Below are 71,185 nucleotides of genomic sequence, written 5' to 3'. Positions count from 1 at the left end.
TGAAATTTTGCAAATTTCAACAATTGTTCATCCACTACAAGCAACCACCTCATTAGTCATCCAAAACCCATAAATCAAGTGTATAAGCTACTAGAACAAGAATATAAACATAATGTCATTAAAGACCAAAGACACACACAAAGGTGTGTATAAAACACCTCTTGTCTACATATAATAATACTTGAAATAAGTGTATCAGCGACAAGAACAAGAGAATAAATGCCAACATGGACTAAAAACATCTATTGTCTACATAAAATGACACTCAAAATCAAGCATGTTTAGCTACTAGAACAAGAGTACCAAGTCATCCATGGGCTAAAACACACACGAAGGTGTGACAATACATCTTTTGTCTACATAAAAAGACACTTGAAATAAGTGAAAGAAGCCAACCATGGGCATACATCTCAGCGACTAGAACAAGGACACAAATGCCAACATGGACTAAAATCACACACAATGATATGAATCAACGTGCCTTGTCTACATATGATGACACTCAAGACAAGTGTGTTCAACTACTAGACCAAGAGAACAAAGTCAACAAAGGGCTACCAACACACACAAAGGTGTGAACAATATGTCTTGTCTATATATGATGACACTTAGATAAGAGGCATAAAAGAATAAGACACTTGAGGCAATAAGACTTGTAATGACAAACATTTAACAGATTATTGATTTCAATATATCTTAAAACACTTATAGTTTCAAACTTTAGACACCCATCACATGTATACATAATTAAGAGCATCCATAATAAAATCAATGGCCAAAATAAATGATTGACACACTCGTAATTAGAGATCAAGTGTGTTCAGCTACTAGACCAAGAGAACAAAGCCAACAAAGGGCTACCAACACACACAAAGGTGTGAACAATATGTCTTATCTATATATGATGACACTTAGATAAGAGGCATAAAAGAAGAAGACACTTGAGGCAATAAGACTTGTAATGACAAACATTTAACAGATTATCGATTTCAATATATCTTAAAACACTTATGGTTTTATAACTTTAGACATCCATCACATGCATACATAATTAAGAGCATCCATAATAAAATCAATGGCCAAAATAAATGATTGACACACTCGTAATTAGAGATCACATAACAAGTCATTTTAGAGTCAAACTACAAGTTGACAATCTAAAATGACATAACACAAGGTGCACTTAACTCACCTCAACAAACATCTCTAATTTAACAATAATAAGGCCAAACAAATAATGCATTAAATAACAATATGTGATGGACAAATATAAATGCCATAAAAAGGCATTAAACACTTAATGGAATCATTTTCCAAATAGAAGATTTTACAAAGAGGGCCGATTTGAAAAATTAAATCAAAGGTCCAATATAATCAATCACAACAATATGCCTCATAACAACAACTTTGCATAAACATGAATTATGCTTAATCATGATCAATTATTCAATTTATACCAAAAAAGACTTATCATGAAACATTAAGCAAATAATGCATATGAAATTTCTATATCATGTAAGAAGAGGAAGCTCACGAAAGCTCGCTTTTAATGAACACAATACAACATGCTAAAAAAGACACATATAAAATAGAGAAAATATCTCATTAAAGTGGGATGAAGCCCACACAAGAAGATGATTTTGAATACAATAGGTTCAAGAATGAACCAATAAACATGCACATAAAGTGCGAGTACACACACCCACTAAGGGGTGAAGCCAAAAGAAGGTTATGAAATCATCTATCATAATGCAATCACATTTTAGAGAACATTGAGTTATCATGTAATGAAGCAAAAAGTGGTCTTCCACAAATGCTCTTCTAACACTCAAAAGGAGGTGTCTAAAAGACACTTTAAGCAAAACCCATAAAAAGGGTAAAAGAGAAACAACACACATAAATAAACAATTTTATTTATGTAAAAGAATGCTTAAAAAGCATTACAAAACAGTTATCAAAATGTATTCAAGACAATCTAGAGATGAAAAATCTAGAACCATTCTCAAACACTGAGAACATTTTAATGCTATCAATTGTAATACAAAAATACATATTTTCAAAAGATGACACACGAGAGTTTAACAAGTAACCAAAGCATATGAATAAAGAAACCATATGAGAGACTAAGTGCATACATTCTTATAGAAAAAGCACTCATGCAATAATTAAAGCCACATGTCTCATAAAATAAACATGCTTTCAATCAAGTTTAAGCATATATGCAAGTGATTATATAAAATTTTACATCTTTAAGCATGTAATGAATCAAGAATTTCAAATATAAACATGCATGTCTATCAAGGATGAAATACAAATTGTATTTAACGATTATCATATATATATATATATATATATATATATGTGTGTGTGTGTGTGTGAAAAACAAGTTTATATTTTATAAAATAAGACATCATTATCAAATCATTAAGATATGACAATGATTGACGAAACATCTAGAATTAATAATTCATGGTTATATATATACATATGTATATATATATATATTAGAGTTATTTTAAAAAAGGCTTCAAGATTCAAAACATACTACATATATCTAGTTTTCTTAAACAAGTTCAATGATGGTTAAAATACTATTTTAGATTTTTCAAAAACCATATATTTCCTTTTTTTATTTTAATCATGCAATATATAAACATATATGTATATGACATCATTATCAAATCATTAAGATATGACAATGATTAACGAAACATCTAGAATTAATAATTCATGGTTATATATATACATATATATATATATATATATATTAGAGTTATTTTAAAAAAGGCTTCAAGATTCAAAACATACTACATATATCTAGTTTTCTTAAACAAGTTCAATGATGGTTAAAATATTATTTTAGATTTTTCAAAAACCATATATTTCCTTTTTTTATTTTAATCATGCAATATATAAACATATATGTATATGTTTACATATATATCTATATATATATTCAATGGTAGAGAAAAAAAAGTATTTTTCTCATGCATAATACATGGGCTAAATACTTGAAAAGTGTAAGAATACATGCCAAGAATACATGGTTATATATATACATATGTATATATATATATATTAGAGTTATTTTTAAAAAGGCTTCAAGATTCAAAACATACTACATATATCTAGTTTTCTTAAACAAGTTCAATGATGGTTAGTTAAAATACTATTTTAGATTTTTCAAAAACCATATATTTCCTTTTTTTATTTTAATCATGCAAAATATAAACATATATGTATATGTTTACATATATATCTATATATATATTCAATGGTAGAGAAAAAACAAGTATTTTTCTCATGCATAATGCATGGGCTAAATACTTGAAAAGTGTAAGAATACATGCCAAGTAATTCCAAGTAGAAGGAAGAGAGATAAGAGATAACAAACGCTTCATCAAAACGTAGAGAAAGAAAAGAGGTAACAAATACTTCACCACTTTTTCGATTTTTTTTTTAATATCACGCTTCCCGATGCACCGAAGGACTAGCTTGATTATAACCGAGCTTTGATACCATGTAAGAAAGTATGCGGAAAGGTATAACAAGAATGCTTAATGCATTCAACGGTCCAATGAATGGACAAACCCAAACCCACACTGAGGAATATAGAAATAGTCCACTAAGGGACAACACAAGAAGCCTTCAAAGAGGCAACATATAAAAATTATATGAACTTTATTGAATGAGGGCTTGAAAAGCCATACTTTACATGGGGGGAATGCCCCTCTATTTATACACAAAGGAGAGAGGGAGAGAGAGAGAAGACCTTGGGAGGCCCAAAGGGGACTCGTTGGGCCCCCAACGGTCACATTTGTGACCGTTGGGGGTCCAAGGACTCCTTTGGTTGGGACCCCCAATGCAATGCATTAATTACATTTTACATTAAATAAAATAGAAAAATGAAAAATAAGAAGGAAAAAGAAAATAGAAAATAAAATACATGTAAAAAGACTAAAATGCCCCTAATAGGCAGAATTACAAAAATACCCTTTATCGGGTATGATATATATATATATGATTACATATATTTTAACACATTATTCATCTATGCACAACTATGTTGAGAGAGAGAGAGAGGTATCAACACACCAACACACTTATAGGTGCTTCCTTATCATAAGATATCTATTTGATTTAATCTTTCTATCTGAACTTTCTGTTAGAAAATGACTTGAAAAACATTGGGTTCAATAATGAACCCATACCTATGCACGTGAAGTGCAAATATACCCATTAAAGGGAAACAACACAAGCACATAATGTGCTAACACATAAAACCCATAAAAAGGGAAAAATATGACATAAAGTCATAAGTTGCATATCATTGAAGAAATAATGGAGAAGGGGTAAAAACCCTGTTACAATGGAGCAAGAGCTCCCTCAAGGATTAAGAAATACAAAGGGGAGAGCCCCTATTTATAACAACAAAAAGGAGCCTTGGAGGGGCTCCACTCATAGACGTTGGAGCCCCTCCAACGGTCACAAATGTGACCGTTGGAAGGGGCCCAACGTCTATTTGAGTGGGCCCCCCAAGGTACCTTTTGGTACTTGAGAAAAAAGAAATAAAAAATAAAAGAAAAAGAAAAAGAAAATAAATTATAATCACATTCATAAAGTGAATGTGCGTAAAACAGAGGAAAAGACTAAAATACCCCTACGGCTAAACAAAAGGAAAATATATATTTTATATATATATAAATAGGAGGATACATATACATATATACCATATATGTATATATATCATCTTTTATATATATAAAATATATCTAATTACAACAATGGATGGATACATTTTAACACCCCCCCTCAAGCTTTGCAGGGAAACGAAAAGATTGAAAAAAGGGCAAAACTCCACGAGGCTTCGGCAAGGATGCAATGAAACTTGAAATAGCCTTCCTCCAATTGTCTTCAAATGATGAACCCATTTCCCGAACCATTCAGGGTACTTCCCTTTGTCCTATCTCCAAGATCCTGAGAAAAGAAAACAACAAAGAACAAGTAAACAATATCTTTGCACTTTACTCAAAAAGGAACATTGCTAACAAGGTGCAAAATTTATGCATAATATGATAGTTACTTTAGTATGAAACGAAAAATTTAGAAAACCAAAGTTTCTAAATCATACATTATGTTAAAACAAAATGAGCGGAAGCAAATTATGCAAAAATGGCAAGAATGCATAATGCATTCATAAGATCCACCATTGGACAAATATAACCCCATAATGGGGAATAACAAAATGATCCACTAAGGGATACCACAAGAAGCCTACGAAGAGGCATAACATACATATGCTTTATTGAATGAGAGCCCAAAAAAGGCCATAAAAAGCATATGCATATACGAATCATTATATGAATTAATACTCAAAGAACTAAAACATGCTTCAAACATGTAGTGAAGTTCCAAATAAGAGAAACGAAGTCTCCAAGCATACTTTAGGCAAAATAAACCCAAGAGTTCACAAGGTTTTTAAAAACATTTATGAAAGTCACACTTAATTGAAAAAAAACATTTTACATATAAGGGTGGCAAAAACCATAAGTACTTAATATATATATATATATTAAATGCTAAGAAATCAACTTGATATGCATATCAAAAAGATGATTTACTTGAAAAATACAAGTCATGAATGGAATTTTGCAAATTTCAATAATAGTTTATTCATTACAAACAACTTCCTCATTAGTCCTCCAAAAACTCATAAATCAAGTGTATAAGCTACTAGATCAAGAATATAAAGCCATTAAAGGCCAAAGACACACACAAAGGTGTGTAAACGAACCTCTTGTCTATATATAATAATACTTGAAATAAGTGCATCTACGACAAGAGCAAGAGAATACATGCCAACATGGACTAAAAAGTATCTCTTGTCTACGTAAAAATACACTTAAAACCAAGTATGTTCAGCTACTAGAACAAGAGTAATAAGCCAACCATGGGCTAAAACATAATACATCTCTTGTCTACATAAGATGACACTTGAAATGAGTGAAATAAGCCAACCATGGGCAAACATCTAAGCGACTAGAACAAGAACACAAACGCCAACATAGGCTAAAATCACACACCATGGTGTGAATCAACGTGCCTTGTCTACATATAATAACACTCAAGATAAGTGTGTTCAGCTACTAGACCAAGAGAGCAAAAGCCAACAAAGGGCTAAAAACACACGAAGGTGTAATAAAATTCTTGTCTACATATGATGACACTTAGATAATGGGCATAAAAGGAAAAAACTTTTGAGGCAATAAACTTGTAATGAAAATAAACCTCGAATGAAACAATATTCCTTTTAAAAAAGAATACTCATAATAGCATTTTGGAATAAATGCAAGTAAAACGTATCTTCAACAAGATACTACAACCGATAAAATAATATTCTTTAGAACAAATATGTGAACATACACACCAAGAACACTTGTGAAAAAACACAAGAACACATGTGCACAACGAGCACATCATACGGAATCACAAATGTGCAAATGCACTCATAAGATTCATAAACAAATAAAAGGTTGGGCTATAATCCCAAAACATCTTGATTTTAAATGTACCTTAAAACATTTAAGGTTTCAAATACCATATGTCCATCACATTTACATAGAAGCATCCATAATATCAATGGCACAAGAGAAAAAATGAGTGACACACTCATAATTAGAGATCAAATAACAAATCATTTTAGAGTCCCAAGGTGCCCATAACTCACCTCAACAACCATCTATAATATGGAAGGTGGACAATCTAAAAATGATACAACACGAGGTGCCCATAACTCACCTCGACAAACATCTTTAATATAACAATACTAAGGCCAAATAAATGATGCATTAAATAACATGTGATGGACAAACATAAATGCCACAAAAGGGCAATAAACACATAAGGAATCATTTTCCAAATAAAAGTTTTTACAAAGAGGACCGATTAACAAATTGAATCAAAGGTCCAATATAATCCATCAAAACAATTTTGCATAAACACAAATTATGCTTAATCTTCAAAAGAAGTCTTGTACACCAAAAAAGGCTTATTATGCAACATAACATGAAATATTAAGCAACATCATGTGTATGAACCGATTTGGAACAAACAAGCCTTAACTATGAAAGACAAAAGGTGCAATTAAACGGTGAAGTTGGTGAAGTTCAAAAATAACAAACTTAGGCCAATATAGGCATTCATAAAGATGGTGAAGTTTGAAAAACTTATGAAATCTACTATTGCAACTTAAAAATGATAAACAATCATGAAATCTTCATAAAAGAGTATATACTCACAAGAAGATTATAAGGACCGAAAGGCTCCTTAAGGAGAGTTTGAACAAAAAACATATACAACTCCCAAAGAAGGAGAAAACTCCATTAAAGTGGAAGAAATCCCAACAAAATAGATTCATTAACAAAACCTTATGATAAGTAAGATTGTACTATGGCTTAAATAAAAAGTAAACATTTATTGAGGAAAAATTTAACACTCTTAAGTTTTATCAAAAAACATGACTTAATAGATTATTACCTACTCCTAATGAAATAAGTACACAATAAACATTAGTGAAGACCATAACTTTTGTAATGAAATATGCAGAAAAGCAAAAGAGTGCATTAAGCACTTACAACATTTACTAATGAACAAACAAAAGGGCAAACACCAAAACCCACAAGAGACAATCACAACATAAAAATATAAATGTCTCTTATTGAAAAGAGAGAGAACTCTCTAAATGTTGAAAACATCCTTAAGAGTGTAAAGATGGAAAGAAAATCACCATATTCCATAAGACCATTTTAAAACATAATTCAACTGGTATTATAAAAAAAACTTTCTTAATTAAATGTTGCTTATATAAAACGGACACATAATATGGAATTTTTCATATATGCCAAACATTTTTCAAAAAACTACATTTCACAAGCATTTTAATCTTAACATACCTTTCTTTAAAGACTAAACATTCATATAAAGGTATTTTCATAAACAAGGTTAGGTTTAAAATGTAAATTCAAAGTTCCAACGGTCATAAATTTTTACCGACCCATTAAAGCAAGTTTTGTGCAATCATATATCTAATTTTTCGCCAAACAAGTTATCATTTAAAGTTTTTCAAAGAAAAATATACAAAAACGATTCAATAGAGTAGCAAGTAACTCAAAAAAAACATAATGACAAAAAGCACACATAAAGAAAAGAACATATTACATTCTTCATACAATACTCAAAGAAATAGAATGCATACTGAATAACTATAAGAAAGACAATAGAGAGAAACGAATACTTCACCATTTTTCTTTAACAAATTCTTGAATACCACGCTTCCCGATGCACCAAAGAGCAACTCGATCTCAACCTTGCTCTGATACCATGTTAGAAAATGACTTGAAAAACATTGGGTTCAATAATGAACCCATACCTATGCACGTGAAGTGCAAATATACCCATTAAAGGGAAACAACACAAGCACATAATGTGCTAACACATAAAACCCATAAAAAGGGAAAAATATGACATAAAGTCATAAGTTGCATATCATTGAAGAAATAATGGAGAAGGGGTAAAAACCCCGTTACAATGGAGCAAGAGCTCCCTCAAGGATTAAGAAATACAAAGGGGAGAGCCCCTATTTATAACAACAAAAAGGAGCCTTGGAGGGGCTCCACTCATAGACGTTGGAGCCCCTCCAACGGTCACAAATGTGACCGTTGGAAGGGGCCCAACGTCTATTTGAGTGGGCCCCCCAAGGTACCTTTTGGTACTTGAGAAAAAAGAAATAAAAAATAAAAGAAAAAGAAAAATAAAATAAATTACAATCACATTCATAAAGTGAATGTGCGTAAAACAGAGGAAAAGACTAAAATACCCCTACAGCTAAACAAAAGGAAAATATATATTTTATATATATATATATATAAATAGGAGGATACATATACATATATACCATATATGTATATGTATCATCTTTTATATATATAAAATATATCTAATTACAACAATGGATGGATACATTTTAACACTTTCTATGTGCATGATTTTGCATGACTGCTTCACCTTCCTTAAGTAGAAAATCCCCAAGGAACCCCGCTGCAACCTGCTTCTGAGTTCTGACTTGCCAATGCTGCACTATACATCTACTCTTACTGCTAATCCATCTACCATTCATGGAAACCTTCCCATAGTGCATTGGCATACTCGTCTCACATATTCAATGAAAGTTCTTTCTTTGACATTGAGGTTGCCGTTCTCAATGTTCATCAAGAAAACCCAAATCCAGAAAAGGCCTAGTGCATTAACCTCTCAATCCAGGACAACTTGGATTGATGATCCCAGACCAGCTTTTGGAGCCAGCATGAATATATGTAGACACAGTGCAGGTCAATCAGAGTTGGCAAAACAGTCATTTGTTCAACTCATTGCACATTGTAAAATTATTATCCATTTCACCTTCACAATTTGATGCTGGCCCGGCAAAAGCATCATCATGTCATGTGTCAGTAAAATTTTAGGATTGCTTATCAATGATATGTAAGATAACATGACTACATCCATCTAACAGCCCAACAATCTCATTTTTTTGTTACCTCCATATAAAGTTTTAGGTTTGCGTATCAATGATATGCAAAATAACATGACTACATCCATCCAACAGCCCAACAATCTCATTTGTTTATTATCACCATAGCATGGCAGTCATCAAGAAAGAAGCTATATATTGATCAACCGTAGAAGTGGTTAACCACATGCTATTTACTCATGTGTTATGCAATAACAGGTTTACAAAAACAGTAGCTTTTATAAATGCTGCATCAGTAACAGAGTACCATATTTTGCAGTTAAAGAATTTAAACCAGAAAATGCTGGAAGTCACAAGAACAATAACTATAGAAAGGTTATTATAGTGAGAATAGGAGGGTACCTTTACAGGCTGATTAACAGTAAGGTGCCAGTGTGACACATATGGGACCTGCTGTGGGACCATGTGGAAGGGTGAATCCATTAATTTGACCCTTCAAGTGTTTTTGCTCCCTCTGTCCATTCAGATCCTGAACACATTACTATTCTAGAAAATCTATGCGTAAAATGGACGTAAAGGAGAATCAACTAAAGAACTGCACTGAAACCAGGAACAGTCAAATCAGGAATGTATCTTCACCATAGGAAGAGGCAGGTTATCATGGAATCCTTGTGTTGGGAATGGTCCATCTACCTTCCATCCTATTCTCTGACTCATATATGGGCACGTGATTGCCTGAATGATTTGAGTTGGCAAAGTGAGGGACCATAACACCTTGAGAATGTGAAAGGTACATGGGGGAATAACTAGCTCGGACAGCAGGAGGAGTTGCTGTGGCCAATCCAGACATACATTGTGAATGGAAAAGCTGCAGCTGGTCATGCCGGAATTTCTTCAGCTGTGCTATATCTACATACAGGAGCTTTCCATGGAACATGGTTGCTGCATAAAAGTGTTTTGACAAAACCCATAAATATGTATCACAATGTGCTAATTTTCACTTACATGCATTATGGAAAGGAAAAAGGTAAAGCAAAGCAGAGGGAACTTAAGCTAGAACAAGAAGCAGGCAATGCTCACGTGAAATGTGGCTACTGCCTTATTTGCTTCTTCAAAGGAAGAGAAGCAAACAAAGCCAAACCCTTTACTCAACCCCTTCTCATCACGCATCACTTTCACTGAAGTGATATTCCCACAACTATTGAAGTGTTATTTTAACTGATCATCATTAACAGAATCATGGATATTCTCCACATACACATTTGAACCCTGAAAAATGTACAACAAAATTGCTCTTTTCTCTTAGAGTGGTTATAAACTTGCAAATGGGGTATATGAAAACTAATCTTTCTTGCTCAAAATACTGAAGACAGTGCACCACCTGAAACTTTAAGCTCTTCTCCTTTCGCCTTTCCTCAAATTCACTTTGGAGGATCTTCTTGCGCTCTTCTTTTTTCAGGGGCCTTCCTAACATATAATGCCTTTGAAACCCTGAAAAATGTACAACAAAATTGCTCTTTTCTCTTAGAGTGGTTATAAACTTGCAAATGGGGTATATGAAAACTAATCTTTCTTGCTCAAAATAATGAAGACAGTGCACCACCTGAAACTTTAAGCTCTTCTCCTTTCGCCTTTCCTCAAATTCACTTTGGAGGATCTTCTTGCGCTCTTCTTTTTTCAGGGCCCTTCCTACATATAATGCCTTTGAACCTAATCCAGGAAAAGGTTTTCTACATTAGGGAAAATTAAGTAAATGGGAGAATCATTTTCAACTTTGTGGTCACAATAAACATGACTAGAATCGTGGAACTCAAAGCGCAAGAAGAGCAATGTTGATAGTAGTCAATCAGCACTGAAAATTAAGGTGGACACAGAATTAGAAACACCAACCAAGTAGTTCTCCATTCATGACATCAACAGCCTTTTTGGCATCCTCCGAGGAATTATATCCAACAAATCCAAACCCTCTTGACTTCCCTTCGTCATCCTTCATGATGGCACATGCAGAGATGTTACCGATCTCAGAAAACATTTCCTTGAGCACATCCTCTGTCACCACCTCTATATCCAAGTTCTTCACATAGAGATTTTTAAAGTTATTTTCTTTATTAGGTACAACCCTCTGACTCTTCTTGATGAATTTGCCAACATACCTGAAAATCATTCAGGTGATAGTCAGTACAAAAATTTACATCAGTCACAACCAAGAAAGGAACATCACAAAAAGAGTTCTAAATAGTCAAACATTCAACTACAAGGATCGCTACCAAGATGACCATGAAAGAAAAAAATAAAATGAGTTTACACCATTCATGAGTTTCAAAGATGTTGATAAATAAAGAAAAATAACGAGAAATTTAAAGTATCAAGAAATCTAGGTGTACACAGGATTTCTGAACCATCACACCTAATTCACCCCACAAAATTGTAGATCAAAGAAGGAAAAACAAAAACAGATAAAAGGATGTTTGCAAGAAAACAGATGCATACTTGGAGCATTAATCCCCATTGAAGCATAATAAACTCAAGAAGAAAGAAAAAATAACAAAATAAAATCTACCACTTACAAGGTCTTTCCTCCAACTGTCGTACCATTCAGATTAGCCATAGCATTGTTAGCATCTCCCTCTTTTTCAAACTGAACAAAGCCAAAACCCTTGCTCTTCCCATTATCCCCCATTGCAACCTTGCTCGATAGGATACTCCCATACTTGGCAAACATTTCATTGAGCCCGTTATGATCAATCGACTCATTAAGATTCTGCACAAAGATATTCCTTGTATCAACAAACAAATAATCACACCCAAGATCAACCAATGATTGAAAAAACACCAAATATGTGATGCCAAAGAATCGAAAAGACGTAAAAGGATGACAGATTAGCCAAAGGGATCATACCTAAAGATCAGAGCCGTACCTGTGTTTTATGGGGCCTGAGGCCGAGGGGAAAAATGGGCCCCCTATTAATAGTAGGAGGGGGGCAGCCCCTCCGATTTTTTTTTTAAAGAATCAAAATAACAATAAAATTTGCATTCACATTAAACAAATATAATATTACAAATATTTATATTGTATTAAATAAAAATAGGGGAGCTCGGGCCTTAAAAATGGGCCCCTAAATTTTTTTTGGGCCCAGGGGCCCTGAGGCCCAAGCCTCATTGGCCTCTTTACAGGTCCGGCTCTGCTAAAGATTAAAGGTACACCAATTTTCATGTATTACTGGAAAACACTCGTTAAGAAAAAAACAGAACAAATTGCTTCCGGAACTAAAACAATGATAACAAAAGAAACCCAAAAATATGAATAACACCAACAAAAGGAAAGAGATCCAGAGAGAGAAAACAACACCATGTAGAAATAACAAAGATTCATATTATATAAAACAGATCAAAATAAAAAAAGAAAAAGAAAAGAGTACCATGACGAACAGATTGCTGGCACCATTCTTTCTTGTTTGGGGGTCTCTGCGAGACTAATTAATCCTTATAGCTTTCCCATTCAACACGTTGCTGTTTAGCATTTGGATTGCCTTGGTTGCTGAGAGAACCCGAAACGATGAACAGCCATCTCCAAGAATTCACAATGCAAATCACAAGTCGAAAGAAGGAAAGAGGGGATCAAGAGTTTTACCATCAGAAGTGGAATGGAGGCAGACGTAGCCGTAGCAGAGAGATCTGCCAGTGGCATTATCCCGGCATACGCGAACGGAGATTACCGGATGGCGGCGGAGAACCTCTCGAATAGCTGGCTCTCTGAGACAGTGGGATCAAGATCGCCGACGTAGAGAGAGGTCTGTGGTGGTGCCGCCGAAATAGTGGTGGTGGTGGCCATTTCACAAGAGAGGTAGACATTATATATATATATATATATATATATATATATATATATATATATATATATATATAGATAGATAGATAGATAGAGAGAGAGAGAGAGAGTGAGAGAAGAAGAAGAAGAAGAATGCCGTTAGAGAGCAAGGATGCAGGGAATATAAAAAAAAACGAACGACAAGAACGTAACGGTTAACGGGAAAAAAAGGCTTGTGGCTGAGGTTAATAAATGACTAAATTGCCCTAATAAATTTGGTTATGGACGGCTGACCGTTTAGCCTGAGTTTGACTATTTGATGACTATAAAACCCGTAGGGTTTAGTCAAGGCTGTTCACTCGAGGAAAGTACGGTCTGAATCAAGTTGGATCCAAATCCGAATATGAAATTCATGCGGTGTGAACTGACCCGAAATTAGATTTTATGATGTAACGTGTGGTAATACTGGATCTTGTAAAGGAAAGACCGAAACAAATGTTTTTACAGGTAAAAAGTGCAGCAGGATCAGATTTTATACAAATATGAACACAGAACGGATCCAACTTAAAAGGTTGATTCAACTGCAGCCCAGACCTGACCTGAAAGTAATGTATGAATACTCTTTCGGATCTTATCTTAAGAATCCATGTCCACATAAAAATATAACACTATCACATTAATAATGCAATAATATTAACATAAAAACACGACATTTTTAACATAGGTGACATTATGGAAATATTGTTTTTGGAGGAGTATGTCTGAAAATTTCGTGATTCGGAAGATCATCAAAAGGTGACCAATTTTATGATTTTGATCCATTTAATTGGGTATGGCCTAAAGGCAAAAGTTTGTTGGCATTGTCAATCCACTATTTCTAGACCCTGTCTAGCATTGATGCTGAACTTGACAGCCTTTCTGATACCAACAGGCACATAGACTCTCTGGAACACAACCCTTGCGTGGTGGTTGTTGATAGTTTTTCTTATAGTGGACCCCATTAAACCCAGGTCCGGACCCAATACCATAGCCAAAGATCAGGTTCAAGTCTGGTTTTACCTTGGTCCGAACCAAACCCGACCAGTTGACATCCCTAGTGAGGGTGTTGAGATGAAGCACTAGATCAAACCCTGCTGGCACACCGGTGTGTTGTAGATTTTAGAAGTGGGTCACAAAAGGCAGGGTGGTTGTAGAGCCCACTCAAGGTTTTTCTCACTTGGGCCAGGGTTCCTTTTCATTAAAAAAACTTAATTGGGTATGTCCTAATTGAATAGAGTTTGCTTTGATATTTATCAAGGGGAAACCCTGCTTCAAGTGGTGGGTTTTGAGACTTATGTCATCGAGTATTATTAAAATATCAAAAAATAGTTTTTATTGATTAAAAAATCATGTCTTATTCCCCCCTGCTTCAAGTCTGAATCAGGTCATTGGTTAAATGAGTATTTTTTGACGATCTAATGGCTAAGTAGTCCAATCCTTTTGTGGTGATCCTTAACACAATAACTATTACCATAAAATTCAAAGAAAACATCATTAATTATTTTTGCAAAATCTTTGAACAAATATCAATTTTTTAGTAATGTTTGGCACATATAATATATTATTAAAATTAAACCCTGAAGAAATTAAGAAAAACCAACACTATTGATTTTTAAACCTGAACTGTCACCAATCTTTACTGAATCGGGGCTCTAATATTCGTTGTGGATGAACAAGTTGTGAATATCGTCAGCGACGTGATGGGTGACTTTAGTGTTTGGATAAAAGTCAACTGATTGACCAAGCCAGAGCTGGAATACCTCATTTGTTGCGTGGCGTGCTACTAGCTAGCCAACTTGATTCAATTTCATCTGAGGAAGCACCCACCAGGGCCACCACCTACAAATACGCAAACCTGATTCTACAAACGTAGAAGAAACCAGAATTGCCGTCTTAGGACTTAATTCCATGGAGTCGCCCCAAGCCCCAAGCAGGAGCAGGGCGTTCCTTTTCTCACTCAAACTCCTCGCCCTCTCCCTTCTTTCTCTCATGGTTGTGTTTCATATATTTGATGCCCCAACGCTCCCTAAAGCTGTATTATTCACATCAAGAAGGGATTTCTCCATGCAGAAACTCTTTGACTCTGAAATAGGACAGTCCTTGTACGGATACACCAGCAGGGAGGCTCTCTACATCTTGGCCTTGGGAGTCGCTTCCTTGTTCATTGTTACAGTGACAATCTACCCTGCCCTATACACAGAGAATCAGTTCACGCTAAACGACTGGCCATGGAGAATTCTTGGTACCTGGAAGAGACTCATCATAACATGGGTTTATGTCACTCTCCTAGCTATTTCTCATTCCCTTTCTATGGTGTTTTTCATTAGTTATTCTGCCACTGCTTTTGAGGATATTGTTTTGCAGATCATGGTGCTCTTGTTGGTTGCTTTCTCTTCTATGTATTTGATTGTGGTATGGATTATGGGGTATATCATTGAAGTTCTAGAAGAAGATTGCTGTGAATTAGATGACCGACTATTGCAAGAGGAGCCCTTGCTATTAAGAATGGAAGAAGGTCGTGTTGCACAAAGGGATGGAGTGTTTGATGGTTGGAGAAAATTTCAATGTCTGAAATTCTTGTTGGTTTTGACACAGTGTGGTGTTGCCTCTTATGGGCTTGTGGAGAATGAAGAGCATGATAGGATGAAGGGCAGGATTGCCATCACCATTGTCAGCACTTGCTTGTTCCTTTCCGTTGGACTCCTGATTTTCATGGTGTTCATTGTGTTCTACTGGGGCTTGAAGAAAACCAAGGAAGAAAGGTGGACAAAGAAGGGAGGTTTGTGCATGCTTTGGTTGCCGTTAGCCGTAGTATTGACTCTACTGGCACTTGATCAAAAACGAGTCTTCTCTTATTTGGATCTTTATAAAGTGATGTGAATGTTTCATGTGTATAAGGAGCAGATATTGTTTTCAGTTTTGAATGGTAATACATGTAGACCATTTGGGTTTTGGTGGGTGTTTTTTCGTTTACTGGCAGGATCAGGTGCAATGTGATTGCACACTTTTAGTGTGCCGCTGCATCTGATCACCCACATCTGTTTTTGGGTCACCTGATCACCCACCATCTTTGGGGCCCAACAACAGATGGTGGGTGATCAGGTGCAGCACACGAGTATGCAATCACATTGCACCTGATCTCAATCCCGAGGCTGCCCCACTAAGAACCAACACCCTGCAGAGTATCTAATTCCTTCAACTTGATCTTAAGCAGACCCACCTAACTCAGAGACCTAACTCACAGACCTTGTGTTTTATTGCATGATCTTAACATTGAACTTTGTTCATCCTTCCTTGTGGAATGTTTCAAAACCAAATACCTAATTAAAGTAGGTGAAGCAACTATATATGGTTGACCAGATAGCAGCGACATATTATTAAAGCTAAGTCCATCTTGTATTATGAAGCAAAATCGTTTGCCTGGTGCAAGCAATGATGTAAGATTGCAGGTTTGGGCCCTCAATGTGAAGCTTCCTTATCATTTTTTAAGTACCCTGTTTTGATAGGTCATAATATATATATAATATATATATATATATATATATATATATATATATATATGCTAAATGAAACATGTTAAATGGGTTTTTGCTCTTTAGGTATTTTTTTCATAATTCCAACCCCATAAATGTGTTGGGCATGGTCGATTTATGAGGAGTCCACAAATGGATCATGTGTTTTTTATAAAAAAAAAATGATATTTGGAGCCTCAAAAATTTATAAAGATGTTGGACTGTTGATTTTTCGAACATTATAAAATCCCACCCATGTTTCGAAATGGAATACTTCAAGAGCTGATCTCTATAAAATCAAGTGCATTTAGCATGGATCGTCAGAATTTTAAAAATAAAATGAAAAAACTTGAAAAACTCATTTAACATGGGACCCATTACCCTCTCTCTCTCTCTCTCTTATATATATATATGAAAGGAGGACCACCAACCAAAGGAATATCTAAAATCTACAACCAATGATCATCAGGCGGCTCACCTTTTTCAATGCTTGAGCATCTCATATATTTGTTCTTTATAATTTATTTAGTAAGAAATATACTTTATACTAACACTTTTACATGTAGATATTTTTTTGAAATGTGAAAAATTGACCGCTAATAATGCATTTAAAACTTTACAATACAAAGTATTGTAGGATGTTGATTTTTAGCGCTTTCAAAAACACATCTAAACATTGAAAATTCATAATCTAAAGCATGTCACTCACTAAATGAATCATAAAATTCTAATATGTAAAGTCCCATCAATGAAAAACTTGATCATTAGAGAATGAACGACGTTGATTATCATCGATTGTAGATTTTGGACCTTCCTTTGGGTGGACTCTCTCTCTCTCTCTCTCTCTCTCTCTCTCTCTCTATATATATATATATATATATATATATATATATATATATATGGCTAATATTGGCTATTAATGATTAGAAATCACTCTTTTTTTAAACACAAAAAACAATTTTTTGTAAATCAAATGTTACTGATGTGATCTATATGGTTTGTTTAGTGGGAAACTTATTTTGAATCATGTGATTATGACAAGTAATTAGGTTTTTAAAGGGGTCTAAAAATCCATGGCCCATAATGTACCAAAATTTCATAACTTAAAATATCACATTTTTACATAAAAAAACATGATCTAAGGCTTGATCCTTAGAAACCAAATCATGTTGAACACATATATGTAGTTAGATTGAGTCAATACAACTTGCATATATGATTTTTAGCTCATTAGTTTTTTACCTTCATTAGTAGCCACTAGGGGTGGCAAAACCTGACACAACCCGCCAACCCGACTCGCCAACCCGACTCTTAGGCGGGTTCGGGTTGGGCTTAAGCCAACCCGTTTAATAAACGGGCCGACCCGCCTAACCCGTTTATTAAACAGGTCGGGTTCGGGTTGGGGGTATGCCAACCCGACTGACCCGTTTAATAAACGGGTTAGGCGTGCGGGTCAACTTGCCAGCCCGCTAACCCGACCCGCCAACCTGTCCGCCAACCCGCCCCGCCAACCCGTTTTCCCGACCCAACCCATTTATTAAACGGGTTGGCGAGTCATGTCGGGTTACCCGTTTATTAAATGGGTCGGGTTAGTGTTTGCCACAGCCGACCCGTTTAATAAACGGGTCGGGTTTTGAGGTATGCTGACCCCGCCAACTGATTGCCACCCCTAGTAGCCACTATATATATATGATGCTTAAGGTTTTAAATGTAAGATAGGTATCCAACTAAATCTGAATGTCTTTTTTTATAACTCTAAGAAAACCACACCCGACATGAAGACCTGGTCATGATGGCTCATTCCGCCACACCTACTCTGACGTAAAATCTTGACCACCTGGCTAATGCTAGGACTCCGCCTTGTGGAAATCGAACCTTAGACCACCTGGCTAATGGCCAAGGGCCCATCCCCAATATGCCAACCCCCCTCAGAGCAAGATTGCTTCGAATCCGAATATGTTTAGTCGGATTTGATAGAGAACTCAACATATGATAATAATTGGACTTAGATTCAGTATTGAGTTTTACACGTTTGAGTCCGAATCCGACAGACATCTTAATCTGGTAACATGTAAAATGTATATCTGATTAGCTATTTAAGCCAATCGGATCTGGATCTTTCCTATCATATCAAATCAGATTGAATCCAATTAGGTAGTATCTGGTTAGGAAGGATTTAGTAATGCCTCCATCCAAACAGAATTTGACCTCTTTTAGGTCCCTAGATAGGAAGAACAGAGTCCGGATCGGGTGCAATATAATTGCACAAAAATTTGTGCATTAAGCACTCATCACCCTCCATCAGGTCTTGGGTCCCACACCTGACAGACCTGTCTCCATGATGGAGGGTGATGGTTGTTTAATGTACAATTTTTTGTGCAATCATATTGCACCTGATCTTTTCAGGGAAGAACTCCCTCTCCTTTGTACAAACATGGGGCGTCCCTACGCCGATGCCCAACTTCCGTCTACCGTATCCCGTGACGTGTATCTTGGTGCGGTGGGCGGGGGGGAGGAGATGGACAGTGTCGTCTGCTACAATGGCGTCCTATCCCTTCCTTCAAAGGCAACCATCCCGCCTATTCTATCCCCCTGCATGAAGGCACACTCTACATCATCATCATCCCTCAGGTAATAATAGCCTTTCGGTGTTCTTAGCTCTCTCCGGAGTACTAAGTGGCGTTGCATATGTAATTGAGGTTTTATTGGTGATCAGATGAAGGGCTTTGTCTGTGAATTACTTTAACCCATCTGGAAAATGCAACTGACATTAACCAACATGGCCCTGTTGCAGTGTTACGGGCAAAAGTTGGGTGGGTACCAAATGTCTGGTGCATATGTTATGTTGTCAATAGAGCTTTGGATCACTCCAATAGAATGAAATTTATGGGGTTCTTAGCTTCTTCAATGCTGCAGATTTTGGTTCTTTTGCATATTGGTTAGTTGTTGGTGAATATAATTTGATCCAAGTTCCAGTGAGGAACTAACCATTTTATTTCTTGCGGTTCCTTTCGAAGTGGCTATTTCATTTCTGAATTTCCCTTTGTTGTTTCACAAGTTTTCGACAGAGAAGCAAGAATCCTACAGGCATGATTGCTCGTAGAACCAGTTACCAGAGGTCTAGAGTTTTCGCTAATTCCAGCGTATGTCTCATTTCTTTTCATCGTGGATAATTTTATGCAACCATGTGAATGCTGCACTTGTTAGAAGGAGCAGGAGTATTGAATGAATACATTGTTTTGATGTTAATAAGTATGCACAGGGCATAATTAAAATTTTTTTATTATATTCTAGAAAAGAAAAAGTGCCATCTATGTTGAGAATGTCATTGACAAGTGTATTAAAAATTGAGCTTACACAAAGTAAAGGTAAATAATATAAACAATTTTGTGCTCTTAATGCTAAACAAGTGTAATTTTTTCTTATCCCTAAAAGGTGTGTAGCAAGCCCAACTGTGATCATACACCTGGGCATACATATTGTGTTTCTTTTGGAACGATTAAGAACTGGGTCTTCGAAAGCCACTCGCATAGTTTATGTGCTCACTATATTGAGATGTTGACCAATGGGCACTGTATTGAGCAATTTGTGCCTATTGCCCCTAAGGCACTTCTGAATTTCCTCACCACTTTTCCTGCATGTGTTGTTTTCAAATTGTTTTCTTTTTCCATGAACTTGATTCACAAAAGCAGAAGCAACACTATGAGTATCAAATTAGAAAAGGAAAGATGACATATTCTCTCGTAGTTAGAAAATGTTGAAGGCCGTCATATATTAACTAACAATGCTTCATATCCTATACTACTGATTCTGTATCTAATATCAGTCCATTCACCATAGTGTGAAATTCCCCCTGTAGAGGAAAGTAATTCCCAGAAAGAAAGAAATTTGAGTGATGTACATCTCTGTCCTGATCAGCAAAGCCGGACCTGTAAAGAGACCAATGAGGCTTGAGCCTCAGGGCCCCTGGTCCCAAAAAAAATTTAAGGGCCCATTTTTAAGGCCCGAGCTCCCCATCTCTTTAGTTAATTTATGTTAATTGATGTTATTGCTAGTTAAATCTAAAAATAATATAAATATTTGTATTAGTTAATCTCTGTTAATTAATGTTGAACAACTTGATTAAACTGATTTGATAACTATTTTTGCCTCTAAAACAATCAGACGAATATTGTTTAGGTAGTTTATATAAATATTTTATACATTTTTATTTAATATAATATAAATATTTGAAATATTATATTTGTTTAATGTAAATGCAAATTTTATTGTTATTTTGATTCTTTAAAAAAAAAATCGAGGCGCTGCCCTCGAACTCCTACTATTAGTAGGGGGCCCATTTTTTCCCTCCGCCTCAGGCCCCATAAGACACAGGTACGACTCTGCTGATCAGCATCTATGAATACAACACAAACAGCGATTTATGATGAATAACATGTAGAAGATGTTGGAAGAAATAAACAACCCCTTGTCATAGCATTAATATGAACTTTACATCTTTCATATGTTCATTTACATGCTGACACAGTTTCTAGGCACTACGATTTCCACCTCACAGAGACAATTTTCCAGGACACGGTTTTTGGAGACCTAAATATCTGTAAATTAAATATTATTCATATCTTCAAGTAAAGTTGTTAATGGTTGTTCAATGCAGTTGTCATCGGGAACAAGAACTTCAGATGACCCAATGATTATGGTAGATCCTTTGGAAGCCAAGCGCCTTGCTGCAAAGCAAATAGAAGAGTTGAAAGCAAAAGAGAAGTTTAAAGTAATTTTCTCAATGGCTTGAATTTCAATATTAATCTTCCTTCTTGCCACTAAGGATTGATTATCATGTGTATTTCATTTTCATAGAATTGGTATTCCAGTTAGAAATTTATTGCATCAGATTGTCTTTCAACAAGTGTAGGCATTGCTATTTATGTGTTTGAGGTGATATACAATGTGAGGATGGGAACCTATGTAACACAGACACTCCATTTAGGGTGTCGTACCCGTGTCGACATGGGTACCGACACCGGACGCAGTGCGGGTACGCCGTGGATCGGGTCCCGCACTGCATTGGGTCGGGTCCATAAAAACCCGACCCATGTCATTTTTTTAAAGAACCCCTCTGATTCCCTCTCTCTGCCCTAACCTCCTGAATCTCTCTCTCTCTCTCAGCTCTCTTTGCCCCTTGCAGCGCCCCCTCTCTCAGCCCCTCTCAGTGTTGCTTAGCCATTCACAGCACTGCTCCGTCCCTCGCAGTGTTGCCTCTCTCAGCCCCTTGCAGTCTCTCTCTCTCTCTCTCTCTCTCTCTCTCTCTCTCTCTCTCCCTCTTGCTCTCATCTTCCCCATCTCTGTCTCCCTCTCGATTTTCCTCTTTCAGTTTAGTTGGTTGTTAAATGCTAATTGTTTAAATGTTAAATTAATTTATGTTGTCTTGTTGGATTAATAGATTTTGATTTTTGGAATTTATTTTATATTTATGTAAAATTTAATATATATATATATATATACACCGCCGTGTTCCTGTATCCACATTTTTTGGAATTGTCATGTCGTACCCTCACCCGTACCCATGTGACATAGATGGGAACATATAGTTTTCTGATTTGTATGACTGTCGCAGTTATTTTGCAGTGGTCTTATTGTGTTCTGGTGTGTGGCTATCAGACTTCTGCGATTTCATAAAACAACTAATTTGAAATGATCAATTCTGCATTTAAAAAGAGTGGTTGTGTGTGTCATCTCCATCCTAATGACTTTCTTTTTTGCCTTTTTGGTTCTCCTTGCATTTTGGACTAGCTATTCATTAAGGGATTTTCATGAAGTTCTCTTCTTGATAGACAAGCCGAGAAAAAGCTCCCTTTGGGATGTGAACCATGTTTCCTCAGATAAAAGAACAATTTGATTCTACCAGTACAGCTATCACATTCATGAGCTTTTGCTTCAAATAAGGTGTAACATGCATAACATGGAAAGTAGCCATGGAAATTTCTTGTTACATGCCTAAATGTTTCTTTTGGGTTACTATTGGTGCTGATATTGCTTGTGGTGTTGTTGATGTTGGTATTGGTGCTCCTGCTGCTGCTGTTTTGAAAAACTTGATCTTGGTAAAATGGCTCCTTAGAGTTCGTGTTCGCTGCCATTCTTCCTTTAGATCCTGTTTATGTTTAATTTATCGTTGAGATGTCTGATGACCTCTAGATTCCCTTTAAACATAAAATAGTAACATGGGACATCAGGTGGAAAACAATTTATAATAGAAGCGGATGGCTAAATCTACAGGTATAATATAGAAAACCATCTTTCTTCTTTCTTTCTTTTCTCAATTATATGGGCATCTCTGCGTTATCAATGAAATATCAATACTCAATAACACCTATCCGTTCAGCTTTAAGTCTTTATATAAAAAATAGTGTGTGTGCCAAGCCTTACATGTACAGATCTAGCATGCATAAAGGCGGGACTGAAAATCTTAATTTAAAGAAAGTGTCTGCCTACTTGTTTCTTCTAAGGAGAATACCAACATCTTCAGGCTGGCAGCAGGTATTTATCCAATCTGGGGTTAAAGTCTTGGTTTGGCTTTTACTTAAGAAGCTCTCTCATGGTACAATGCGATAATGCAGGGATTGGCACCCTTAGGGAAGCTAAGTATTAGCTTGGCTTGGGACTGCTTAACTGAAATACTTATAGGACCTGGTTACTGCAGTGTGCAGATGGAAGTTAGACCAAGAGGATCTGCCACTGTGTTCATGGTGGAATCCTGAAATAATGAAGTTGTTCATCATGAATGTGTTTCAATCAACTATAAAGAACACCTGGCTTCCATTTTGTTGTAAATTGAGCCATTCCTCGGTTAACTATGTTCACAAACAAAGCTCCTCAATTTAAAGAGTTTTGGAACCACATGTTAACTGGGATGTGCGTTCTAGAGAAAACCTGCCAGAGAGAAATGGAACAAAGAGTACAAAGAAGCTTTTATGCAGAGCCCTCAGTTCCAAGAAATCACAAAAGGAAGTCACAATGGACAATCTTTTGAATAGGTTAGAGTAGATGTGATGTTAGAGGTGGCACATGAATGGTTGAATTCTTCCGGCCAATCATGTAATAATTATGGCTCTAAAGTTAAAGTGATTGGGTTCCCCGTTGCATATTCCTCTTCTATTGAAGGCATTTTCAGCGATATTTGGAAAAGAAAGATTCATCCATTTGGTGCTATTCATCAATTTTACATTCTTGACATCTACCAAGAGGATGACTATTTAGATCATTTTCCTGCTTAGGTAATTCAATTCTAGCATTCTTGGACTGATTTTTTTTTTATCTGCTTTAAATCTGACCCATCCATTTTATCTTAATTAATTGACACTTAGATGTTTATGACAATACTTAATTTGGTGATTTGAGATGCTTCAGCTAGGTGAAGTTTGGGAACTTGGATTCTCTGTTGAACTTGATCTAATATAGTGCTACTCTTTTTTGAAGAATGGACAATTTTGCAGAATGGGACTGCAAAGGGAAAGTGACAAATGCCCCTGTATTCTCATTGAAATGCTTATGGATACCAATGACCCTATATTTGTTAGCTGCTACCTGCTAATTGAATTCCAAGCTTGAGTATCTAGAAATGCATAACTTTAACTGTGGTTCATTTTTCATGGTTATGTTGTTCCATGGTTATCATGACTGCCAAAACTGGTTGTGGTTAAACATAAACAGACTGATTTAAATCATTATTTTTCATGTTCTATCATGCTAAATGACCTCAATTAAGAGACAACGTCAAATTGAAGCAATCAATGGAGCATTGGCAGTTATTGGTCTAACTGCTGGACTGATTATTGAAGGCCAAACTGGACATGGTATTCTAGCTCAGGTGAAATCAGCATGCTCTGTGTGTGTGTGTATGTGTGTGTATGTGTGTGTGTGTGTGTGTGTGTGCACGAGAGAGAGAGAGAGAGAGGTCTTCTTCATTTGACGTATCTCCCTTTTCTGTACGCAGTTTGCTGGATATTGGAGTGCAGTTTCTGTTTTCTTGTGGCATTCCAACCCACTGTGACAATTACCACCCTTGTCTCCTGCTATCACTGCATTAGGAGGCAACTGAGGTAGAGTGCTGCATGGAAGAGCTTTCTAACCATGATGCTGATGGCTTTTACTTTTGAGACATATATGATCAATAATACAAAACGAGTTCTTCAGGCAATTATTACAATATAATTTTTCTGTGATATAACCTTTTGGCTGAGCTTTTGAAGCTTTGAAACTTCAGACATTTATTCATTGAGTCCATTTTTTTTCGAACTTTAGATATTTATTCATCCATGGCATTCCCAAGAGCCACTGAACATGCCCTCATTGAGTTTAAAGGAGAAAAATAATACGCAAGAAAGTGCCTTAACCGTTTGCGCATTTGATACATTTTGGTGTATTTGACAAAAGTCTGTAGTTTGCGTTTTCTGCCAGATGAATGCTAGTTGTTGTTGTTGTCCCTACAGATTATATTGGCATACTACTGTTGGCGCTTAAAAATATTGACAAATGGAAAGTTTTTTCTTCACAATCCAAGAGGCAATCTTGACATTGAAGCTCTCTAGATTCTCCATGGAGAAATCAAGTATGATATCCAAAAAAAAAAAAAATTTGCTTCGCCAAAGAGAAGGGTGAAAAAACAAAAATGAGATACAATTGCTTACGCATTTATCAATTCCCTTCTGGCATCCGTTTGGGATTTTCCAAGAGACCCCCGGTTCACCTTTGCCATGATATAATTGGCTGTTTCATTTGCACATTTTCTTCATAGAAAGACAAGATATTGTAGAAAATAACACACATCAGCCAAGGAGACTATAAGGATTTACGTGGTTAGGCCATCTTGACCTACATCCACGAGAACACCTCACACACGCTCGCTGTTATTATTCAATCGACTGTTTACACCATTATATACACAGTCAAGTCCTTCAAGAAAAGAAGGAGACGATAAGTTCTATCCCACAAATATAGGTAACAGAAAAACTATATTTAGAAATCAAAAGAATAAGGAATAAGAGATGCGTGATGCTCAATCTTATCTTTCAATAATCTTCAACACTCCCCCTCAATTGGGGTGTAAATATTTGAGCAACCCCACTTGTCGAGTAATTTTAGATGATGATCTCTAGTCAACCCTTTAGTGAAAATTTTCTTTTTTGAACATTTTTCGTTATATAATGGCAGTCAATTTCTATATGTTTGGTTCTTTCATGAAAAAACAGAATTAGCACAATATATATTGAAGCTTGATTGTCACAATACATAGGAATAGGAGAATTTATTTGGAGTCACATTTCAGTCAAGAGGGTTTTAACCCAAGTAATCTCACTTGCAGTAGTTGCCATTGCTTGATATTCAGCCTCCGCACTTGAGCAGATCCAGAGCATATTTTTGTTGTGAGAGAAACAGTCCTTTCTTTGAATGTGCTATTTCAATTCCCAAAAAATAACGAAGCTTCTCCAAGTCATTTATATCAAATGCATTATGAAGAAGAGCTTTGGTACTCAGAATGCCTTTATCATCACTACCTGTCAAGATAATATCGTCTACATAAACCAAAACCAAGGTCAATTTGTCATTTTTCCTTTTGATAAAAAGAGAGTTGTCAGCATTACATCTAATAAAATTGTTTTGTTCCAAAGTATGACTTAGACGATAATGACATGCCCTTGGTGATTGCTTTAACCCGTATATAGCCTTGTGTAAATGACACACAAGGTTAGTATTTCCTTCCTTAGGGTATCCTAGAGGAAGTTTCATGTAGACTTCTCTCAAATTTCCCTGCAAGAAGGCATTTTTAACATTTAATTGAAATAAAGACTAATTATGATTGCAAGCAATAGACAAAACAATTCTAACGGCATTCATTTTAGCAATAGGTGCAAAGGTTTCTTCATAATCCAGACCTTGTGTCTGAGCCCTTAGCTACTAACCTTGCCTTGTGCCTTTCAATAGTATCATCACTTTTGTATTTTGTTTTGTACACCCATCGATATCCAACAACCCTTTTTCCAGGAGGTAGGATGACAATATCCCAAGTCTTATTCCTATGAAGAGCATCAAGTTCATCATTCATAGCTTGGACCCATATAGGATTTTTTCTAGCTTCTTCATAAGTAGTTGGTTCGGCACATGTTGAAACATTACTAATATATGCTTTGTAAGTATTAGTAATGTTTCTATATCCTATATAATTCTCAATGGGATACACAACTGAGGAGAAGGTCACATAATCTCTCAAGTGAACAGGTCGCCTGGACGTGCGTTCAGATCTCCTCAATATTGGTGACTGTTCTTCATCATGATTATCTATGTCACCACCCTCTTGGGAAGTTTGAGGTTCAACGATATGATTTTCTTTTATACTAACAAAATCATCAAGATTTGGTAAAACCGTTTCCCCCGAGGAGATATTTCTTTAATATCTTGAGAGAAATATGAAGTACTTTCATCAAAGGCAATATCTCTAGATATATAAAGTCGCTTTTCTTCTTCATTGTAGCAACAATATCCTTTTTGGGAGGTAGAATACCCCAAGAATCTACATTTGTATGCCTGACTACTAAACTTGTCTAGCCCTTGTTTTTGCTTAGCAATATAAACAACACAACCAAAAGTCCTCATATGGCCGAGATTTAATTTTTTCCATTTAAGAATCTCAAGGGGTGCACGTTTTTGCAGATGCTTACTAGGCAATCTGTTTATAATATAACATGCATTCATAACTACATCACTCTAAAAAGATTTTGGTACTTTCATTTGGAGAAGAAGAGCACGAGTAACTTCAAGTAGATGTCTATTTTTTTCTCTTGGCAATTCCGTTCTGCTGAGGGGTTCCAACACAAGTAAATTGGTTGTCAATCCCTTTCTCTTTTTCAAATAAATCAAACTGTGCATTTTTGTATTCAGACCCATTATCAGATCTGATAGCGTTAATTTTGACCCCAAACTGATTTTCCACCATATTGAAAAAGATTTTGAATTTTCAAACACTTTATCCTTTGTTTTGAGCAAATATAACCATGTTACTTTAGAAAAATCATCAATAAACATCAAGTAATATCTATAACCAGAATACAACATGACGGGGGCGGGTCCCCAGACATCAAAATGCACAAGATCAAACATATGTTCAACAACACTTTCAGAATTAGGAAAAGGAACCCTACACATTTTGGCATATCTACATATGTCGCCGACAATCATATAAGCACTTTGGAAATAAAGATTGTAAGACCTGACTTGATGGATACCCTAATCTTTTATGCCATAACCACGAATCTCTTCTAGTTGCCAGCATAGCTTGAGTTTCCTGTTCAAAAACATATAGCCCTTTAACTTGTCTCCCTTAACCAATCCTCCTCTTCATCATTTGGTCATGAAACACCACATCATAAGGAGAGAAAACAATATTGCAATTTAATTCTTGAGTGAGTCGAGACTCAGACAACAAGTTTGCCGATAAGTTGGGAACAAAAAGAGCTTTTAAATCTTTTCCTTGATTAAATAATTGCATCGCACCTACTCCTTCAACATTCACAGTAGAACCGTTAGCAATAGTGACATGGTGATTGGAATTTGTTTGTGTAAAATTATTCAGACTTGCCTTAGTAGTGCACATGTGTTCCGTCGCACCGGAGTCTATAATCCAAGTATTATTAAGTTTCGCAGAAGAAGAAATATTACCTGAATATTGAGGACCAGAGGCGGATGCAACAAGGGATGTTTTATCCTGCAACTTGCAAAGATTATGAAGTAATTCTGTCAAAGTCTTCAATGTCGAATCAGAAATATTGGTAGTTGCAATATTGGCATGTTCTGAATTTTTCATGGACTCGGTAGCATTAGATGAAGCACCCTGACCTGATGTATTGTTCTGATCAGACTTCTGCACTCCTGGTTTACCATGCAGTATCCAACACCTCTCCTTTGAATGTCCATCTTTTTTGCAATAAGAACAAAAAAAATATCGTCCTCTGTTTTTATTTCCAGCAGAATTCATATTATCTTTTTTAACATAGGAGGCAACAAACGATGCTTTATCACTTGTTTCATCATGACTAATAGAGCTTTGACCTGCACTGGGATTTATAACACGCCTTCTGGACTCTTCACGCATGGTCATACTATAAACACTATTGACGGAAGTTTCTTCAGCTGACAATAAAATTTAACTACGCAATTGTTCAAAATCGTGTCCAATACCAGCTAGCAACTGAAAAACTTTTTCATGCTCCCTCAATTTTTTAAAGGCAACCAGGTCGGTATAGGTAGCAGTGTATGATTCGTATTCATCCCACATCCGTTTCATTTTTCCAAAGTAATCACAAAAAGGTGTTTCCTCTTTCTTAAGATTGTGAATATCATACGAAATTTGATACATCCGAGCAATATTGTTTTGCTCGGTGTATAATTCTTGGGCCGAATTCCAAATTTTTTGAGCAGTATCAAGAAATAGAAAACTCTCAGCAATCCGTGGTTCCATTGAATTTAGAATCCAAGACATAACAAGATCATTTGCTGATCTCCATTCACGAAACTTAGGATCTGTAGTACTAGGCTTTTGAATTTCACCATTAACGAAGCCTGGTTTGGATCTACCACTGCGATATAATGCAACTGATTTCGCCCATGACAGATAATTTCTACCATTCAACAAAATAGAAGTAGTTTTTGAATTCAGTACCTGTTCCTGTACCAAAATGTGTTCAACGTTAGCATCTGATGTAGTTCTGGCCGTTCCAGTTCCAGACGAATTGGTGGTGTCAGCCATGGCAGAAGCACAGATCAAGCCACCCGCTCTGCTACCATGTAGAAAATAACACACATCAACCAAGGAGACTATAAGGATTTACGTGGTTCAGTCATCTTGACCTACATTCACAAGAACACCTCACGCACACTCGCTCTTATTATTCAATCGACTGTTTACACCATTATATACACAGTCAAGTCCTTCGAGGAAAGAAGGAGACTATAAGTTCTGTCCCACAAATGTAGGTAACAGAAAAACTATATTTAGAAATCAAAAGAATAAAGGATAAGAGATGCGTGATGCTCAATCTTATCTTTCAATCATCTTCAACAGATATGCATCATCACGATTGAATTGAAATGATGGCATTAAGAATGAGAAACTTGTTTCCCAGACAATGCTGTTATTACAGCAGATTTTCGTATACATAATCAGTTTTCTTTCATATTTGCACAAAAAAGAAGAAAGAAAAATAAGAGGGATGCTTGGAACAATAGAAGATACAGTAAGAAGACCTCCACTTGCAAGGGTGAGAAGAACTACAAGAATAGATCACTCAAGATCTACAATTCCAAAGTTTGAGAGAAGAATTTTTAGTTGATCCACAAAATCTGAACCTGTTGCATACTCAGTCAGCAACCCAACGGCAAACCCAAACATTGCCCATCTGCAGCCACAGAGAATCAAGACCAACCATTCAGATTCCACTACATTTCATGCATAAAGAAGTAACAAAATCCACATAGAAATAAATGCTTGATGAGTGCATCCAAGATTCACAAAATTGCGGAAAATTTCTGTCGGGCCCCTCTAAACTTCACAGAATTGTAGAACAATGGTTGGTTGCATTTAAAATTTACAGAATTGCAGAAAAGATTTGTTGGGTCAATGTAACATTCACGGAATCGCAGAATAATTGTTGGTTGCATCCAAATTTTAGAGAGTATCATAAAAAAAATTGTTGGGTCGATCAAAAATTCACAGAATTGTAGAATCTTTATTCGTTGCATCCAAATTCAACAAAATTGTGGAGTATAATTTGTTTGTTGCATCCAAAATTCAGAGATATTGCAGAAGTTTGTTGGATCCATGTAAAATTCACAGAAATTGCAGAATAATTGTTGGTTGCGTCCAAAATCCACCAAATTGCATAACAAAATTTCTTAGTTGCATAAAAAAATCACAAATTTGCAGGGAAAAAATCGTTGGGTCCATCTAAAATTCATAGAATTGTAGAATAATTGAGGTTACATCCAAAATCCATCAAAATTTTGGAACAAAGTTTGTTGGTGGCATCCAGAATTCGGAGAACTCTATAATAAAATGGTTGGACGGATCCAAGATTCACGAAAAAATTGCGGAAGAAAAAGAAAGCCTGTTATTACCTTCCATTAGCAATCTCATTCTTGCCAAGGAATCCAAAGAAGGGCCCTTCATTTGCTTCCTCCAGCTTCTTCTCCCTAAAGTATTCCTGAAGCTCCTTGGCCATCTTCCTCTGAAACTCAAGGGTGATAACCGCCGATTTATCAGAGCCAGAGACTGTACCCACAGAAACTGGCTTGGATGGTGATGTTGGTGATGGAGTTGGAGGTGGGGAGAGAGTTGGTGAGGATGGAGGGGTTGGAGGTACTGATTTTAGTGGTGGTGTGGGCTCTCTCAGTGGTGCAACCGGTCTTCTCAAGGGGCCTTCTGCATTGGAGTTCCTGATTGTGATGGATGATGGCTTCTTGGGGGTCCTTCTGATTGTTGTGGTGGAGGAAGATGATGTGGTTGAACATGAGAGTCTCAGAGAAGGGATTGTTGATGCCATGGACATTTTCTCCTCCTTTTTGCTGTTGGATATCAGAGGGAGATGGGCCTTGGCACACGATTGAAGCAGAATGTGACCCATAAACCACAGAACAAGTGGATAAGATTGACCCAAGTTTCACACTTTTATGTCAAGAGAAAACTTGCACCGTAGCTAAGGAAAACTACTACTTTTTTTTGTCGTTAATGGGTCAGACGATATATTCATAAAAGCAGAATAATTACAAAAGAAAATAATCAGAAACTAATCAAAATCCGTATGAAGTTTTAATGGATTAAATTGATGAAAAAGGATTCCGTGAGTTGGTGATTGATCTTAATTGTGTCCAAGATCTCCTTTATACTTGTCTGGTTGTTCAACTCAAGGTATGGGCTGTCCTTAGTGAGATTCGAACTTGAGATCCCCTATCTGGTGCAACTCTAACCGGTCTTGGTTTTCCCCTCTAGTCAATACGCTAATTGAGCAATAGCATAGGTTTTTCTGTAGGCCATGTTTGGGTGCCTTGAAACCCCAATTCTCTCATACTCTCTTGCTGTTTGGGAGCAGTAGCTTTACCCAAACAATGCATTGGGAATGGTGTTGGCAGCAACACCACATTTCAACACTATTAACAAGAGGACGTTTTTGGCAACTCCTTTCATGCTATGTTTGGGAGCCTTATGGAAACATGGTTTTCATGTCTTGCCAACACGTGGGGTTGGGATTCATTGTATTATCAACTTTACAAGATGTTTGGGACCTCATCATGAATTTCAGATGGTTTTGACATTTTCATGAACTGGTGTTGGCTTCCAAACCGGTGTTCATTCTTGAAGTAAAAAATATTCATCCATTTAACAAAGTTGTGGGTTATGAGGGTTAAAACTAAAGTAAAATTTGGACAAATTTAGCAATTTTTCTTGGTGAGGTAGATTATTGGAGCCAAAATTAGTCAAAGCATTATGTGGGTTTTGGGTCTTTGAAGTCAAAAACAAAGCAAAGACTGAGATTAGTTAGCTAATGTCTATGTTGGTTAGTCTGCAATGCTTGACCATTGGAGAAGAGTGGAAGTTCCCACCTCAAAGCCTGTCAAGATCAAATCATTATCAAGAAAGGGTCAACCGAATGACAAACAGAGCCATCACCAAACTCATTAAGGTAAATCATCTTAGTATGTAACCTAAGACGTTCACTAATATATGCAAATATTAGCATGCAAAGGTCCGGACATTTACAAATGTAGAAGTATTGAGTCAAAAGAGGTTCACACATTTTTTGAGACATTCACACTAGAAATGTGCAAACCTCCTTTTACTAAATTACATAAGAGGCACAAAGCAGGATGACGTTTACAAATATGTGAGGATATTCATATGCGAAGGTCGGGATATTTGCAAAAGTAAAAGTATTTAATAAAATGAGGTTCACACATTTTGGGGGCATTCACAATTCATCGTTACAAAGGTTCCCAAAATGTGCAAGCCTCCTTTAATAAAATCTCATAAGGGGCACCAATGGGGCTTCGCTTGTCTAACACGAGCAAGTAGTGCACGTCACCTTGTGTGAGGACATTGCAAGTTCGAATCCCAATGGTAGAGATCCTAACCTCAGCTTTCTCTAGCACAAGAGGCATAAGAAAGAGGAGGTTCACAAAAGTGCAAGGACATTTACATGTGAATGTCAGGACATTCACAAATGTAAAAGAGGTTCACACATTTTGAGAATCTTCCCAATCGCAACTCATAGTTGTAAAGGTTTCAAAATGTGTAACTTCCTTTTATTAAAATCGGATAAAGAGCACATGCAAGAGGACGTTCACAAATGTGTGAGAACATTCGCATGTAAAGGTCCTCAAATTGTGTGAACTTTTTTTTACTAAAATCACATAAGAAGCACAATAGGACATTCACAAATGTGTGAGAAGATTCACATGCAAAAACAAGGACATTCACAAATATGAGAGCATTTAGATGAAGAAAGTTTGCACATTTTGGGGACATTCACAACATTGAGTTTTGAATGTCATGCTATATTTGCAGAGGGCCTCCTGCCTGTGCCTTTTATGCATCCTTTTTTTAGTAAAAAGAGGTTTACGTATTTTTGGGACATTCTTACCAATAAGTTATAAACGTCATGCTATATTTGCGGAAGAGCAAAAGTGTTCTAAAAAAATTAAGAAACAAAATTTTAGACATGTAGGAGATTTGTCAAATTAATGAGCATTTAAAAAAGCACGACACTTTGCAAGGACAGTAAGGTCATTTTCTGTTAGGATTTTCCTCAGTTGAGAGTGACCACTTTCTTTTTGGACCGTTGCTACATGGGTAGATACCAACAACAACCCATGATAACCAGTGATGAATGTGCCCCTAGGGGCCTGACCCCATTGGAATCTCTTTTGATTCGTCAACCAAGATGCACACTAAAGACCAAGCTTAATGTTCAACTATTACCATCATCATCACAGTCAAGCCTGTAAAGCGGCCAATGAAGGTTGGGCCTCAGGGCCCCTAGGCCCAAAAAAATTTTAGGGGCCCATTTTCAAGGCTCGAGCTCCACATTTGTTTAGAAAAGGTTTGGGTAAAGGATCAGACTCAGATCCTTTACTCGACCTGGATCTGATTAAACATTAAAAACCCATGTGCCCCCTCGTCTTCTTCAATCTAAAACCCCTGCTCTCTCTCGTCTTCTTCAATCTAAAACCCATGCGCTTCCCTCTCTTCTTCTTCAATCTAATTCTCTTGCGCTAGCCTCTATTCTTCTTCAATCTAATTCAGATTCGACCAACTCCACACTGATTCAGAGCTCACCCGATCAAAATTGACATCGGAGTTTCGACTTCCGGTGCCGTCTGGATTTGATCTGAAATTTAGAACTTCTCTCTTGCTCGATTTCTCACCAAAGTAGTGACAGCAGAGGTCGCTAGATCGACTCAGGTATCTCCCAAAATCTTCATTTGTTTCTTTTTCTGGATTCATCATTCCATCTGGTCTAGTGGAGATTTGGAATTGAACATTTTCTAATACATTCACAGAATCACAATCCCACCTGAGCCTTCTCTCCTCGAAATAGTGTGTTCATTTTCTTTGCTGATAGCAACTACCAGTGCCAGGCCCAACTGCCTCTTGCTGTCTTGCAACCTGCATATTGAATATCCCGTACTTCCATGTTCTCTTCTTCGATGCCATCTCTTTCAGAGCATTGGAGTTGTGATTCTACATAAGGGATTCCACAATCAACTTTCTTTTCTAATATTTTTCCTACTGCCATAACTTGGATTACTCTGCACATTGTTAAAGTTTTGAAATTAGCATTTCTAATTCTTTCATGTTCTGAAATTAGCATTTTCAATTAGCATTTCCAATTCTCTGCACTTTGTTAAAGTTCTGAAATTAGCATTTCTAATTCTTACATATTCTGAAATTAGCATTTCCACTTGGCATTTTCAATTCTTCCATGTTCGGATGTTCCTTTCCTGTTTAAACTTTGTGACTCTCTAAGATATGTGCTTAGCTGTCTATTTCTTTCATAAGTCTGATATTTTGTAGATAAGTTCTGAAATTTTATTCAATTGGCATGTTAGGTTTATATGAAAGTGATTGAAGTTAAAAATAATGCTTCTTTTGGGTTCTTTTTGTTTTAACTCTCTGATTTGATTCTTTCCAGAAATTCATCACCTTTTACTCTCTCTGATCTCAGAGTTCCTATGTTTTTTATCCTTATCTTGTTTTGGTGGCTTAGATTCCAGGAAGAAATCCATTTGGAAAAACATAAGCTCTGGTAAGAAAGTTTTCCACCTTTGGATTTGGAGTTTGCTAACTTCTTTTGACTTTTGGACCTTTGGACCTTCTGTTAATTTCTGATTTGTTATTAATTTCTATTAATTAATATTAGTTAATTTCTGTTAAATGATTATATGTATTTCTGTTAATTTTTTATTTGTGATTTGTTTCTGTTAATTGATTATAGGTCATTATGTTAATTTTTTATTTGTGATTTGTTTCTTTTAATTGATTATAGGTAATTCTTATTTTTTTTATTTCTGATTTGTGATTTGTTAATTATAGGTATTTCTATTGTTAATTTTTGTTAATTGATATTAGTTAATTACTGTTAATTATTGTTAGTTAATTATAGGTATTTTTTAATTATTTATTTTTAATTTGTGATTTATTAATTATATGTATTTTTGTTAATTGATGTTAGTTAATTATAGGTATTTTTGTTAAATTCTGATTTCTAATTTGTGATTTGTTAATTATAGGTATTTGTGATTTGTTAATTATAAGCAACAAATAATGCCTCCTAAGCATAAATCTGGTGCTCAAAAGAGAAAAAGAAGAGAAAGGAAAGCAATATTAATTAAAAGTCAAATCAGAGCTATCAATAAATATTTTAATAGAACTGTGGAACCAAATGAGGAAGCCCATGAAACTGTGGATCTGAATGAAAATTAATTATTGTTAGTTAATTTTTGTTAATTGATGTTATTGCTAGTTAAATCTAAAAATAATATAAATATTTGTATTAGTTAATCTCTGTTAATTAATGTTGAACAACTTGATTAAACTGATTTGATAACTATTTTTGCCTCTAAAACAATCAGACGAGTATTGTTTAGGTAGTTTATATAAATATTTTATACATTTTTATTTAATATAATATAAATATTTGGAATATTATATTTGTTTAATGTGAATGCAAATTTTATTGTTATTTTGATTCTTTAGAAAAAATTCGGAGGCACGGTCCCCAAACTCCTACTAATAAGGGGGCCATTTTTTCCCTCCGCCTCATAAAACACAGGTACGGTTCTGATCATCATGACTTAGAAATTTCACCTGTGTAAATATATATATATATATATATAGAGAGAGAGAGAGAGAGAGAGAACCTGATGCCACGATAGGTACGGAGACGGCTCACGCTCGGCAGTCGATCGACAAGAGGGACAGACCCTCTGTTTTGACAATCCCCTTTGTAAATGGATGGTAAAATAGAGAGAAGGGGGTAACCGAGTAATTTTACTATACTTAACCATGAGGAAGCAAAAACAGGTATTTGAGAATTATTTTGCTAAACTAGGAGGGTACTCATAAAATCTCAGATTAGGTTGTATTTGTAAATAGGTTAAAAGTTGAGAGGGTTTTTGTAATGTTTTCATATATATACTTGAAACCAAAGCAAGGTCTATGAACTGTGATTTAAATTCAAGACCCCATGTGATCGGAGCTTGCAGTAAAATTAGATTCGTACTTGAGATGGAGTTTCGTTCTTCTTTTAGATATTCATTTTTTTAATCAGAAACATAAATATCGTGTTTTAAGCGTGATATTTATGTTTTTATCAGCTATTTATCATACAAAACTGTGTATCTTTTTGTTTTTTTAATATTTAATATTTTTATTTTTTATAAAAAATACTTTTTATATTTGTATTTATTTTTTATTACCAAAAAATTGCCAAAAAATACAAAATTTAAAAAATCATTCATGAGTTTTTGTCAGACGAGATTTTATCATTTTTTTTCTTTTGACACTATGACAGTAAACTCAAGGCTTGATTATTTGTTTGAAAGAGTGAAAATTTGCATGTGCTCCTTATGTGTTCTTTTTTTAAGTAAAAGGAGGTCCCCACATTTTGGGGACATTCACAATGAGTTGTAAACATATTTGCAAAGGTTCTCTTGTTTGTGCCCTTATGCATTTTTTTTTAGTAAAATGAGGTTTGTATATTTTGGGAAACATCGTGCTATATTTGCGGAAGTCCTCTTGCATGTGCCCCTTGGGCATTTTTTTAGTAAAAAGTGGCTCCCACATTTTAAGGACGTTTACAACAATGAGTTGCAAAACTCATGTTATATTTACAGAGAGAAAAATCTCCTAAAAAAGTCGAGAATCTAATTTTTAAACATGCAAGAAATTTCATCAAACTGATCAGATTTCATGAAGCGTGCCATTTTTGCAAGAACGGTAAGGTCATTTTCCGAAACCCTAATCTCCTTGCTCAAATGTAACTCAATTTCAATCCACAAAAACAAAACGCTCCTTATTGATGGAAAAGCAGAAAAGAAATCAGACGAAATGAGAGAGAGAGAGAGAGAGAGAGACGCTTGGGAAGGAATGATCTCCAGGTGATCCGGCCACCGGTAGGGATGCAATCAGCCTCCGATGATTGATTTGCAAAGGAGACAGGAGACCCTGTGTTGATGGAACTCATGGATAACTGTGAAAGAAAAAAAGAGTAGGGGCAACCAAGTAATTTTACTTAATATACTGCATTTAAAATGCAAGAAGTGAGAGTTTGAGAATTATCTCATTAACAAGGTGGGTAAATGTAAAACCTGAAAAGTTAAGCGTGTTTTTGTAAATTGTTCTCTCTCTCTCTCTCTCTCTCTCTCTCTCTATCTATCTATCTATCTATATATATATATATATATATATATATAGTCTACATTTTTCTAAATTAAAATCTGATTAAACCCATATATACTGTTTTCCGATTGTTTTCTCTCACTCGTTAAGCTGTCCTTTTTAATGAAAACCCCTTTTAATGACGTACTCAATTTACACCACTCACCACCATATGTTCACAATAGTATAACATCAAGACGAAAAGAATATGGGCGTTTTATGTGATTCACCATGGTTGGCACCATGGTAAAATACTCAACGAACAAGCAACAGGTCTCCCATCACTGCTTGTCACATTAACAAAGGAACAGAAATTATTTCACATCTGGAACCCACCAAAAGTGGGAGAGAGTCGTAGCCGATGGAGAAAAGCTTGAACTTAAAGAGGAAAATTTCACACTTTTGGATAAAAGTTTGGAAATAAATAGTACAAGGATTCAAACTTGCTAATTGAAGCATACCTCTCCATGAGACTGATAGCTACTAGCTAGCTTGAAAAAAAAAGACTACCTTGTTACTCTTTTTAAACACTTAACCTTCTCAAACTCTGGAGCAGTGAAATTCTTTTCCAGTTCCCATGAAAGTTGGGACAGGTAAGTTATTGATGATTTTGCAGCTTTCTCATCTGTTACTTCTCTAACAAAAGGAATACGGACTGCAAAAATGTCTTCCTCTGGAGAACGAAGATGCAAGTCAAAGCCCAACCTGTCAATCCATACCATTCTTGCTTCTGTTACCTGCAAGAACAATCTCACTTCAGCTCTAATAGCTGTAAACAGCCACATTGACAGTCTTTTCAAATAGTATAGCCTATAACTGAATCATAAGCTGTCTTCAGTACTTAATCTTGAAATTCTGCATGCAGAATCTGTTAAAAGTTGCAACAGCTAAATATGCACTGAAAACAAAACCATGTGATCTTTTCTTCTTACCTTTTTTCTAGGAAAGACCAAAAAGGAAGTTTGCTATAAGTAGCAGTGCACATATACCCCTGTCCTTTTAGGTGATCAAGTCCTCTTGAACTACAAACAGCAAAAACTCTAAACAGCATTGCATGCATAAAGGCAGTAAATGAGAACTGAGAAGGCATCTGAAAATACTATTCAGGACCCTGAAACACTGGCAGAGGATTCCTAGCTAGACATGTCATGCTTCAAGAAACATCACAAAACCAGTTCTCATTTTAAAGTTATAAAGTACTTTGGAGTTAAGAACTTAAATTGATACAGTATTTGTCATTTCTAACTTTTTTTTGCTAGGCCAAGGGTTGTCATTTCTAACTTCAGCAAATAAAGATACCAAAAATTTGCGCTTCAGAAACAGAAGCATGCACTTTAACTTAAATTTTTGTTATGTGAGTCCATCTAATTTATAGTGTTAAACCACCTTAAATATTCTTAAAGCACACAGTTCCTTGACCCTTTAATACTATATATAGAGGAGAGTAGGGCATGAAAATAGATAACAATCAAGGATTAACTCATCCACCTCCAGCATCCTAATCCTTGTTCCTAATAAAATGGGGAAACTTGCACAAACTCTGAGGCTTGAAGAAGAGTAATATTTCCAAAGGTATCAACACCTCAGGAGATCCAGAGATGGAACTGAAGCAATCGCGGAAGCAGGATACGAAGAAGGGAGGATGCATGGAAGCTCACAAGAGCATTTGGTAAGCCCACATCTTGGCACATAGCAACTATAGATCCAAAAGAGACAACAAAAACCAAACCAGCAACTAGTCAACAGATGATTGATAAATTGTGAGAGTACAAGCTAAGGTACCTGCAGGCTATCAAGTTTGAAGGAGTGAAAAAAACAAGCAGATTGACTAAGTGCTTTTGATGGTCTAAATAGATAACAAGTAAGAAAACCATTAGTACCTGCAGGCTATCAAGTTTGAAGGAGTGAAAAAAACAAGCAGATTGACTAAGTGCTTTTGATGGTCTAAATAGATAACAAGTAAGAAAACCATTAGCTCAAACAGAACTACTAATTCATGCACAATTACTCATTAAAATAAGGCCCTATATTGGCAAACTCACACTTGGTTTTGTGATGTGACATACACAGTTCACATTTAGTTTAGTCCAAGCCAGTCGGTTCATCTTCAACATTTTTGAAGTCCAAAGGAAATGATGATCTCTCTCACCTTTGATTTTATACATGTCCATTAACAATAAATGGACAGATATAGGATCTTAATGTACTATTTGATATTTCTTGATCTTGGCTTCTTGTAAAGTATTAGCATGTAACCATAATCATATCTTTTCATTTCTATAAAACCAATGAGTTCTAGATATGTGAAACGGAAGTACTCATTCAGAAATTTATGTTCTATGAAACAGCTCATTTTTTGCACATAACTTGTAAAAGATGAGAATTGTGGCCTCCAAATTGACCAGAAAACCAACTTTATCAGCATAAGAAAAGACTTTTGCAAGTAGCAACAATTAATCATGTGCAGCAAGAACTAAAGCTTGGTTCTGTTGTACATGATCAGATATTCGAGAAATAAGACGTTTGTGCTGTATATACACCAAAAAGAAGCTTCCAATATTATCACAAGCACAAGCCTTCTATACCCCTTAAAAAGGCTCACTTTTAGATGGTTATAGTTGACTACTAAGTATCTACTGTCTAGAACTATGCATCAAGAAAAAAATGTTATTTCTATTTTTTTTTATCCTGAAACATATAAAAAATGGTAGAAAGACTGCATTACCTCTTTCTGTAAATAGTATATTGCTACCACCATAAATTCTCTAATCAGTTCCCACATCAATAAAATTTACCAATAATTTAAGTCAACGCTTGGCATGCAAACCTGAAATTCCAAGTCCACAAAGATGTTGCAAAACCGATGGATATCTTCCATATGTTTATTATTCATCTCATTTACAATCTTTTCTGCACAAGTGCGTAGAGGATCCGGCAATGCATTTCTATATTCCAATGCTTCCACCCATATGGCATCCTGAAATGTGAACTAAAACTGTAATTAAAGTTTGCAGTGCCACACTAAACATGGTTTGGAAGTTTTAATGACAATTTTGCTCACATGTGCATTTTAATGGTAATTTGTTTATCTAATTATTTTTCTCCCCATTTTGTTCTCCAACTTCAGGCAAGATCATTTGATCCAGCAGAATAATAAAATACTAGGAGGGATCCTTGTGTAATTTTAGGAATACGTCATAGTGAGATTTTCTTTTTACCAACAGAAATAGCAAAAAGGGGCAGATTTGCAGTATATGAGTTCTACAAAAACTGTCAGCTTTTCAAAATGCATATCAAGCCCATCGCCATATTGAAAAAGACCACTAGACAAGCATACTCACAAAACCGTTCTCACAATAATATTGTGAAGGCTTTTTTGGAGAATGAAGAAATAAGCTATTTTCTCAAGAAACATCGGGTATCCTTAATTGGAAAAATCTAAAAATAATAAATAAATTCAATTCAATTAAGAACGTGTAATAATATCATGATCTTCATTTTTCTATTTTAGTTCAAATTTAAGTTTTTTGGTTTTTGAAATAAAAGACTTTAAGAACACAATAAATTCAAAATGTCAGAGATAAATTGTGACTTGTAAAGCCATGGTTGTCAAAGACCAAGGTGCCCAGCATGGATAAGCCAAAGTTTGTCCAAAACCAGATAAGAGAGGTGGTTTTTAGCCTGTCTTTTGAGGGGGATAAGAACGACAACCCAAGCTCACCCTTTGCAAGATTAGCAAGCGGTATAAACCTATGGATGTAATTGACTTCAGGAGAAGATAATATGATTCCAAAACAGTAATCAGAATTATCACATAGCAATCAAGAAGCAAAAAACAGAATAATATGGTCACTTGGTCCAAAGTCAAGGCAACCAGTCTGTTGAACCTCGCAACTGTGAGCCAGAATGTCGTAGTCCTTGCAGACCTAAAAGGAAAAAAAAATCTCACACCAAACCCAAACTAGACAAATCAGGCAGATAGTCCACTTACAAAAGTTCAATGCACAAATTGGTACCTAAGAAAAAGGTACCAGATTTGACAAACCCATATTGTGGCATGATCAACCATCCAGTCAAATCAATTTAAAAGAAAATTCAAGATTTTCCTTCACTAACACCAAGTTGGACTAGCTCCCACAGGGTTGCCAAATTGGTTAAGAGCATCAAGAAGTCCGGAGGTCCCAGACATGACAAGTTCGATTCCCCTGGGATCAAACCTGCAATAGGTATGGAACAGCACTATGGGGCTGATCCACTCTCCCAAAGTTTACCACTATAAGGTGGGATCAAAAGGGCTAAATCCTGGTGGGTTCCTCGACTTCCAAAAAATAAAAAATAAAGAAAAAAAACAAGTTGGACTAACAATACCTCTTTGAAATCTTCCATATGAAGCACCCTTTCAACAGTCATGACGTAAAGAAAGTCTTCACCAATTTCCTTCTCAAACTTTTTCTTCCATACTGATTGCAGCCTCTGCAATAAGCCATGGAACTTGCTAAGTATTAGTCAATAACTATTTCTAACTTTTAGTAACCAAGATTGGTAAAATTTGCAGGAGAAATGGAAACAAGACATGACATGAAATGTTCAAGAAGAAAGGAAAAATGAATAGATGAAAAGCATGATCTTTGTCATTTGGCAGCTGAAATTGACGAGTAAGGAAAAGCTCAAAAATCAATATATGTAGATATACAAATCGAATTTCTCTTAAAGCCCCGTAGGCTACTAAAAAAGGATTTATCGTTGCTTACGTGATTATATATATATATATATATATATATATATATATATATATATATATATATATATATATATATATATATGGGGCTTTATTGGTTATAGTCACCATTACCTACAAATGCCCCTTTGTTTTCATTTTTTTATTTTTTTGTTGTTTTCATGAAATCAACCTTACTGATGTGATCTACATGTTTCACTTGGTGGGAATCAACTTTTAAATTGCCCGATTACGACACATGGGTAGGATTTTATAATGCTTCAAAAATCAATGATCTACAATGTGATACTTTCCAGGGCCGTAAAATCATGTTTTTTCATTGAAAAAACATGATCCAAAAGCCGGTTCCCACTATTTTGACCATATTGAATTCATCCATGAGGTTGGTTTGGATCAAAACAACTTGAGCATAGGAGATCCAAACTCGTTTGTAGGTAATCACACCATTACTAAAACGTTACCATATATATAGAGAGAGAGAGTCACTAGAATATGAGAACTACTGTATGAACTGGGCATTTCCAACACTTTTTTGTGCAAATCCAACCATGTAGATGTGTTCGCTGCATGGTAAATTTGCTAGGAATTAGCTGTTGGACAGTGTATTTTCGATGAAAAAATATGATTTTTGGATGCTTGAATATTTATAAAGATTATGAGCCATTGATTTTAAAGCCTTAAAAGATCTTGTTTATGCATCATAGTCGGATGATTCAAGAGCTGGTCCTTATAAAACCAAGCATGTAGATCACATCCGTAATGATTGCTGACCAACTGCCCAATGACCATTGGTGACCCCTCTCTCTCTCTCTCTCTCTCTCTCTCTCTCATATTGTTGTCCAATGGTTTGTAGTGCAATTGATGACAGACACTAAATGAAAAGAACTTGCTAGAGCTCATGCAGAGTGCCAAGATATTTGATTATCCATTTTTTATTAAAATACAAATGACTTTCTTTGACAAACTCAACCGTTGCAAGCATCAGTACATGGCTAGGGCATAAAAAAACAGAACCATACATAAACCGGATACTGGCAAATAAAAAGCAGAAACATGATGTTGTTAAATAGTAACAAATAATTGTTTAAGCTTTTAAAATAAGATGGGCGGCATGTCATGCATCGAGGAAGAAGAGGTAGCTAACATTCATAGAATAACTTGCAACCGAATTGGTTGGTTATCATTTGTTTTAGATTCAAACGTTCAGAATAGCAACTTAATGCCAAAACCAACTGAAAAGGTCATTTAACCTCATAAGAGATTAAAACGCTAAGGATGAACTGCAAACTGGGGCTTCATAATGACGAATGATATTTCGAAGAGAAAACTATGACTAAAAGAGATTTGTCAAATTCAAACGTGTTCAAAAGGAACACATTAAAAAGTGGCCATGAAAAGGATCTTAAACATGGTGGCAAATAAACTTATAATGGAAAACGCCACATTTGAACTTTTTCGAAAGAGAGCAGCATCAGTAATCCCAAAAATTCTCTAATCACAAACACAAGAATAAAACAAAACAAACAAGGGCCTAAACTCGTACCTTCCGCAGCATCTTGTCTTCTGGTCGAGAAAGGCTGCCCTGCAGAGTACACTGAGGAGTGCAAGACCCATTCTGCTCCAACTGGATCGCATCCAAACGAAATAACAACAACAATAAACACCATCAAAGCTGAAACCGTTCTCACCAACCAAAATTAAAAAGAAAAAAATCATTTCCCATCTTCAATAATTCCAAGTATTCTTCTACGTGAAAAATAAAAATAAAAAAAGAAGAAAAAGAAAAAATCTTCACTAATCCACTAATATATACACCAACCAAGAAGAACAAAGCTACCTAACTACATTTTATTTCCCAAAATCAAAACCCCATGGACCACCCTCCCACTTAATTCCAATTTCAAAGTGTTCATGTTCATAAGAACCAGTGAATTTCCTAAAGAAACACAACATCCAAACGAAACAGTTTTGCAGGTAAAAATGAATTGAAATCCTATCAAGTGGGACGCTACCTGAACATGGAGACTGGACCTATCATTGGTGGAGAAAATTGGGGTCCCCTGATTCATGGGGTTTAAACTCAAGATGGGCATCCCTTCGCCGTCCACAGCGAAACGAACGCCGATCCCCAAAGGCCAACCTTCTTGAGTCAATGCAGAGAGTGTCCCTTGTGACCCCAGCTCCATGATAGTCCTCGACACCTCTGCTGAAGATGGTCTGGTTGATTTGGTCTGCAATACCTTCGGATCTGCTTCAGCCACGGCAATTGAGCATTTCGGAGGCTTGATGGAAGATTTGAGAGGTGGGTGTTGCTTAAAATAAGCAAAGAGGAGTTGCTTTTGTGTGTGTGAAGAATGGATGGCGAGAGATGGGCCTCTTGAAGGTGGCAGAGAGATGGTAGATGGGTTGAAGGAAAGGGCGTGTGGCAGCATAGTGGCAGGAGAGATATGCGCCTTCAGACCACGAAATCTAGAGTCGCCTTCTCAAGGCGTTGAAAGAGAAAGCTTGGGAACCGGTAAGCAGATTTGGATGTCAAACTGATTAGATGAGAAACCACAGGCTCGTTTGTTTTTTCAGATTGGCACATACGCAGACCTCTCATCTCTGAAATGACGGTCCAGATATATGGTGATTGGTGTGGGGCCATCCCTACCACTATATATTACTCTAGCAGCCAATGCTTGGAGTGGACTGTGCGGATTAACATTAGGTGCCATCGAAGGCACGGAACTCTTAAGAGGTTGAAGCTTTATCAACTCAATCTGAGCACATAGATGTGTTTAGCATGATTTTGTTTGCTAAAGATCAAATCTTGGATCACGTTATTTGGATTTAAAAATATGATTTTTTAAATCATAAAATTAGTGGATTGTAGGCCATTGATTTCTGAAGTATTTAAAAAGCCTGCACATCATTTAAAACTCATTTTATGCTAAACAAACCTTGTATTTAACATCCATAGAATCCGATCTACAGAAAAAAATCTAAAAAAAATGAAAAGAGAAAAGGTGGTATACTCAATAGTTATATGCCTTGAATAACACCAAATATTAACCCTAACTGTTCCCCTAAATATATGTTACTCTACCAGCCAATAAGAATGATCGGCGTGGGCTGCCCTCCACATATATATTACTCACCAGCCAAGAAAAAAAATACCAAGCTACTCAAGGTGGAATTTTGGGTGGTTTTTCCATCGTACGTAACAAATAATGTGGGTATTTTGAAAATGTTACGACATCATCATGAGATTTTAAAGGCCGGTACAATACAAAAAAAATGTGATTTTTCAAAATTTCATGTTTTTATCATTTTAATGCAAAAGAAAAGAAATTTTATAGTATGATTTATGTTATTTATAATTTTATATAATTTGTATCTTTTTATACGTTTCAATATTTTCCTAGAAAAGCACAATTTTCAAAATATTGAGAAATGTCATCACAATTTTTTTTTTCAAGAACGAGATTTGTGATGCCGGTTTCAACAACAATGAAGCCAATCCGGAAGATCAAACTTCAGATTGGACGGTTCATGTTCTTTTGGAAGGAATAACGTTCGTGAAGCAGCACGATCTCAGCTCAATCAGATGTATGAACTACAAGCTTAACTATCAAAATCTAGAACGTGAGCGTACAAATCTTTCTTTAAAAAAAAGAAAAAAACTTTGCAATGCCTAGGCTGGCTACGGATGCATCATTTAAACTCCAAATTGATACTAATCTCTAGGACTCCAGAGCATAAGCACAAGCTTGCCATCCCTTCCAAGTTCACGTTAAGACATGGGATGATTATGTCCATCCTGTGAGGTGGGCACCGATTCGTGTCAGGTATGTATGGATCGACCTACAAGTCCAAATTCAAATAAATGTGTCCTATACCGTACGCAAGAAATTTGATCAGATATCGTCGAACCATCTCTAAGTCGGACAAGGTTGACATATTTGCACACCCATACGATGGGTGTTAGCATGAGGCTTCATATCCAGGAGAAAAGACATGAGCCAGCTGGATACAGAGCCCATATTGCTGCATGTTTCACAAACAAGGCAAGGAAACCAGCTCGTCTGATAAACCCGGCAAGACAGTTCCTCCAATCACCGACCACTACCTAATAGGCACAACTTCGAATAGGCTAGCGTTATAATGCACACTAAAGAAGCAAGGTGATATACAGTATAGCTTTTCTAATAACTTGTAAAGTGCTGGTGCGCTGCACCAAACTAAGAGAGAGAGAGAGAAAGGATTGATGACCAAGCAAAAGACAATGAAATGCTTTTATTACTACAAATGTAGAGGGACCCATTCGTTGATCCAGCGAGTAGCTGTTTTGGGGTTTAGGTTGGGTTGAGTCAAGGTCGATCCCTATTCTTTTTGAATGAATCGCAGTTGGGAGCCATATGATTAATCCCAAACCTCAACTAAGTGCGTACTTCATAATGAAATTGTTGCAGCATGCACATCTTTGATGACCTTCTTCCCTACTTTCCAGGCAAACCATTGTGATATATATATATAAATATATATAGAGAGAGAGAGAGAGGAGGAACAACCAACGATGATCGGATGGCTCTCCTTCTGTAATGCTTGAGCATTTCATCAATCGGGCCTCATATATTTGTTCTTTATAATTTATTTAGTAAGAAATATTTACATAAAGACTTTACAACATATAGACATGTTTTTCGAAACTTGAAAAATAGATAGCAGTTTTGAAGTCTTGCAATGGCATGAAAACATGGTTTCAGTGTGTTGCCAAAATATCATTTTGCCAACGTGTGATGTTGAGAGATAGAGTTGCTAAAAACATCCTCACGTGAAAGGTGTTGAAATGTGGTGTTGGGCTGGTCAACACCAGTCCCAACGTATTTTTTCAGCAACACCACTGCTCCACAACATAACTGCCAATTCAAGGCTCCCAAACACAGCCTAAGATTCAGAGGATTCGTTCTGTTATTTGTTGAATTTGAAATGTCTCCATCTACACAAGATAAAAGGAATACATTGCATTTATTTTTAAAAAAATGAAGAAAAAATTGGCTTGCAACATCCTGCACATAAAAAAATCTAACTTTCAACATCCTGCTCTAAAAGGTCTTGAAAATATATTAAATGCTATATGACAACAACATATGAGAACTTTCATTAGGCTACAAAAGGAATGAGGCAAATCGTATATTCTATCTTGCTGACCATATGCAACACTATCACTATGCCCTTCCCGGCATCATGGATCATATACAGTATATCTAAATGCTATTTGGGGCATTGGAAAAAGGATTCGGTGATGTTAAACCAGGAAGCTAGAGTACATGAACCCCAGAAGGCATAGTAAAATAGTAAATATGGAGAGAGAGAGAGAGACAAACTTCTCGGGCTTCTAAAGCATAGGATTGATATCTTAGACGTGAGAAAGTGGGAACCATATGGAGAGAGAGAGGTAGTTAAGTAGCTTAGGGGAACAGGAGAGAGAGAGAGAGAGAGAGAGTGTGTGTGAGGTGTGTTTCCTATTTTTTGGGGTTTCTGTCTGAAACAGTTACCTACAGATGCAGAATAGCATAATAGTTGCATATAACTGCTTACAGCATGCTCTCAAAGAGGGGTGTGAAAAAGGCATAAACATCGAGAAAGTGATGAGACACCAGCAGTGCAGCATCTCTGCACACTTGCACAGAGTAATCCAGACAAGATTTTGTTTCTGGAATAAACAAGAAATTGATATTTCAACAGTTCTGTTTATCCATATAGAGCAAAAGCACATGATCTGTTAAGAACAAAGAGCAATTTTGCAATCCCCATTACCTCAAGTGTTGTACAGTAACAGCCTTTACCAATATCATCTGAGGTGGTTCTTCAAATGTCAATTATTTACATTTGTTTCTTTTATTGTGGACGATAACATGTTCCACTGTGTTGCATGTTAAGGATACAAGGACCACAGCAAACACGACACTGGATCATTAGCTATCACTGATTGAGCGCCCCAAAATGTGTTTGTGCAAGGAGGCAATGGACATCTTGATAGACAACCACTAGTTAGAGATGGAACAAGAAAATGAGTCAAGAACATCAAAGGATACAGAAGACATAGAACCAATGGCAGATCAAAGAAACACAGACAGAACTTTGATGATTCTTAAGATCATGCCGATCTTAGGCAACCCCTAACAATGGACCAAAGGAATGATGAGAGCAGCCATATTCTGCTAAAAAGGAGCCATGGATCCTCCAGAAATTAGTCATAGACAATAATGCATTCACAAGAAGGAATTGCAGAGCTGGATCAGCAAATCTCAGCATCAAACTTGCAGGTTGGACTGAAACATATGGTTTAATACTCGGGTTTCCGACACTCTAGAGAAGGATCAAAATATCTTACTTGCCTTGGTAAAGTCTTTATAGGGAGAAAACATCAAGTCTCAGTGTGCTGAAGTTTTCCATATTAGCACATGTTTAACATGGAACTATGCCATCTAGTCCTCCATTTGCATCAACTCTTGCCATAGGAACATAATTACCATCTATTTGACCCATCATGAGCTTCAAAGGTTTTTCTTTTTTTTTTGGTTCTTGATTCAACAGTAATTGAAAATCTGCAGAAGGAAGAAGGAATAGCTGGTGCTATGGCCCTTTGTTCTATCGCAGGTTAGGGACAAAACCCATATGCTTTATTATCTATAAGAAGCCCTAAAGGATTTGGTCATAAAGGAGTACATAATACAAAAAAATATCAAATTTATAGAGTATAGTATAGACACACCATCAAAGATAAAATATATTAACCAATACAATAAATTATAATATTATGAACCTTCAAAATCTGGAGCCAGAACTGGACATCCCACGTAAAATTGCAAATCTTTGCTTGTTGGGAAAAATGACTAAAATGCCCCAAGTCAGTCTAACATGCCCCCTCAAGTGGTACATCACGTTTAAACTTTAAAAATGCAAAACTTGTTCAGTACATATTGATGTCTCACCTTAGAGAGTCCCTTTATGAATATATGTCACTTGATTTTTTGACTACACGAACTTAGCATTTACGTCTTCAGAGTCTATTCCTTCCGTTATGAAGTGGTAATCTATCTAAAACTGTTTCGATCTATCATGAAATATCGGATTAATTGCTAATGCCAAAACACTCTTGTTATCACAAAATATGATAGAAATTTCAAATTTTATACCCATAACACATAACAAACCTCTAATCCACACCACCTCTGAAACAATGGATGTAAGGGTCCTATACTTTGTCTCAGTGCTCGGCCACACTTTTTTGTTTTCTGCTCCATTAAAAAAGACTTCTACCAAGAAATATACAATAACCTTGCAAGGCATGTATCAGTACTTCTGTCCTATTCTAGTTATGGCCCAACTCAAACTACTATCGTGCAAGGCATTTCACCTCTACCCTAACTTTTTGTGTCCATGGTTTTATTTTTTGTCTTTCTGTGATCATGAACCTTGATCAGGGTGTTTTTAGCCGGCAAGATTTTATTCATATTGGTTGATGACCAAATATCAGTTGACTAGCTTAGACCTTATACTTGCACTTCATGAATTTGCATTCAACGATAATAAACTCACTAAATTTTGACAAGCAGAATCTACTCTGGATACAGCCTGCACATACACAACCCAGAGAAGATTTAATCTTCATGGGAAAGAGACTCACCAAAATTCATCACTTTTCAAAGGATCATCAGACAGTGACGCATGTATCAGTACTTCATGGAGTGTCAGGGACAATATAATAATCTTTCACCATTAAAATCTCCCCACAGAACTTTCTAGGAACTTGTTCCAAGATCTTTCCCTCTTGCCATGCCTGACCCACCATGACTCCTGGTCCAGCATGCCGGACATATATAACTATTTGGTCATTCAATGGCCAAGAGTGTTTTTCTGCAAAAGAAAATAATACAATAAACAGCACGTAGCAATCAACATAAAGTCAATTTAAAAAGAAAGAGTAAACAACCTTTAAAAAGAGAGTCAGATATACAATTTCTGATACTGACAACATATTACTGACTCCGCCAATTGGCAGTGAAACAGCTAGCCCAAACAAGTTTATGTTCTCTAGGAAACATGCTGCAAGCCATTCACCTTTTAGAGGAGTATGCTTAGCATAATGCTGGATCCAAGTATCATGCTGGACTAATGAAGCAAGTTAGCAACTAAACAGGGATATCATTCTTGAAACAAAAACTAAGAAGCCACAATTGCTGCGAGCAAGCATATTAATGTTAATGTAATGACGAAGAATGCACTTTCGGTTATGGTACGAAGACTTGCTCTGGTATTCAGCCTAAGCCTGGCTGAGGAAGAGTTACAGGGAATAAAACACAAATGTGCTGATTTGGACCAGATGCACTGTAACTATTATCGATAAATAGTAAGGTCATTCCATTTCGACAGAAGGCCTACCCTAGTTCAATAGCTTTGCATCTGTTATACTGATCATGATTTTCCTACCCCCCAAATGTAATAAAGATAAGGAAGAGGCCTTCCTCAAAGTGGATCCCACTCTAATAGCTCCAAATAAATCAAATACATGTATTAAGATAAGAAGGCTTCTTATTCCACAACAACAAAAGCAATTTTTCTTCTTTCATATATTAGGAGATTCTATCTAGTCCATAACCATGGGTTCCAATCTATGAGATCCTCTAGCACTTACCAATGACATCCTATCAATTAGTATTACACAAAAGAAATCAACTGTAGACACTAATACAATTAGATCAACTCTTCATAGACAAACTTGGGATTAGCAACCCCAGATAAGAACCATTCATGATCATGAGAGTCTTTCCTATAAAATAGTTAGAGTTGTTGCACAAAATGTATTTCTATGTAATTGCTCCATAGATCTTATATTTATCTATGAAAAAAAGAAATCATGTAAGGGGATTCTTATTTGTACATTTCCAAAAAAAATTACACCTTTCAATGTGATTTCGATGAAGAGTTCCATTTAGGGATTGCTAGGGTGTTTCACTCTTTAGATATTTGTCAAATATGTTTATGTGATTCTGTTGTCTTATTACTACAATTTCTCTTTTGGTACTAATACCTATATCTCACATATCTAAGGTTAGTGTTTTCTTTTCTTTTTTTCCCTTTCATAATCTTTTCTACTTGATTCAGATTTTGGTGGCTTACATTAGCTGCTAGATGACCAAACTGTGAAATATCAACTTTTACGTTTACGAACCTTTCGAGAACAAGAGAAAAAAAACATTATGTGCACATAAATGTCAGAAGGCACTCTGCAGTTTTAGAAACCATGACCCTAGTTTGAGAAACTCATATGTTGGTTTATCTTTGAGCAAAGCTCCCATATGTTGGTTTATCTTTAATAATTTTCATAATAAAAATGTTTGATTTTAAAGTTGAAAGCATAAGGGGATATCATATTCATATGCCAAGTAGCAAGCACAGCACGCCTGTACAATGTGGTAGGAAGCATTACACATCAGTATATCCTCAAATAGGTAGAGCAATTAGCCCCAGACTTCAACCAATTACCAATCTCTCTAAGATCTTCGGCTTACATCATCTAAAAGATTTTGATGTTCACACGAGAACAGAAAATCGATAATCGCACAAGACGATAACAGCAAAATATTGGTAACCTTGCAAGGTGATGTTTCTCACGAGAACAGAAAACCAATAATCACACAAAGCAATAAAAGCAGGATATTGGTAACCACGCAGGGTGAAGAGAACAGAAAATCAAATAACCACACAAGAAAATTTATGTGGTTCAGTCGTTAAGACCTGCGTCCATGGACGAACTCTCTTTGTCTCTCTATATCTTGAGAGAGGAGAGGAGGTTTATATATATATATATATATATATATATATATATATATATATATATATATATTTATTCATTTATTTATTTATGTATTTATTTATTTATTTAACCCCATTACATGATTGAAGTGCTCCACTATTTGTGGACTTTCCAAGATCTTTCTCAAATACATTCTTATCTCCTAATATTTTCTCTCCCATTAGGAGATCTATTCAGCCTATCAGATAGCCTTAATGCATGGCAAGCATCCTTCTTTCCTTCTTCACGTTGAGACAAGGATCCTTGATCATTAAGGAACTTGTTTCAGTTTTCTACTTGAGCTGCCTTGGATTAGGATCCACATCTCCTCTTACCAGAGGGATTGGTTCTCTAACAGCCCCCCTCAAGTTCACTGTCATAGGTTGAATGTTGAACTTAAACTTGAAATGATCTGAACCAGGAGGTTTGGTGAGTCCATCGGCAACCTGCTCTTTTGAGGATATATGCTTTACTTGAATTTTCTTTCTGGCCACATGATCACGGATGAAGTGCACATTTATCTCAATGTGTTTACTTCTATTGTGATTAACTAGATTGGCTGAAAGATAAGAAACACCCAAATTGTCACACCATAGCGTAGGAATTTGTAACAACTTTATTTTGAGCTCTCCTAGAAGATTCTGAATACACAAAAACTTCTGCAGCAGTATTTGCAAGAGCACGATATTCAGATTTTCTGCTATACCTTGACATTGTGGCCTGCTTCTGATAACTCCAAGATATAAGATTTGGTCCATAGAAAACAGCAAAACCACCAGTGGACTTCCTATTATCTGGACACCCTGCCCAGTTTGCATCAAAGAAAGCATTGATTAATTGATCACCAAAGGAACTAATACAAAAGCAATAATCCAATGTCCCTTTAAGATAACGCAGTATTCGCTTCACTGCCTCCAATGCACACTAGTTGGTTCATGCATGTATTGGCACACCTTGTTGACTGCAAAAGAAATATTTGGGTGTATCATAGTGGCATATTGAAGAGCTCCCACAACACTTCTATAGAGTGTTGGGCAGTGTTGTGAGAGGCGAACGCCTCAGTACCTGAAGCGTACGCTTCAGAGGCGAAGCGCACGCTGAAGGTACTGAGGCCTTATAGTGAAGCGTCTGAGTCTTGAAGCGCACGCTTCACATGGGTGAAGCGTGCGCCTCGCATCGAGAAGCGCTTCGCTTCTAAGGCGTAAGCATCAGCGTCACCAGGCCCGGCCTCCACGCAGAGCTCAACAATGAAAAAAAATAACGCAAATTCTCTGCTAAACTCAAAAAAAACGCCAAAAAAGGAAATCTGCCTCACGAGACAGTATAAAATCCCCAAAAATCATACCAATTTTTGCTGAGCTTTGCAACTTCCAACTCTGAGGACGACGAAGAGCGAATTCTGATACAGAAGGCACTCTGCCTACGTAACAAAAAAGAAAAATAACGCAAATTCTCTATTAAACTAAAAAATAACGCCAGAAAAGGAAATCTGCCTCACGAAACACTAAAAATCCTCAAAAATCTTACGATTTTTGCTGAGCTCTGCAATCTCCAACTCTAAGGAAGACGACGAGTGAGTTTTGAATCTTCTTATACAGAAGGCGCTCTGCCTACGTAACGAAAAAAAATTGCAAATTTAAACTAAAAAAGAATGCCAAAAAAGGAAATCCCTCACGAAATCCCCAAAAATCTTACGATTTTTGCTGAGCTCTACAATCTCCAACTTCGAGGAAGACGGCGAGCGAGTTCTGAAACAGAAGGCGCTCTGCAGGAAAACCCCTTTTTCTTCTTCTGCTGCTTCTCCTTCTGGTGTTGCAGGAGATGCTGAAAGAAGGCGGTGAAGTCCCGACGAAGGTTTTTGATTTTGAGATTTTCCAAGCAGGAGAGCAAGGAAGTGGCGTCCATCATTGATTGGAGATGCGAATTAGGGCAAGAACGATAGATTGAATCGATGATCAGAAGTTGTTTCTCCGTCGAACCTCCACCCACCGGACATCCCATGCCGGTGGTTCTAAAGAGGGGCAGGTCGAGCCTATCGATGGTGCCGAAGATGAGGACGACGTTGGCCCCCCGACCTTCCATCTTCTCTCAGTTTTCCCTTTCGTAAAAGGGGGAAACCAAAGGGCCTGCACCGTTTATAAGAGAGGGTGGAAAAAGAAAAAAAAAAGAAAAGTAAAAGGAAAAAAGGAAATAGAAAAAATAAGAAAAAAGGCCTGCACCGTTTATCATCTATGTTTTACGGTAAAATTATTAATAAAAATTCATTATTTTATTAATATTATATATTTTATTATTTTGATCATGAAGCTTACGCTTCAATGCCTCGAGGCTTACGCCTCGCTTCATAACAGGCTCAACGCCTCGCTTCGCCTCATCGCATTTAACAACTTTGGTGTTGGGTCTTCAAATTTGGTCCCAGCATTAGCTATCAAAAGAGGTGATATAACCAGAGTCTTAATTGGTTTAGCACCAATCATCCCAGCATGTTTTAGAAGCTCGAAGATATTCTTCCTTTGAGATAGAAGCAAGACGGTTTTTGAAGGTTGGACTTCGATACCCAGAAAATAATGTGGACTTCCCAAATCTTTCAAGTCAAATTAAGAACCAAGTTTCTTTATGAGATTTGAAATAAAGTGGTTTGAGTTTCCTATAATAATGATATCATCCACATATATGAGCATATATACCAAAATTCCTTTTCAAAAACAAAAAGACATGTCAGATTTAGCACCAATGAAACCCAGAGACTAAATAAATTCATTCAAACGAGAGAACCAAGCTTGTGGAGCCTACTTTAGACCGTGCATTGACCTTTGCAACTTGCACACATGTGGTTTCTCTCGATCTTTGAACCCGAAGGTTGATCCATGTAAACTTCCTCATATAAATACCCACACAAGAAAGTATTTTGAACATCCAATTGCTTTATTTGCCAACCTCTAGCAACAACAATATATAGAACCATTTGAATGGTTGTGGGTTTAACAACAAGACTAAAAGTCTCAAAATGGTCAACCCCTCCTTTTGATGATAGACTTTGGCAAACAACCGAGCTTTATATCGCTCTATAGAGTCATCTGCCTTGTGTTTGATCCTATGTCACACAGACTCGGCTAGGGTGGTGACGCACCCGCGTCGACATGCCCCGACACGGGTGCAGCTTCAGACACGGGGCAGGCACGGTCAACGAAGAGTCAGATCCGGTCAACGCACCGGAGCCGAGTCCGTCCACGTTTTGGACTCGGTCAACATTGACCGAGTCTATATTCATCTATTTTTTAGGGCAAAAACTAAAAATATCGATTATATATATATATATAACTGTGTTGTGTGCACAGTCACAGTGCATAGACACGGACTATGTTGTGCCACAGTGCACAGTCAGACTGTGTTGTGTGCATAGTCACAGACTGTGCACTTTTTTTAAAAATATATATAAATATATATAGCTGAGTCCCCGTGTCCAAAATTTTTGAAATTGCGCCGCACCCATGTCGCACCCGCACCCATGTGACATAGGTTTGATCTTGAAGATCCACTTGCAGCCCACAGCATGTTTATTCTTCTGGGCTGGAACAAGAACACATGTCTGGTTTTCTATAAGAGCATCATATTGACTTTGCATGATAGCTCAACACTTGGGATCTTGACAAGCTTCTCTAAAAGTGATGTTTTCATTGTCCAAGGTTAGTACAACAAGCAAGCCTTCGGCTATAGGGTATTTGGTGGAAGTATAGACTTTGGGCTTTAAATTGCCATCTTGGTATTGGGTTATCATGTGATGAGTTTTAAAATATGCTATATATATTTATATATAGATTATGACACATACACATATATACTTTACGTATATATGTCTATCTACATATATAAATATATGTATTACCTTTGTAATACCCACTAGGGGTAAAACAGTCATTTTTTATTTCACGCCACATGTATATTTTTACACTTTCTTTTTCTTTTCCTTTTTATTTTTTCCTTTTTCCTTTTTCTTTTTACCTTGAAAAAGCCCCCCCCCCCCCCTTAAGGGACATTGGAGACTCCAACGGTCACATTTGTGACCGTTGGAAGGGCTCCAATGTCCCTTAGGAGCCCTTCCAAGGGTCCTCTGCTTGTGCCTATAAATAAAGGGGTTTTCCCCATTGTATGGTAAGCTTCTTTGAAGCATTCTTGAGTGAAATATATTTTTTCCTCTTCTTTTGGGTGTTTTGCCACTTTTGTGGGTTTGTTGTAATTTTGCCCATTAGTGGCTATTTATGTATATGCGTGCTCTCTCGCTTACTCTTGAAGATATCGCTCCTCTTATTCGGCACTTCATTACATGGTATCAGATCCTTGGTTGTGAAAGCTTTATCGGATCATCTCTTGTCAAGTAATATATCTCCTCTCTCTTGCTTTCAAACTCCTTTTTTTATAAATGGCCAACAAGGATGCCAAAATCGACCTCTCATTTAAATTAAATGGGACCAATTATCGTATGTGGGTGGCCGCTGTGGAAAATAACCTCAAAGGTAAAAACTTTAGGGTTATGTGTGTGGGACCATCCCGGAAGCACAATTGAAATTAACCAAGTTTGAAGGCAATGAAAAAAAAGCATTGAATGAAGAAGAAAAAGAGAAAGTCATTCTTGACTTCTCTTCAAAAATGGAAGATTGGGAAAGTGAGCATGCTAAAATTTTAGCATGGTTCGTGAATAATGTTGAATTAAAAATGTGTGCAAATCTAGCAAAGTTCAAAAAGGCCAATGAAGCTTAGTTCTTTATGAAAGGCATGTACACTCAAAGAGACTTTGCTAGACATTTCTTCCTACAAGAAAAAGTAAGAGAAATCAAGCAAGGTGATATGAGTATTAGGGACTATTATAGTGCCCTGCCTTCTTTATGAGACGAACTTGTTCTTCTCGAACCACAATGGAAAGGTAGTGCTATTGCCACGAGGCAAGAGCAAATGGAAAAAGAAATTTTTTTCCAATTTATTCATGTGCTTCGTCCCGAATTTGAGCAACTAAGAGGATCCCTCCTTCATAGGGCCTCTACTCCTTTAAGTGACATTTTGGCCAATTTATGTCAAGAAGGGACTCATTTGGCCTTGAAAAGAGATGTTGATGAAATTTATGTCGTGTCTAGACTCGGCAACAATGTAAGACCATATAAACCACCCCATTTTTCAAAATACAATGGTGGTGGAGGAAGAAAAATTATTTGTCATAATTGTAATGAACCGGGTCATATTCGTCCGGATTGCCCCAAGTTCAAGAAGAAGGTGGCTTCCGTTGGGGAAATTCCTCCAAACACCAATAAAGATTCAAAGAAAGATGGAGACATAAAGGAGTCTATCGCTCAACTTACCGAAACTCTACAACAATTCATAAAGATGAACTCCTCTGCATCGTCCTCTACACCTTCCACTTTTGGTGCCGCCATCTCATCCTTTCCAGGTATGACCTCTTGGATTCTTGACTCGGGTGCCTCCTTTCATAAGACCCCGAATGCATCACTTTTGTCAAAACCAAGTCTCAATAAATTCAAATCATATATTTTCACCGCCGATGGAACATCTTTAGATGTTGAAGGCATTGGAAATCTTGAGAAAACTTATGATCAAAACAAAGAATTTTTTGTTCCCAAAATACGAATTATTTCAAAACTTAACCTAAATCTTTTTTTCGTTTATCAAATTACCGATTTTGAATGTAATGTCTCTTTTTCACCTATCCATTGTTATGTGCAGAATCTCCGGTCCAGAAAGCGGATTGGGCAAGGCCATAGAAGAGTGGATCTTTATTATATGAATTTTTTGTCTTTGCCATCCAAATCTTTTTGTAATCATGTTTAATCTAAAGATATTGAGACTTGGCACAACAAGCTTGGACATCCTAGTATCTCCAAGTTGTATCTCTTTCCTTTCTTGGAAAAATTTTGTAATATAAATACATTTACATGCAATGATTGTATTCTTAGAAAAATTCATTCGCTTCCGTATTCGCATAGTAATTTTGTGTCAAAAAGACCTTTGGAACTTGTGCATTCCGATGTATGGGGACCGGCACCCGTTATGTCCAAAGGAGGCTACTCTTACTACGTTGTTTTTATTGATGACTTTACTAGATATACATGGGTATATATCATTAAAAACAAATCCGATGTCTTAACTAATTTTAAAGAATTCCATGTTCTTATTCAAAATCAATTTTAAAACATTATAGTCATACTTAGATCCGATTCGGGAGGTGAATACATGTCTAAAAAATTTTAAAATTACCTCAAATTAAATAGAATCCTACATCAATGATCTTGTCCTAAGACTCCACAACAAAATGGTCTTGCAGAAAGAAAACATAGACATTTAATTGAAACCACAAAAACACTTCTTATCTATCTCTAAAAATGTTTCTAAGAATTTTTGGGCCGAAGCACTTCTTACCACAACATATCTTATAAATCGTATGCCCTCCTCTTCTTTAAAAAATGTATCACCATTTCAAAAATTATTCAAAATTACTCCAGATTTTAATAGACTAAGGATCTTTGGATGTAAATGCTTTGTGCATGTTCAAGGACAAGACAAATTATCACCAAAAGTTCTTGAATGTGTGTTCATTGGCTATGGTGAAAATAAAAAAGGCTATAGGTATTATGATATACAAAACAATAAACTCTATATGTCAAGAAATGTAAACTTTCTTGAATAACAAAATGGTTTTGATATTCACATATCTAAAGAAGACATTGATTATTCCTTCTTATTTGACTTAGCTCCTAGAACTAAGTCCCAAGATACAATTATTTGCGATAATTCTTGTGATAGCGTTTTACATCATAATGATATGCCACAACATAATGATGATTCTCAAAATGAGAACCTTAATGATATTAATATATATACTCGGCGGTTAGGAAATGAACATCAATCTGCCCTTGAAAGATATTCCCAAGATTTCTCTTTAGAAGAATCAGTTGAAGACAATCAACTTAACAGATTCTCTCGTAATAGTAGGCCATTACAAAAATTTGTCTTATAAATCGTTTTTACCTAACTATAGGATGTGTCTCATGTTGATACACTCCTATCATGAGCCTGCCTCATTTAAAGAAGCTAAGGATTATCCTCATTGGATTGAAGCTATGAAAATTGAATTAGAGGCTCTCAACAAAGCCCAAACTTGGAGCATTATTCGCCAACCATTTGGAAAAAAGACAATTAGGTGTAGATGAGTTTATAAAGCTAAAACCAAATGTGATGGATCTCTAAAAAGATACAAAGCTCGGTTGGTTGCAAAAGGCTACGCCCAAGAATATGAGATTGATTATGAAGAAACATTTGCCTCAGTAGCTAGAATGACTAGTGTGTGAACTTTAATTGTCTTAGCTTCTATTAAACAATGGCCGATATATCAACTTGATGTTAAAAATGTCTTTTTAAATGGTACTCTATGTGAAAAAGTCCTTATGGATCCTCCGCCAGGTCTTGAAATTGGACAAGGAAATATCCTAAAGTTAAACAAAGCTCTTTACGATCTTAAACAAGCATCAAAAGTTTGGTATGATCACTTTAGCAAAGTAGTTCTCGATAATGGTTTTTCTTCTTGTTATACTGATACTGCTTTGTTTGTTAAAAAATCTGATAAATACATAAAAATTTTGCTACTATATGTGGATGACATGATCATCACAAGTAATGATAAAAAGGGTATTGAATTTATTAAAAATGTTTTAAAAGAAAATTTTGATATGTCTGACCTTGGTTTTCTAAGGTATTTTTTAGGAATTGAAGTTGCATACTCCCTCAAGGGGTATGTCTTCTCTCAAATGAAGCTTGCCTCCGACGTCGTTATTCGGTCTGGGCTAACAGATGACAAAAAGGTGGAGACTCCAGAAGTGATCAACGCCCAAATGAGAGCCAGTGATGGCACTCCTTTAGCAGATCTCACTCCTTATCGTCAGTTAATTGGGTCACTAACATTTTTTTATCACCATGCCCGATATTTCTCATGTGGTTCATAGTGCAAGCCAATTTCAGACTGCCCCTTCTACCATTCACATGGCCGCAGTTATGAGGATTATCAGATATTTGAAAAGTACCATAACTAAAAGATTATGCTTACCCTCCTCTTCACCTCTTTCTTTACTTGCTTATACTGACTCTGATTGGGGGGATAACCCCGATGATCGTATTTCCACAATAGGTTATTGTAGTTCTTGAAGAGTCACTTATTTCATGGAGGTGTAAGAAACAACAAAAAGTATCTCTCTCTTCTACCGAAGTGGAGTATCGTGTGATGGCCACTACCACCACTGAGATTATATGGTTGAAAAGTTTGCTTAAAGATATGGGTGTCTCCTTCTCAACTCCTTCGAAGTTGTGTTGTGACAACAAGAGTTCTATTTATATTGCCAGCAACCACACCTTCCATGAACGAACAAAGCACATAGAGATGGACTGCCATTATGTTCATGATGAGTTTCTACAGGGCACCATTCAACTTCCATATGTTCTTACTGAATACCAATTGGCGGACTTCTTCACCAAAGCATTGTCATCGCCTCGTTTTACTTTCTTCTTAGCAAACTCTCGGTGATCTCCCCATGTGTTTGAGGGGAGGTGTTAATATATATATATATATATATATGTCACAGGGATTCGGCTAGCAGGGTGCCGCACCCGCGTCGACGCGACTCGACACGGGTTCGAGTGCGGTTGCGGTCAACCCGACCCTGGGTGCGTTGACCGCACCTAGGGTCATTTTGGTCCATTCTTGGCAGAAGCGGGTGGCAAGCTGGGCACACCGAGGACGATGTCGACGTAGACGTTCCCGAGCGTCGTGATGTAGACGTTCTTCGCCTCGAAGTCGCTGGCTTCGCGAGCTCCCGTCGATTGCTGACGGTCGGAGTTGATCCTCTTCGGGGTGGCGGAGTCGAGATCTTCGCAGTTCCTGATCGCGGGAAGCCCATGCTTGATGCATGGGAAACCGGGGGATTTCGCGAAATCGGTCCTGAAAAAACCGGGAAAACGCGAAATCGGGAAGATGGATAGAAGCGGAGATGATTGTCGACCGGAATGGGGCTCTCCGCGATCGAAAATCTTAGGGTTTGGGGATGCATCGATGAGAGAGAGAGAGAGGAAAATTTGCGGGAAGACGGGAGCGGATATTTCGTTCTTTATTTATTCCAGTTTTTTTTCAGTAAATTTATCGGGTTTTTTCTAAAGTAAATTCAATAAACCCAAAACTTATCTAACATTTACAAAAGCAGCTTAAACTTTAATTATTTGCATTTAACTGCGATTGAGTAGATCGTTGATTTGCCAAATCGGTGTTATGAGATCATCACCCGTTCGTTCTCTTCATCTAGGGCTGTCAACGGGTCTAGTACATGACCCATTAGGGTATATCTGACCCCCCCCCCAAATAACAAATCACAGGCTCGAGTTCAGGTTCGGGTTTTATCGGGTTACAAAAGTGGAATTCCAGATTCAGACCTGCATAATTTCAGATTTTTTATTATAAATAATGCATTTTATACTTGGATCGGGTTAGGTACATGACAAAAATAATGACCCAAATCCCGCCTGCATATTACTCCCCTTAACAGCCCTAATCACCACCATTTATTGTGCAAAGGACCCAAGCTGATAGCCCACATAACGTCACTATTATCAGCAACCAGTGTTCATAAACAACCCAGCTTGGGGTGTTCAAACTCTGCTTATAACTCCAGCAATCCGATCAAGATTGAGCTCATGACAAGCATGAGTTGAATGAACCACACTCAGCTTGCTCAATTGCAAACTGCTTTTTTTTTCAAAATTGGATGCAATAGGATAACCCCCGGACCCCCCTTATATATATATATATATATATATATATATATATTTACATTTTTGCCCCTGCCGCACCCCCGCACCCATGTGACATATATATATATATATATATATATAGAGAGAGAGAGAGAGAGAGATTATGACACATACACATATATACTTTACATATATATGTCTATGTATCTATCTATGTCACATGGGTGCGGGTGCGGCGCAATTTCAAAAATTTTGGACACGGGGACTCGACTATATATATATATATATATATATATATATATATATATATATATATATATATATATATATATATATATATATATATAAAACAATAAATTAATAAGATAGCACTGGCCATGTGACTGTGCCCAGTCTGGCTATATATATATATATATTTAAAAAAGCATAAAAAATGATTTGTTTTATTTTTTGCCCTAAAAATGGACGAATATAGACTCAATCAAAGTTGACCGAGTTTATAAAGTAGACGGACTCGGCCCAAGTGCGTTGACCGAGTCTGACACATGTTGACCGAGTCTGCCCCGTGTCCGAAGCCGCACCTGTGTTAGAACGTGTCGACGCGGGTGCGTCAACCCCCTACCGAGTCTGTGTGACATATGTGTCTATCTACATATATAAATATATGTATTCCCTTTGTAATACCCACTAGGGGTAAAACAATCATTTTTCTATTTCACGCCACATGTATATTTTTACACTTTCTTTTTCTTTTCTTTTCTTTCTTTTTCTTTTCTTTTCTTTCTTTTTCCTTTTTCCTTTCTCCTTTTTCTTTTTACCTTGGAAAAGCCCCCCTTAAGGGACGTTGGAGACTCCAACGATCACACATTTGTGACCGTTGGAAGGGCTCCAACGTCCCTTAGGAGCCTTTCCAAGGGTCCTCTCCTTGTGCCTATAAATAAATGGGTTTTCCCCATTGTATGGTAAGCTTCTTTGAAGCATTCTTGAGTGGAATATATTTTTTCCTCTTCTTTTGGGTGTTTTGCCACTTTTGTGGGTTTGTTGTAATCTTGCCCATTAGTGGCTATTTGTGTATGTAAGTGCTTTTTAGCTTACTCTTGAAGATATCGCTCCTCTTATTCGGCACTTCATTACAATGAGTCCTAACTAGTTGGACCACAGGAATACGAATAGACTGGTCTGAATGGTGAGAGCTGGTTGGACTACTAGTTCGTGAAAAGGATTGACTAGAAGAATTGGATTCAATAACAAGGCTGGCTGGTTGAGGCATGTTGGCTTGGGACATGCTATTTTTTTCTTCACTAGGGATGGCATCAATGAGACTCATTCCGGTTAGGTAAAGGCCGAACTAAGGTAATTGAAGGGCTAATGATAGTGAGGCTTTGAGACTGAAGATTTCTTTGATCCAAGCGGCGAGCTCCTCTCTCTTCATTAAAAGGGAAGCTCTTCTCATCAAAAATCACATGACGAGAAAAAAACATTCTTTCAATCTTTAAATTCAAACAGTAATAACCATGATGACGGGGAACATAACCTATAAAAACACACTTTTCAGATTTATAATTCAACTTATGTCTTTTATATGGTCTAAGACATGGAAAACAAGTGCAGCCAAAAATTCAGAGAAACTTATAATCAATAATCGCACAAGGCGATAACGGCAGAATATCTGACATGCAGATATATATAATATATGTGTCCAACACGCTGACACGATACATGACACATGTCTGACACACAGATACGGTGTCTGACACAGTATCTGACATGGTGTCTGACATGCCTGGCATGGTGTCCCACACGGTAAAAATATGCTTATAAGTTATAAATATAATCTAAAAAAATTAATGGATAATATATATTATATAATTATATAAATATATATAATAAATGTCTGACCATGTTCCCAAATCCTAATTTTTTAAAAGTGCCGTATCGTACCAAGCAAATCCGAATTGTATCCTGTACCCGCATCCATGTGATAGGAGACAAGCCCAAAGGTCAAATTGTCTACAATCAATGCTGGATTTTAGATTCCAAGATGTCCAGAACGTGAACATTTTAGATTCAGTGCAGTAGCTTCACAAATCAATAGGAAACCAAATAAAAAATATCACATGCTCACCCTCAGATAATCTGTAGTATGTGAAAATAAATTGCCTTGAATATTCTTTCAGGGAAAAAAAATATTTGGATATCAAAGTATACATATAAAAGTCCTAGATGCAACAACATGATCAAACTAACTCACATAACATGAACTGCCCACATTGAAAATGTTATGAAAACAATAGACGCTTTAAAGTACAAACAGAAAATCAGAGATCTTTGGAGAGCATTTCTCGCAAAAAGTTTCATAAGAGCCACATACAAGTGAAAGTTCCAAGAATTCACTTTTAAGCTACTAGACTACTAGAACACCAGCAGGTCCAGCACACTACCAAGCTTATCAGAATGATTGCATATATCAATTAGACGGTATAACAAATTAACACATCAAAAAGGCAAGGATATTTCACCCAGGGTAAAGCAGGAAATGCATAGAATACAACAAAATACAATAAAGCTTGTGGATCCTCTTGACTTCTTTAAGACACCAAAACACACAACATTGATGTCAACATACCTGGGTTTGGAAAACCTTCTGGAACAAGATGTGCATCTAATAGCCCGTCTCCAAACTCATAAGCTAAATCACAAGGTTGTTCTGTTGGCATTACCTCCTTGACATCTCTCACTTTAAAATAGCACGGATACCACGAATTTGCAATTTTTTGCAAAATATGTGCACCTAGATATAAATCAGTTTAAGTGCATAAAAGTCAATAAAGTAACTCACCTTAATAACAAGGGCACCAAGAAAACAAATTATATCAATAGAAATTGAAGACTAATATATGCCAAACAAAAATATCTGACAACTTACAAGGGAACATTCTTCCGTAAACATTCCTATCCTTGGCATGGAACATGACCTGTTGCACAACATTTTCTCAGTCAATTCTAGTGTACCATTGAATAGCAACAAGCAGAATAACATAGCATAACCATAAAACTACATCAAAGAAGAAGAGAACAAATACAAAATTGATAAAGCTCAATTACAAAGATATCACACCTTATTGAAACTCTTCATCCAAGAAAGAGGCATGGGAACTAGGAAGAGACATAAACATGAATAAGTACAAACACATTAACAGAAGAAAAGATGCACAATGAGTTTAATTTAGATGACAGTACTCAAAATATTATTTGTGTGCAGGAATTGCCTATGCATTTTTCACCCAACTCACCATCCAAATCAACTACTATATAAGTTAAGAATCATGCTATAATAGCTAAGAGCATAATCTGTCTTACTCATATTCCTCCAATTAAAGTTGTAGCCAGAAATAATAAGTCAAGTGCCAACTTTTCAGGGTCTTATGATCCAAAATCCTAGGAACTGCGCTCCTTCATGTGATTGACATGCAGAAATTCTTTTCTTATATGCAAGGAAATGGTCCCAAATACAACACATCAAGAGTCATAATTTTGTTAATTAGAAAATGACTTCTTTGGGTTGACTAAACCAATTAACTCTTAAAGCACACAGCCACAATATTTTGGTCAACTTTCAGATGGATAGCTGATGCAACTATGCAAGTGGTTCACATAGGAATCTCCAACCACTGTTGGCTTTTTCACATTGATGATTTGTAGCCCCATGTTATTGGCTTGAATTTAAGGAAAAAGAAAAAAGAAAAATGATACTCCCTTTTTATGAAATTGCAAAATGCAAGAAAAACAAGGTTAGAGATATGATTTTGATTGTACTTCACAAAATGGCCAATTGTATATATTAGTAAAGCCCGTGGTTCTCAGCCACACCACAGTTGTCAGACATGATAAGAAAACATGGCAGGGACCGAAAGTTCAGCCAATGTTCAAATGCACATGAATGGCTGAAGCTTTTGTGTGTGTTTGTAAGCATGCATGTGTGTGTGTGCATGTTGGGATGGATTGCATTTAATTGGGTTTGGGTGCTTACCAAACACACCAACCTGGGATCTCTCAGTTAAGATAGTGAGACACTCCAGCTATCATATTTGACCCTCATCACCCAATATTGTTATTAAAAGAAGATTTCTTATATGAATTGATAATAAGAATTTTCTCATGAATATATCAGAAAATTTTCTTTATGCTCAAGAGGAGAGTTTTTTGGAGAAAGAGGGTATATTGTCCTTTTTTCATGATATTTTTTAACAGTTATATTTCTTAAAGATTTCAATGTTTTTTAAATCTCATGGGAAAATGTGATAAGACATTTTAGAATTTTTTTCAATAATATTTAAAAACTCAAAGAACCAGCAATATCGGTGGTGAATGTGCATACCCATGCACGCATGCACGATATTTGGAAAATGATTGAAGCTTGGTTCTTTTCTTATCATGGTTTTCCGGTTGTGTTTTCCAGCCATAACATGGCTAAATGAGAGAAGTTTGTATATTTGCAACTCATCAGTGTCTGTGTGTGTGCACAAGTGCCTGACGCACTTGAACTCCAAATGTTATGCTATACTTGGTTGAAAAATGCTTGACATAGAACTATGATGCAACCACAAACTTACTAGTTATTGAAAAAAAAAAAAGAGAATTTCAAATTACTCCTGCTGAATGAAAAATCAACATAACAAAGTTAGGTAATAAGTTATATTTATCATGTTAACTTATTTGCAAATTGACCTTAGAAAGCCACAAAAGCAAATGAAATGCTATAATTCTCAAGTTAACACGATAATGTTCAGATATAATCAGAATATTTGTTTCTTGGAATTTATCACCATTTTTTCATTTACATAGTTTGTCAATATTTTTCTTGATTTGATAAAATTCTAAATTCTCCCAATGAATTGACTGTGCTCATATTCAATCAATACCTCCATCTGTCCGGCAATTCCAAAATTCCACTGGAACTGTCGTATCTTGTAAGGATAAAAAATCTGATGCACTTTGCTTCAACAACTTTGGGTCCCCATAGCGTGTTCCAGCCATTTCCCACATCCTTGACGCATGCCTGTGACAATTCAACAATTAATCATGATTAATCAACACAACCACCAATTCTTTGCATAACACAAACTCAATTGTAGACGGAAGCAAAACTTTCACAAAAAGTGCAAAATACTAAAATAAATGAAAGATAAGTAAATACCTTGGCCGCAGCAGGTAGAGTAACCGATGCCTTCTATCCTCTGGAATGTCTCTGATTTTCTTCCTAAATTGCAAATGGATGTTATGATAATATACACAATAGCACAAAACTATGAACAAAGGAATCAGACAAAGTGCACAAAACTATGGACAAAGGAATCACACAAAGTGCACATTTTACTTGCGATAAGAAAAGGAAAAATGCCACAGAACCTGCACAAAAAGAGATAATATAATCAAAATACCTAAAAGATATCCAAAATATACAAATAGTATAATACCTTTATAAAAGCTAAAGCTACACAAATGTCTTACAACTTTTAGTATTTATCTTATGCAACTTACAACATAAATTTGAACAACGATATGCATAATCACTTAATGCAACACATAGAACTTGATGCAGCAAGACCAACAAATATCAAAGGCAACATCAAGCTCCAGCGAGGTTCTTATTCTCCAATATGCTAAAAATTGTCCACTTTCTAGATTCCTCTCTGACTACTAAACATATTACATCTCAGGTTCTTTCTAATTATGCAATGCACAGGTAAAAAGCTCCTCTGGTACAGCTTCAACATTATATAACTAAAGATACTATTCCTAGACGCTTTCCCGTATCAACTTAAAAAAAAATCACTTTCAGAAGCGTGTTCATCCATGAGCAAACAAGGCTTGCTTATAATAGTAACCATGCAGTTCATGATGCATGAACATTTTTAAATAACTATTGATGGTAATACACACACGCACAAACGTGTGCGCACACACACATTTTTAACAAGTTGGAGGATAGGCCCTGTGGTATTTGAACTTGAGCCCCCTTGATCATGAAAGTGTGACTACACCATCGAGCTATATCATCCGTCCCCACTCCCCAACATATGTAGTATACTTTGGCCTGTGGAATAAGCGTAGCAAACAGCAGCACGGGAAGCTGGGGCTTTCTGCAGAAACGCACGAAACACATGCATTCCCGTAAGCAAGCCTTCACTATTAACTGCACAGATATATCCCACAGAGACGAATAAATCAATGACAATCTAGAAACGAAACAAGAACCTCACATCCTTTGGAGACAAGGCCGGAAGATCGCTATACTTTCACATTCACACTTCTTATGCATTCAAGATATGTATATTCACCAAACTGAACACTGACCAATCAGATTAAAAACACTGGCAGACAGTAAGAAAATGAGGGGCCGATTGCTCGAATAACACAAACCCTAGCACGAAAAGAAACAATCGCATTGCCAAAGGCCAAAGAAAAAACTTCACGATTAACTCACCACATGTATCCTGCAGGGTTATACGATGCCGGGTCCAGCGGAATCAACTCCTTCGGCTGATCGAGGAGAGTCGCCACGTCAAGCTCATCGAGGTACACCTTCTTTCCCGTCGGCGTGAGCTCGTAGGGTTTCTCGTCCCATGACGAGACCTCCGTGCTACTGCTGCAATAATTTCGCCGAAACTTCAGCTTCCGAAAGAAGAACGGATCCGATCGCTTCACTCGAACCCTGGCAGTGCCTGTGAGAACGAAACTCAAGGAGATCTCGTCCCATGGAGAGATCTCCGTGCTATTGCCGTAAGAATTTCGTCCAAACTTCAGTTTCTGATAGAAGAAGGGATACGATCGGTTCACTCGAACCCTAGAAATACCTGTGAGAAAGGAATTCCGCTAAAATTCGGATTGGAGTAACAGAACTTGCGTTTCAGGGGCGGGTTTTGGGTTGCAGAGATCTCACCTGAGCAAAACCCTAGATGTTTCTGAGAGGGAAATCCGGAGGGAGCCTCCGAGTAGCCGAATGGAATGCACGAAGAAGATGGAGAGCACGCAGAGACCCGCATTCTGGCAACCGCTACCAGCGCGAGAAAGGGTATTTTCTGAAGAACGTTCTTTCGTTTTTTGGCGTTGGAAGAAACGCGGCAGAAAAGGGGTTTGGGACGGAGGGGTTTTTGTATTTGTAAATCTTTGAATCGCGGGGCTTTCTTGCTATATCATGTGTTCCCGTACTGAAAGCGTATCCGTCGCTGCTTGCCGACCAAACGTCCCTTCTTTTGAAAATAACGCGTTTTTAACGAGCTAAGTTAAAACTTAAAACTTTCTCCAAGGGTTTGGAGTCCATTTTTCAACTACTGCTCGTGATGATAAGCGCCACGCGATTTTGCTTACGTTTGAATGGTCATGGTTTAGAGATTAAGAGTTTGGAGTGCCCTGAACGCCAATGTACTAAATTAGAAGAGCAAGAACGTGAAGTGTGAATAATCTAGATGGCACATGTTTGTCTGGCCAAGCAAGGTTTGGCCCAAACGTGCACACAAATCTGAAAATCAAGTCAATAATATCATGTAAATATTTAAAGCACATTAAAGCCATCTTTTTCTGGTTTCGTAATCCAGGTTTTCACACATAAGTGGGGTAGCTTAGGTGACCTGTTTTCTGTAGCTCAGTTTGATCACCAAACTCGTGTCTAATTTTTTTTTTTTTTTGAAATTATCATGATTTTTATTGGAACAATATCATTATGTTAATCTATTGCAATAAAATCATGGGAAGTTCAAATATCAGACACATTTATTACATTGGAAGATCCAATAAACAATTCTTCAACATGATTCAACCTCAATGGTTATTGGAGTTCATTTGGGTTCAATATGATTCAACCTTGGAAATATGCAGGACCTGATCCCAAGAAACAAACAGAAAATGATTATACTGGCAAAATAAATGATGTATTTTTTTGAAGTGCCTTATAATTTTTATTATTCTCTTCGTGTCTAAAATCATAAATATTTGGTTTTCAAAAGTCCTTTTTTACCCTTCACATATGCCGACTTTCAAAATATATGCAAATTTTTTCTCAAATATGTTACTATTTTTTTGCATAATAGTTTTTATTCTTAAATTTGTATGGCCATTGAAAAGTTGTGTTTTTACAGGCGTTGAAAAGCTGAGACAGAGACGTGAAACTTTTCTATTTTAAGTCAAAATCGAAAACATCCCTATGGTTCTTTCTTCTAAGTTTCAAAACTGGAATATATGCATACTCTACAAACTTAGACAAACAAACAATTTATCTTATAGAGGACATTTCGACCTAAAAAATACAGAATTTTAAAAAAGCACAGAAAAGAACAAACAAATTAAACAAAAATATATTTTCAATGACATCTAAACCATTGAAAAACAATGAACGAGTGTTGAGATTCATCCCTAACAACATTCTGAAAAAAAGATGATGAATAGGCACGGTTGTGCCAAGCCCAATTATTATGTGTTATTTTTCGGTTATCTATGCCAAAAATTAAAAAAACAATAAAAAGTGAAGACAGATTGACACATTGGTTTTTCAACGCCCAAAATCGCCTTGATCTAATGAGTGACTTAGGAGAAACATCATTTAAAATATAGACTTTTTCAATTGGATTACACCATCTTATTAAAAAATAGATTTACATAATTTTTTGTGGACCTCACGAAGTTTACATAAAATATAAGCAAACAATAACCAATATTTACAAGGACGAGGAGGCTCACATATATCTTATGCAAATATGAGAAAGTTTGCATATATTTTATGCAAACCTAGTATAGTCTTTCTCATAAAATATATATGAACTTCTTCATCCTCGCATAAAATATATGTGAATTTATTCGTATTTGCATAAAATATATGTGAACATCTTCATTTGTTTATAAAATATATGCGAACTTTCTCATGTATAAAATATATGCAGACAT

The 71,185-nt window shown here is 36.4% G+C and overlaps 4 protein-coding genes and 1 pseudogene across 5 annotated transcripts; 1 reads left to right on the top strand and 4 right to left on the bottom strand.

Moving 5' to 3' along the window:
- Positions 1-10,579: 10,579 nt before the first annotated feature.
- Positions 10,580-13,358, bottom strand: LOC149841772 (polyadenylate-binding protein 7-like; annotated as a pseudogene).
- A 6,004-nt stretch (positions 13,359-19,362) lies between these two features.
- On the top strand, positions 19,363-25,160 carry LOC149841771 (uncharacterized). Its single transcript, XM_090001159.1, has 5 exons — positions 19,363-19,516; positions 19,944-20,028; positions 21,543-21,656; positions 24,648-24,749; positions 24,876-25,160. Exons 1-5 carry the CDS (start codon positions 19,404-19,406, stop codon positions 24,930-24,932), a joined length of 471 nt encoding a protein of 156 aa, XP_089857285.1. The 5' UTR covers positions 19,363-19,403; the 3' UTR covers positions 24,933-25,160.
- A 4,845-nt stretch (positions 25,161-30,005) lies between these two features.
- LOC149841770 (light-harvesting complex-like protein OHP2, chloroplastic) lies at positions 30,006-31,526 on the bottom strand. Its single transcript, XM_090001158.1, has 2 exons — positions 31,049-31,526; positions 30,006-30,330 (listed from the first exon to the last, which is right to left on the bottom strand). The coding sequence occupies exons 1-2, from the start codon at positions 31,477-31,479 to the stop codon at positions 30,216-30,218; spliced, it is 546 nt and encodes a 181-aa protein (XP_089857284.1). The 5' UTR covers positions 31,480-31,526; the 3' UTR covers positions 30,006-30,215.
- A 6,722-nt stretch (positions 31,527-38,248) lies between these two features.
- Positions 38,249-45,208, bottom strand: LOC149841769 (glutamyl-tRNA reductase-binding protein, chloroplastic-like). Of its 2 annotated transcripts, none has more exons than XM_089998685.1 (5): positions 44,616-45,208; positions 44,147-44,227; positions 42,234-42,338; positions 40,693-40,842; positions 38,249-38,602 (listed from the first exon to the last, which is right to left on the bottom strand). In XM_089998685.1, exons 1-5 carry the CDS (start codon positions 45,033-45,035, stop codon positions 38,372-38,374), a joined length of 987 nt encoding a protein of 328 aa, XP_089854811.1. In that variant the 5' UTR covers positions 45,036-45,208; the 3' UTR covers positions 38,249-38,371. The 2 variants fall into 2 exon arrangements, with proteins under 2 accessions (XP_089854811.1, XP_089854810.1); XM_089998684.1 differs by having other exon boundaries at positions 40,693-40,854; positions 44,616-45,202.
- A 4,936-nt stretch (positions 45,209-50,144) lies between these two features.
- Positions 50,145-69,394, bottom strand: LOC149841768 (WD repeat protein). The gene is made up of 8 exons (XM_089998683.1): positions 69,189-69,394; positions 68,733-69,102; positions 67,443-67,505; positions 67,168-67,304; positions 65,364-65,401; positions 65,172-65,220; positions 64,872-65,036; positions 50,145-50,508 (listed from the first exon to the last, which is right to left on the bottom strand). Exons 1-8 carry the CDS (start codon positions 69,289-69,291, stop codon positions 50,333-50,335), a joined length of 1,101 nt encoding a protein of 366 aa, XP_089854809.1. The 5' UTR covers positions 69,292-69,394; the 3' UTR covers positions 50,145-50,332.
- Positions 69,395-71,185: the final 1,791 nt, after the last annotated feature.

Source organism: Nuphar pumila, chromosome 3, assembly GCF_984573655.1.
Source record: "Nuphar pumila chromosome 3, dmNupPumi1.hap1.1, whole genome shotgun sequence".
Lineage (NCBI taxonomy): Eukaryota > Viridiplantae > Streptophyta > Magnoliopsida > Nymphaeales > Nymphaeaceae > Nuphar > Nuphar pumila.
Note: the sequence above shows the minus strand (reverse complement) of the source record. Positions and strands in the feature narration are given on the sequence as shown.

Bases quoted from the DNA above. Each gene is read 5' to 3' on its own strand.
- LOC149841768 (XM_089998683.1), bottom strand. From the start codon at position 69,291: ATGCGGGTCTCTGCGTGCTCTCCATCTTCTTCGTGCATTCCATTCGGC. The intron at 65,402-67,167 runs GTATTGATTGAA...GTCTCTTCCTAG, and splicing joins GAATTGCCGGACAGATGGAG to TTCCCATGCCTCTTTCTTGG. The intron at 50,509-64,871 runs GTATGTTGACAT...TTTCTTTTGCAG, and splicing joins AGAAGGTTTTCCAAACCCAG to AAAAACACTCTTGGCCATTG.
- LOC149841769 (XM_089998684.1), bottom strand. From the start codon at position 45,035: ATGCTGCCACACGCCCTTTCCTTCAACCCATCTACCATCTCTCTGCCA. The intron at 44,228-44,615 runs GTAGCGTCCCAC...GATGCGATCCAG, and splicing joins GGTCCAGTCTCCATGTTCAG to TTGGAGCAGAATGGGTCTTG. The intron at 42,339-44,146 runs GTACGAGTTTAG...GGCTTATTGCAG, and splicing joins AAGACAAGATGCTGCGGAAG to AGGCTGCAATCAGTATGGAA.
- LOC149841771 (XM_090001159.1), top strand. From the start codon at position 19,404: ATGGACAGTGTCGTCTGCTACAATGGCGTCCTATCCCTTCCTTCAAAG. The intron at 19,517-19,943 runs GTAATAATAGCC...TTGTTTCACAAG, and splicing joins ACATCATCATCATCCCTCAG to TTTTCGACAGAGAAGCAAGA. The intron at 20,029-21,542 runs GTATGTCTCATT...TGTTCAATGCAG, and splicing joins GAGTTTTCGCTAATTCCAGC to TTGTCATCGGGAACAAGAAC.
- LOC149841770 (XM_090001158.1), bottom strand. From the start codon at position 31,479: ATGTCCATGGCATCAACAATCCCTTCTCTGAGACTCTCATGTTCAACC. The intron at 30,331-31,048 runs GTAATAACAGGC...CTGTGGCTGCAG, and splicing joins AATGAGATTGCTAATGGAAG to ATGGGCAATGTTTGGGTTTG.